General features: G+C 44.0%; 1 protein-coding gene across 1 annotated transcript; it reads left to right on the forward strand.

The window, feature by feature from the left end:
• The first annotated feature begins 19,894 nt into the window (after positions 1-19,894).
• Positions 19,895-42,283, forward strand: alpi.2 (alkaline phosphatase, intestinal, tandem duplicate 2). Its single transcript, XM_056276464.1, has 11 exons — positions 19,895-19,979; positions 24,217-24,333; positions 32,469-32,584; positions 33,514-33,688; positions 34,555-34,727; positions 35,372-35,497; positions 36,229-36,298; positions 39,520-39,654; positions 40,130-40,321; positions 40,482-40,598; positions 41,210-42,283. The coding sequence occupies exons 1-11, from the start codon at positions 19,901-19,903 to the stop codon at positions 41,479-41,481; spliced, it is 1,572 nt and encodes a 523-aa protein (XP_056132439.1). The 5' UTR covers positions 19,895-19,900; the 3' UTR covers positions 41,482-42,283.
• Positions 42,284-72,089: the final 29,806 nt, after the last annotated feature.

Consider the following 72,089-nt stretch of genomic DNA (forward strand, 5'->3'; position numbering starts at 1 on the left):
GGTAAGTCTAACCAGGTAGCTGACTGCCTCTCTAGGGCAGTGATTGGAGCGGTCCACCTAGGCTTGGACTATGCACAGATGGCCACTGACCAGGCCACGGACCCGAGCATCCTCCGTCTCCGGACCTCCGACACGGGGCTCCGCCTGCAGGACGTTCCTTTCAGCGACACAGGTGTCACCCTCCTGTGTGACGTCTCCACAGAACAGCCCAGGCCCATCGTCCCGGACAGCTGGAGACGCCCCGTGTTTGAAGCTGTGCACAGCCTCTCTCATCCAGGCGGTAAGCCATCCGTGCGCCTGACCTCTGCTAAGTTTGTGTGGGAGGGACTTAAGACAGACGTGAAAGCGTGGGCCGACTTGTGTGTTGCCTGTCAGCGGGCTAAGATACACCGCCACATTAAGGTGCCCCTGGAACGCTTCGCAGTGCCGGAGAGACGATTTGACCATGTCCACGTCGACCTGGTTGGTCCCCTACCCCCCTCCCATGGATTCACCTACCTCTTCACTGTGGTGGACAGGACTACGCGCTGGCCTGAAGCTGTTCCCCTGGCATCCACGACGTCTGCTGATGTGGCCCGGGCTTTTATTGGGTCGTGGGTCTCACGTTTCGGTACGCCTTCCGACCTTTCATCTGACCGCGGGCCACAGTTTACCTCAGAGCTATGGAATGCTGTGGGTGAGGCTCTGGGCGTCAAGCTTCACCACACTACTGCCTACCACCCTCAGGCGAACGGCCTATGTGAGCGCTTCCACCGGTCCATGAAGGCTGCGCTTCGGGCTACTCTCAAGGACTGCACCTGGGTCGACAAGCTCCCATGGGTCATGCTGGGCCTGCGGACCGCCCCGAAGGAAGACCTACAAGCCTCCTCTGCGGAGCTGGTGTACAGCACGCCGCTGCGAGTCCCAGGCGATTTCATGCCCAACGCAATGCGTCCCTGGTCAGCTGTGGACCAACGACCCTCCTTGCTGGACGGGGTCAGAGCTTTCACACCCGTCCCTACGGCCCAACACGGCGCTCCGGTGTCCCAGGTGCCCCCAGGTCTGCAGTCAGCGGACTACGTGTTCGTCCGTCACGACGCACACCGCCCCCCTCTGCAACCCCCTTATGACGGCCCCTTCCGCGTCCTGGAACGGGGAACTAAGCACCTGGTGGTGGATTTTGGGGGCACGGCCGAGCATATTTCAGTGGACCGAGTTAAACCCACACACCTGGACTTGACGCAGCCGTTGGAGTTAGCCCAACCTCCTCGTCGCGGTCGTCCCCCGGCTCCGCCTCCTCCCCCCGTGGAGGCCCGCGCTGCCTCTTCTGCTCCTCAGGCCGACCTCCACAGGCCCGCGTCATTGCCTCTCAGAGACACTCCGGCTCCTGTTACCCGGAGCCGCCGCGGACGGCCTGTCGTCCCCCCGCACCTGCCTGACTTCGATTACTAGGTCGAATTCTGGGGGGGCTCATGTGGTGGACACGTATTGGGGATAGAATTCACCCCAGGAACTAAGGATTAAAGAAAGTTGCCTACACGGCTGAAGTGTGAACCTACGGTCTTCTCCGTTCCTTCGGCTCTACAAAGTTTACAAAGTTTATGTTTGGAGAGTAACCATGCAAGTGAAAGGTTACATGATGCGAGGCAGAAAATCGTATGATGTTTTGAGTTAAGAAGATGAACAACATGAGAGCAAGTGGGGGTGTTGACATATATGAAATGTGTGCTCTCAATTGTAGAAGTAAATCTATATTTTTGTATTAACACAGGCAAACTTCATGAGTACACACGGGTACTGATGGACAATGATAACAGCCAATGAAATTTGAGATTGACATGTGGTCTGTGCGTATATAACAGTGTGCATCTGTCAGTAAAGTTCCTCTTTCTATGTTGATCCCAGTAAGAGCAGAATTGACGCCCCACTGTTAATGTATTCCTCCGTAAAGTTATCACTTATTTCGGTCTAGCACTGGGTATGCACGCCAGAATCGCTGAACAATTCAACCATGACAACGTTCTCTTATCTGATTATCAGAATCCTCCCCAAACCCACAGTCTCTGGCTGCCACAAACGAGCGGAAAACTGTTGTACAGTCTCACCTGGTTTTTGGGGCAGCTTGGAAACGCCTGCCTGGCATACGCTGCGTTGATTTGGGGTACGAAGTAGCGCGCGAACTGCCGCCGCATAGTCCGCTGACTGACCTTGGTTCGGTAAAGTCGAGAATATGTCTTGTACATCTGGTCCGGGTAAGTGTAACAGTAGAGCTCTTCTCCGATGTTTCGTAGCATATGAAGAGTTGTCATCAATAATGAGTCCCTTGCCGTCGGCATATAGCTCGAAAGACGTTAGCCACCTCGTCCATCTTGGACCCAAACATGGCTGGCTCAGCGAAGCAGGCCACATTCTGAATGCTGGTTTTCTCCATCCTACCTACCTAAACATATCTATCTAACTAAACGAGCACGGTCGTTATCTTCGTCGCCAGTGTTGTCGCTGTCCGTCTTCAAACATTCAATTAGACGGATAAACATAGCGAAATAAATCATACTCGTGACACAGACGTATTCAACTCTTTGCTGTCTTTATTAGAAGCCTCGGCATACCATGCGTCTTCTCATGACGTCATCACTACGGGTAATGACAGGTGTCAAACAACGAACCGATACAAGACATTTTCTAAATTCACGCCGAAGCTTTTATTTATGGTTGATGCTAGATCCAACGGGGTGTAGGCACGGAAGTAGACGTGATTGGTTGTTGCGTCGGCCAATAGACAGCGCGGAACCTCGAAGCACACTGACTGCCAGACCAACAGACAGAGCTTGGGGCGAATGAAGTTAACGTTAGTTAGCTAGTTTAGTTTAGGAACAGCGGGTAACAGTAGATTGACGTTAGACGCAGCTCGGGCCTTCGGCCCTCGCACCTTTACTAACCAACTCTATGTCAACGTGGATTGTAAAAAAAAAAACACACAGCTAAATAACTATAAAGCTAGTTAGCTAGCAACATAATCCGTGACATCATATGTAGTCGAAGGACCCCGAGTCGAGGCCTCAGTGCGCATCGTTTGTTTCAAGCAGAGCCCTAGAAAGAGTTGCGTCAATGAGGGGGTCAGAACGCGAGAGGGTCACGTGGTTCATGTAGCCGCCTTATAGTTCCAAACGAAGCTTGGCGGGTCATTTAAATGAATTGCTTAGCCGCGATTTCTGGTAACGACTAACCAATATTTTCCGATTTTTACATTTATATATAGATATATTCCAACGTGACACATATTCTGTGCTCAGTTTGGAACTATCCGGGCTCCCATCACGTGGTTCATGTAGCCGCCGAATAGTTCCAAACAAAGCTTGGCGAGTCATTTAAATGAACTGCCTAGCCGCGATATCTGGTAACTACTAACCAATATTTTCAGATTTTTACATTTATATATAGACATAGATATATTCCAATGTGACACATATTCTATGCGCACTGTTTGGAACTATCCGGGGCTCCCATGATCCGCCATTGCTGTGGCCCATTGACGTCTATGGAGTTGACGTAACTCTCTCTTTCTATGGCTCTGGTTTCAAGTCACTGCGCTTCGAGGTTCCGCGCTGTCTATTGGCCGACGCAACACCCAATCACGGCTACTTCCGTGCCTACACCCCGTTGGCTCTAGCATCAACCTTTATTTAGTCCACATGCCAGACTCCGTGTTCGTACCTCCCGACCTCTAATCTCAGTACGTCACTAGCTTGCAAAATAACATCTAGGATTCTGGGTAACGAAGTTCCTAACAAAGGCTTATAACACATCTTAGATCCATCCATCCATCCATCTATCCATCCAACTATCCATTATCTGAACCGTTTATCCTGCTCTCAGGGTCGCTGGGATGCTGGAGCCGATTTAAAAAAAAAAAAAACCCTGTAGTGATATAACGCCATGTATATACACTGGAACTACACTAGGTGTTATGTACTACCCGGACTGTTATTATGGTAACACCACTACCATGTATGGTTATTACGTCTGCCTACTGAGCAACGATCAAACCTGAGTTCTATAACCCTGTGTGGTCATTGATCCTCGACCAATACTACCCCAAGTATTACTTCAAACCCCAAAAAACAGTCTGTCCTTAAGGATGAAGGGCATGAAAGATCTTAAAATACAATAAACATAAATAACTATTTTTAACATTTGAGACACTTTCAAATAATCTGTCCGGTTTCTTAATACTCCTTCCCGGTCTGCTGCATGTTTCAGCAGATGTTTTGACCTGCAGCATCTGTTTGTTTCGGTAAACCAGAACAAACCTGTTGATTGCTGGCATGTCCCACCATGTCTTTAGAGGTGTTTTCAGAGGTGTCACTGTTTTGGTTTGGCTCTTGTGGTTTGAGCAGACGTCGACAACTGCGTCTGAAGATATGTCCTTCCTCCGTCCTCACAGCGAATGGCCGTGGAGCTACTTCTTGAATAACAGTGGCTTTCATACTCCATCCACCAGGATCCTCAATCCTGACTGTATCATTACTAGACAGTGGTGGAAGCTTCTTGGCTGTCTTGTCATAAAATGACTTCTGCTCCATCTTTTGTTGCTGTAGCTTTTGATCCAGTTTTGGATGTTTCTTCTGCTTTGAGTAGCTCGGCAGTGTGGCGCACACCTTTCGATTCATCAGCAACTCAGCAGGTGACAGTCCACACTCAAGTGGTGATGCTCTGTAGCTGAGTAGAGCGAGATAGGGATCTGACTCGCTGTCCGCAGCTTTCTACCAGAGCTGTTTGAGAATGAAATTTCAAATTGGAAATTTGATTAGTTGTGGCTTAAATAGAATAACTGTTTCAAATGCAAAAAAACAACAACACTAATAGCCTATCATTTTAATTTAATTGTCTAATTCAGTTAATGCATGTTATCAAGCCTACATTACATAAATGAAATATAGTGTCAGACAATGACAGGCAAACGGAAAAATAAACGAGTTCTGTTAAACATATGCTATTTGTTTTTATTTCTGAAATGTATTAGACGTTTGGAAGTAGACTTGTGTATGTTTCTTAAAAAAAGATTAAATGATGTATCCTAGCAGACTAGACTCTTATGCCTGCTGTGTCAAGAAAAATTATAATTCTGACGCGCTGGATTCAACGCAGCCCCACCTAGTGGAAAAGTCATGACACGCCACTAAACCTGATCAAGAAAAAATCAATGTCATACAGGACATTCCAAGGCCCACAGACAAGACAGGTGTGCTATGCATCATGGGGATGGTTAGCTTTATATGTAAATTCATTCCTAACCTCTCTGCAAAAACATCCTGCATCCGTGAGCTCCTGCACAAAGACACTGAGATCAAATGGACTGCCAAACATGAGCATGAGTGGCATAAACTCAAAGAGACACTCACAACTGCCCCTGTGCTGACATTCGTTGACCCGACGAAGAGAGTGAAAGTATCGACTGATGCCTGTAAGGACGGAATTGGTACAGTACTCTTACAGGCTGAAGGTGAGCATTGGAAACCACTGGCCTATGCATCCAGGTCCATGACAGAGACTGCGTGTTGATATGCTCAGATAGAAAAATAATGCCTGGGGTTAGTGTTTGGCCTAGAGAGGTTCCACGGCTACATATAAGGTTTACCCAAATTCACTGTAGAGACAGACCACCGTCCACTAGTTGCCATCATTCAAAAAGATCCCACATGCCAGACTCCGTGTTCGTACCTCCCCGAAGATTAGAGGTTGGCCGAGTGAAATTTAGCCCTCTCAAAGTTTGAGGGCTAAATTTCAGAGAGTGCAGAATTCTGGTGAAGGCGTGGACGTTTTTATTAGACAGCTCTACGAGCAAGCAGGAATTTGTGATTTTGGAGCCCAAAAAGAAGAAAATCTAAGAGATAGAATTGTCATTAGAATTCGTGATAAATCACTGCCTCAGAAGATGCAAATGAAGGATGACTTAACCCTATGTAGTGCAATAGAAATAGTGAGACATTATGAGCTAATTCGGGTCCAGAATGAACGACCCAACTCGTCTGATAATATGGACAAATTAAAAGCTTTCTCCCAGATGGGGAGGCGAAGCAATGGCGCCCGTGCAGAAAAAGCATATGAACAGAAAAATTAGCAAATAAAAGGAACATTGTGGAAGATGTAACCGAGACCACAGTAATCCAGCTCAATGTCCAGCAAAAGGAAAAAAATGCAACAAATGCAAGAAAATAGGCCACTTTTCTGTAGCATGTCACACAAAGAGGAAGATAACAGAAAATTACAGTGAAAGTGATGAGGAGTCAGTGTTTTTGGGATCACTCACGGAGAATCAGAAAAATGTGGATGCAGTCCTCACTGAGGATGAGCCACCATGGCATACCACACTGTACATTGCAAATACCCCAGTGACATTTAAAATAGACTCAGGGCTGATACATCAGTAATCTCAGAAGCTACTTTTAATAGCCTAGTCAAAAAGCCCCAGTTTAAACCTGTGAAGAGACCACTTGGAAGCCCAGGCGGCACAGTGGCCACTAGAGGGCAGTTTATGGCCAAAATTAAAGCTGAGGTACAGAACAAGCTGCGTGATTGCTACTTCAGAGTAGTTGTAGTCAATTCATGTGGAGAAAACCTGCTTGGCCGGGCTGTAGCCACCAAGTTGGATCTGATCAAGCGTCTGGATGAAGTGAATGTGTTCGGTGATATGGGCACATTAAAGGGAGATCCCGTGACGATTGTGCTGAAAGGGGGAGCCAAACCCTACAGTGTAGCTACACCACAGTGTGTTCCTGTCCCACTACTACCCAAAGTGGAGGAAGAATTGAAACGAATGGAGTCAATGGGCATCATAGAAAAGGTTACACAACCAACGCAACAGTGCGCACCCATGGTTCTAGTCGTAAAGAAAAACAATAAAATCAGAATGTGTCGATTTGAAGAGGCTGAATGAATGTATGGAGTGAGAAAAGTTAATCTTGCCTACCATTGACGACCTGCTCCCCAAGCTCGCCAGGAGCACAGTCTTCTCAAGCCTGGATGCTGCCGGCGGATTCTGGCAGATCCCCATGGAGGAGAACTGCGCCCTACTAACAACGTTTATCACCCCACTGGGAAACTATTGCTTCAAACAGCTGCCGTTTGGCATTACTTCAGCGCCTGAAATATTCCAAAGGAAAATGTCAGAGCTATTATAAGGGCATGACGGCGTAATAGTATACATGGATGACATCTTAGTTGTTGGAGAAACAAAACAACAACATGACATCAGATTCAGGAGAGTGATGGAGTCCATCAGAGAATCTGCCCTCAAGCTCAATAAAGAGAAATGCAAGCTGTCTCAATCTAAACTGGACTTTTTAGGGCAAGTGGTAGACAAAGATGGCATTAGGCCAAGCCCAGAGAGTTGCTGCTATCAGAGACATGAGTGCCCCTAAGAACATTGCGGAGCTACGACGGTTCCTGGGGATACTGAACTATATAGGTTGCTATCTGTCAAACCTGTCCACCCGTCTCCAGCCGATGAATGACCAGCTGAAATCGGACCGGGAGTGGATTTGGGGTCCTCAACAAGAAAAGGCCTTCACTGAGATAAAATCACTGATCTCCTCAGCACCAGCCTTGGCCTAATTTGACTCCCGGAGGCCCACCGTCGTTAGCACCGATGCGGGCAGCTACAGCCTCAGAGGCCTACTGATGCAGCAGCATGATGGAATATTGAAGCCTGTGATATTTTGTTCCCATACCCTAACTGATGTGGAATGAAGATAGATTGAGAAATAATGTCTGGCAGGTGTGTAGGCGTCAGAACGTTTCTATCAGTATCTGTGTGGCTTAGAGTCATACAAGCTCTTCACAGACCACAAGCCTTTGGTCACATTGACCAATTCAAAAGACCTGAACACAACACCCCTCCGCTGCCAGCGCCTCTTCATCAGATTGATGAAGTTTAACCCTGTGGCTGTGTATGTCCCTGGGAAGAATCTCATCGCACTGTCCCAGCACCTGTTACAGAGCACAGAACCGGATAGCCTGGAAAAGTAGGTCCAGGCATATGTGAATGCTAAAGGAGAGTGTGGGAGTAAGGAGGTCGGTCCTGGAAAAGATCAAAGAACAGACAGAAATGGACAGTGAGCTGCAGTGTGTCCTTAGCTACATAAAGAATGGCTGGCCTGATCAAATTTAAAGCATAGCCATGTCAGCCAAACTATACTTTCATGAGCAGGAAGCATTGAGTGAACTGAACGGAGTCCTGAAGCATGGCAACCAGATTGTTGTCCCACGCAGCATGCGTGACGACATGATCCAGAAGATCCACCAGGGTTGCCAGGGGCTGACAAAATGTAGACAACGCTACAACCTTGCCATCTGGTGGCCAGACATTGGCAATGACGTGAGAGAACTCATACAGTCATGTCGACACTGTAACATCAACCGACCCAGCAAGCACAGGGAGCCCTTACTCACTACAACACTGCCGGAGTTGCTGTGGCAGAAAATTACAGCAGATCTCTGTGAGTACAAAGGCCGAACATACCTAATCATAATAGATTACTTCTCAAGATGGCTGAAAATTCTGAATCTGCCAAAGACAAATTGTGAGACAGTGATTGGAAAGTTTAAAAGCACCCTCAGCTGTTGTGGTATGTTAATTAGGACAGGATACTAGGTGGAGTGATACAGAAAGTGATGCATGATGTATCGAGGCCTGAGCATAACGTGGAATAAAGTTATGTTAAACCCTATTCTGGTTGTTTGCCTTGTCATCCACTAATACTTCATGGTGGCAGCGGTAATTGATTGCCTATACGACCGACGCAAAGACCCGCTTTGTGCTTGATGAGAGACACAAACAGAGTTGTCTGAGGATAATTTCTGTCCCCGGAGGCGGTGAATGTAAGCCACAGGCTACATCAGACTAGGAAGCTAGCGGGAGCGTGCAGACCATACAGTGGAAACATAGCAAAGTCGAAATGGCATCGCATTTACCGACAATGAACTGGTCCGACCCTGATTTGAGTGAGGCTATCTCGCTATTCAGACAAAAAAAAAAGTGTCTTTACTTAGAAGATGAGGAAATAGCAGACGAAGCCAAGCAAGCAAGGAAAATATGCCGTGGCATTGGAGACAAAGGGCTAAAATGACTGAATGCTAGCAGACTCAGTGAGGCAGACAAGAAAAAGCCTGAGAGCCTATGGAACTTTTTCGAAGGCCAGCTAAAACTGAATAAGAACTTTAGGATCCACAGGCTCCACTTAATGCAATATAGACAACAACAAAAAAACAGATGAGAGCAATGATTATTTTGTGACCAGAGCTAGAACATTAGCACTGAAATGTCAGTTCACTGATGAGGAACTGAATGAGATGAGGTGGTGCCTACATACAACCCTGCCAACCCTAAAGGAAAATCTAAGACCTGCCTGGCCTGACCTGGAGAAAGTGAGGATAAATGACAAGCAAGCCAAGCAGTGCTATGAGAGGTTTTACAACTGTAGGTACTCAGAAAAGTTCATCTCAAGCTTGATGGAGAGGAAACGTGGGCAACGAAAGCAGTTGTGCAACAAGAGGAAATGGCACCACGGTCGTTCACATTACAAACGGGACGAAGTGACAACACCGATAAGGAACCGCAGGAACATCCAGTTGGTGAACAAAGAAACTCCTGCAGAATCACTGGTGGTCCTGCTTGAGCCAGTCACTACACAACCTGTCAGCAGCCACCGAACACCAGGTCCTGGAGGTCTTGTTGTCACAAGGAGTGGAACAGTGGTGAAGCCAAACACCCGTTAGTTAGAGAGATGGATGGCATATAGGGCAGAATAATCCCTGCCACCTCTCTATCAAGGGGCTGTGGTAGTCTACCCACTCCCCTTTTGTTAGATTGTGTTTATATTAGTAACAGTTAATTATTTCGTTCTTACAGAAACACTGACTTTAACTCAAACATGTCTATTTTTATTTTAGGACAAAAGGACAAGAAAGTTTTAAATGGAATTTATGATTTAAGGTTTATAGTTCTGGGAATTAAAATTGGAAATCCTTTATTTTAGAGGGGAGATGTCAGGTGAAGTAAACTCAATAAAGTTTTCAGTTTTGAATGCACGTCAGCGCATGCGCCCACTTCGGGTTTTGGTGGGTCTGATCAACAATAAAGTTGTCCACTGTTGCACATGTATGAAAATGTCCGAGTGTCTTATCTGATAAATCAGATTAAGTCAATAAGCGTACGAAAACGCCACAGTCGCTGCACTAACGCCTCCTCTGGTCTGTCGGGGCGCCTGTTAGTGGGGGAGGGGGGACTGGGGGGGAATAACGTGATCCTCCCATGCGCTACGTCCCCCTGGTGAAACTCCTCACTGCCAGGTGAAAAGAAGCGGCTGGCGACTCCACATGTATAGAGGGTATGCGTTGACGTCACTTTCCCACTGGAACACGCCCCCTCAGTCGCAGCGAGGGGCAAAACATCCCGCAACATGGCTGCTTCCAGTATGGGAAACAGTGAAACCGGGATTATAACGCAAGATTATCTGCTTAAATTAAAGGAAGTTGGACTTGACAGTGACCCATACAGTTTACCAAATAACCAGTGGTCCATGGGCATTAACATTTGGCCACAAATCGAGTTTCCTGATATGTATATGTACTTGATTTCTACGCTAAGGAAATACACAAAGCAAAGCCTGAAGGTATATGTAGTATCCTGACTACATGAAACAAGCACACACACAGGATTTATTTACTTATATATTGATGAAAACTTCGGGAGTACTACACAACACAGCCATCTCGTCAGGCATTCATTACACAATAGAACTACATCCGGGGGAAGGTCCTAGGTAGTAATGGGTAAACCAATTTCCTGCTACTGCCTCCTAGTGGACACACAGGTAAGTGGATCTGGTTTATTACACAAGTTACTACAGTATACAAAGGTCTTGACGCTTGGTCGTACTTCAAGGCGGGATTTGTTGGCGAAATGGAAGTTACGAGAACACCGATGGACGTTCTGGTTGTATGTGGACAGGTTTGTACAAATATTTATTTTATTTTATTAAGTTACAACTTTGAAAACTGTAACGTTAAGCCAACGGACGTTTTAAAAAAAAAGATATGCTGACAAAAACTTATGAAAGATCTTGAATATTTAGTTGATAACTAGTCAATAAAGTATATGACTGTTGTGGAGTTAGAAAACAACGAGACAGGAGACGTGAGAGTAGACGTAGTCGAGGTAGTTTACTAGCTCCAACTTTGCATGTCATACGTTCGACAACGACACTGAACTGTGTACCGGAAGCGGAAGTGCATTATCTGACCCCTCACCTCTTCCCTTAAAGGTACACTGTCCTCTTAGGTGAATGTCTCTAGTTATATAGATGTGGGTCACCACACAGGCCCCCCCAGAATTCACCTACACAAAACAATGCAAAACAGCAAAAGCGCAAGTCATGAACATAAAAATAGACTCTACAACAGAACAGTCAATGACATAGTGCAAAGTCACGGGGAAAACAAGTGACGAGTTGGGGGGCGGACCCTGCGGCCATAACGGCTGCGCTTCACAGGAGGGGAAACAGATGGGGCCGAAACCCGGGCCATAGGCGGGGCCGAAGCAGGAACAGAGGCAGGTGCCGGGGCCGACCTAGGAGGGCGTCCCCGCCGCGGGGGTAGGGCCAATTGCATTGGCTCCCCAATGTCCAAGTGAGCGGGCTTGAGACGGTCTATAGCGACCCGCTCCGGCCTGCCCCCCATGTCCACCACAAAGTTCTTATCCCCCGCCTCCAGGACGCGGAAGGGCCCGTCGTATGGGGGCTGCAGCGGGGACCGATGGCTGTCGTGCCAAATGAAGACGTACCTCGCCGATGGCAGATCCTTGGGGACGTAGGACCGGGGGAGGCAGTGTTGAGACATCGGAATGGGAGCGAAGGCACCGGCAGCGCTCCGGGACGCACTGAGGTGAGAGGCGGCCGACCAGGGAGCCGTAGCATCCGGAAGAAACTCCCCCGGAACTCGCAGGGGCTGGCCATACACCAGCTCAGCGGAGGAGGTCTGGAGGTCTTCCTTCGGGGCCGAACGCAGGCCGAGCATGACCCACGGGAGCCGGTCCATCCAGTCGCAGCCAGTGAGGCTTGCCCGCAGAGCGGCTTTCATGTCCCGATGGAACCGCACACAAAGTCCGTTGCTCTGCGGGTTGTACGCCGTAGTGCGGTGGATCTTCATCCCCAGGTGCTCAGCGACCGCCGTCCAGAGCTCCGAGGTAAACTGGGAGCCCCGGTCGCTCGTTATGTCACCCGGCGTGCCGAAACGGGCCACCCAGCAGCCGATGAACGCCCGTGCTACCTCTGCTGCCGTCGTGGAGGACAAGGGAATAGCCTCTGGCCACCTGGTGGCCCTGTCCACAATAGTGAGGAGGAACGTATAACCACGGGAGGGGGGCAGGGGACCCACCAGGTCAACATTGACGTGGTCAAACCGCCTCTCTGGAACCACAAACGGCGCCAAAGGGGCCTTGGTATGGCGGTGAACCTTGGCGCGTTGGCACGCCACACACGAGCCGGCCCAGGCTCTAACATCCTTACGGAGCCCAGGCCAAACAAACTTGACGCTCACCAGCTTGGTCGAGGCCTTCACTCCCGGGTGGGAAAGGCCGTGGACGGTGTCGAAAACTCGGCGCCGCCAGGAAGTAGGCACCAGGGGGCGCGGTTGACCGGTGGAGATGTCACAGAGGAGGGTGGTGTTGGCCGCGTCGAACGTCACGTCCTCCAGCCGTAGCGCCGTAGGGGTCGACCGGTAGTCTTGAACGGTCGCGTCCTTGGCTTGGTCCGCTGCCATAGCGGCGTAGTCGAGTCGCAAGTGAACGGCGTTAACAACCGCCCGTGAAAGGCAGTCGGCGACGAAGTTATCCTTGCCCGACACGTGTTGTAGTATGTCCGTGGTAAACTCGGAAACCGCGGCGAGATGGCGCTGCTGACGCCCAGACCACGGTTCTGAGGTTTTGGCCATACAGAACATCAGCGGTTTGTGGTCCACGAAAGCGGTGAACTGTCGGCCCTCCAATAGGAACCTAAAGTGTCTGGTTGCGAGGAAGAGACCCAGTAGTTCCCTATCAAAGGTGCTGTATTTGCGCTCGCTGTCACGGAGTTGTTTACTGAAGAACGCCAACGGCTGCCAGCCCCCCCCCCCCCACCCACTGCTCACACACGGCCCCCACGGCATAGTCGGAGGCATCCGTTGTAAGGGCTATGGGGGCGGCAGGCGACGGGTGAGCTAGCAGTGCAGCGTTGGCCAGCGCGGTCTTGGCGGCCACAAAAGCCTCGTCCATCCCCGAAGACCAGTCCAGCTCGTCCTTAGACTTCTTACCCCGCAGGGCCTCATACAGGGGACGTATGATGTGGGCGGCACGGGACAGGAAACGGTTATAAAAGTTCACCATGCCCAGGAATTCCTGCAGCGACTGTACAGTGCGGGGGCGGGGGAACATGGTGACAGCCTCAACCCTGGCAGGGAGGGGAACGGCCCCCTGTGGAGTGATGTGGTGCCCGAGGAAGGTGATGGACGACTCCCCGAACTGACACTTAGCTGGGTTGATGATGAGGCCGTGTTCACTGAGCCTGTCAAACAGCTGTCTGAGGTGCGTCGTGTGTTCCTCCGCCGACGCGCTGGCCACGAGGATATCATCTAAGTACACAAACAAAAATGGCATGTCGCGGAGCACAGAATCCATAAGGCGCTGAAACGTCTGCGCCGCCCCTTTAAGGCCAAAAGGCATACGTAAAAACTCAAAGAGCCCAAAGGGTGTGATGACAGCCGTTTTTGGGACATCCAGTGGGTGGACCGACACTTGGTGATACCCCCGCACTAAGTCGATTTTGGAATAGATGGCAGCGCCCGCCAGGTGGGTAGAGAAATCTTGTATGTGCCGTATGGGGTACCGGTCGGGGGTCGTGGCATTGTTTAGGCGACGGTAGTCCCCGCACGGGCGCCAACCCCCGTTGGCCTTAGTAACCATGTGAAGAGGGGAAGCCCACGGGCTGTCAGAACGGCGGACAATGCCGAGGCGCTCCATAGTCGAAAACTCCTCCCTGGCTATTGCGAGCTTGGCCGAGTCGAGGCGTCGGGCCCGGGCGTAAACTGGGGGGCCCACTGTGGTGATATGATGTTCCACGCCGTGCTTGGCCACCGCCGAGGAGAAGGTGGGTGTGGTGAGCTCGGGGAAATTTGCGAGCAGGCGTTGGTATGGATCCCCGGTGGAGAGTGTGTTAGCGAGGCACAGCGCTCCAGCGCCCCCAAGCGTGCAGGGGTATGACGCAAAAGAGACGGCATCAATCACGCGACAGTTTTTAACATCCACCAGCAGGTTGAAAGCACAGAGGAAATCCACACCTAGGAGCGGGGTGGATACAGCAGCCATCACAAAGTCCCAGCCGAAACGTCGGCCGCCAAAACACACGTCCACATGTCTGATACCGTACGTCCGAATGGACGTGCCGTTGGCGGCGTCCATCTGGGGGCTGTGACTGTCGGTCATCGTGTCCACAGCTTGTGCTGGTAGTATGCTGCGTTGAGCGCCAGAGTCAACCAGCAGCCACCGGCCTGACAAGGAGTCTCTGATGAACAACAGCTTGCAGTCACGGCCGGCGCCCATAGCCATTAACGAGCGCCAGCCTTGGCGTTTCCCTGAACCCTGTAACTGCAGGGTTTTTGACACCGTTTTGCTTTTGCCCCAAACCTGGCATGGTAATAACAGAGCCCGTCGTCAGGTTGGCGGCGGGCTGTCACCGCAGCCGCGGTGTCCATATAGTTGTACACAGGTGGTGGTGGGGCGGTCTGGTGGGGTAGCAGGGCATGCACAAACTGTTGCCGGTTGGCCAGGAAAACCCTGTCTGCTTCAGCAGCCAGAGAACGGTAGTCCTTGGAGGCGGCGAGAGGAGAACTGGCCAGTGCTGTGCGTACAGGTGCGGGGAGCTGCCTCAGAAAAATGTGTGTGAAAAGAAAGGCCGGATCAGCCGATCCCAGCACAGACAGCATTTTTTCCATTAACTCAGACGGTTTGCCGTCGCCGAGGCCATTCGGGGACAGTAAACGGTCTGCCTTCTCCAGCTCCGACAGTTCAAATAGTTTCAGGAGGAATGTCTTTATAGCATCGTACTTGCCAGCAGCTGGCGGAGCTTCCAACAGTGTCATTGCTCGCGCCGTTGTCGATGCGTCTAACGCCGCCACTACGTGGAAGTACTGCGTTGCCTCCTGCGTTATCCCTCTCAGCTGGAACTGGGCTTCCACATGTTGAAACCACGACCGTGGATTATGCTGCCAAAAGTCGGGTAGCTTCACAGTAGCGGTGTAAATGCTAGCGTTAGCAATAGCCATGTTGTTAGCACCGGCGTCGTCGTTGTCAGACATACTCGTATTAGTAGTTCGATCACGTCGGTGTCACCAATGTGGAGTTAGAAAACAACGAGACAGGAGACGTGAGAGTAGACGTAGTCGAGGTAGTTTACTAGCTCCAACTTTGCATGTCATACGTTCGACAACGACACTGAACTGTGTACCGGAAGCGGAAGTGCATTATCTGACCCCTCACCTCTTCCCTTAAAGGTACACTGTCCTCTTAGGTGAATGTCTCTAGTTATATAGATGTGGGTCACCACACTGTATGATTTTACCATTTAACGTTACCCAAAAATCCAACATAGCCTAGCGTTAGCCTACCTGACACAAAATGGGAACCGCAATTCCACGATTCGGTGCCTGGATTCTAGTTGTTTCTGCGAATTGCAGCGACCCATTTGTTTCTCTTTACCTTATCTTTCGGCAGTCTGTAAAAAGATAACTCCGATTTCTTGTGAAATCTATTAGTGCAGTCTATCGCACAACAGCTCTTTCTTTCCCATTTTAGATGCGTTTTCGCTCTATTCAAGCTGGACGTTAACGCTGCCACTCAGTCTTTTTCACACTCAGTGTCGCGTTACCGCCGTGAGTTCCGCATCTGTGACATCACCCGCATACCCTCTATCGGAGGAAGCAGCCCTCCCCGAATGGCAGAGGGGGTGGAGCAGCGACCGGGACGGCTCGAAAATGCGGGGTAGTTGGCCAAAGTAAATTGGGGAGAAAGAAGGGGTGGATCCAAAAAAAAAAAGTTTCACTCACTGCTTCATCTTGTGGGCTCTCCTTTTTCCTTTCCTTTGACCTGTTGCCGTCTTGCGCTCCCTCAGGTTTCGCAGCCATTCTTTCTTCCTTGGTGCGGTCATCATGAAGGCATGTCGGATGTGGTTTGTCATGTGTCTTGCAAGTCTTCCTCTTTTTGCAGTCCCTTGAGCGATGGCCAGGCTTAAGACAGCCAAAGCACAATTTCCTCTCTTGAACAAACTTGACTCGCTCTGAGATAGTCTCCTCCATAAACTGACGACACTTGTGTAGACTGTGGCCTTCCTTCTCACAGAAGACACAGCTGGTAGCGACATCTTTCTCATCTGAGTTGGTTGCCAGTGCCTTTGCTGCGGGCCCGCTGTTTCTCGAAACCTTTTCGCCTTCACTTGGTTTTAGAGCATGGAGAGATGTCAGTGCGTTGCAAGCGATTTTGGCTTCACGCTTGAGAAACTTGACGAACTGACTGAAGCTTGGGAACCCTTGATTTTGTTCTGAATGTGTCACAGTTTGTGGTGAAGACTGGTAGAGTACTTTCCTCCTTGACCTTCACTTTCTCCTTCAGAGTTTCATCCTTGACTTTCACTTTCTCCTTCAGAGTGGCACGTTGATGGAGCAGCTCAGATATTTCTTCGTCTGAGCAGATACTCTGGTCATATACTTGCTGTCGCGCCTGGGCAGCCCTTAGCTTCTTAATGGTCTCCAGGCACTCTATTTCTCTGCGCTTAGCTTCTAGTGCTATTTGTCTCTGGGAGGCTTCAGCTTCGAGTTCGTGAAGTTCTTCGATCTTACGCTCTTGCTCTTGCAGTACTTGTAAAATGGCTTTATTGGCAGCAACCTCAGCAGCAGCGTCTTGTACTTAAGCAGAGGACCGGTTTGAATGTCTTGATATGGCCCTTGAGTTTCTTTGAGAATGAGCCGAGGATTTGGTGCGGTGAGACGAGTTGCTTTCAGAACGGGCGGAGGACCCAGTATGGTAAGGGCTGGTGCTTAATTTGTCTGCAGCCGCAGCCTTGAATTCGGACGTTTCCTCTTTCACGCCCTGTCCTTCATCCTCTTGTCCTTCGTCCTTTCTTGTGTCTCATTGAGGCTTCTTGCAGTCTCAATGAGCATCCTTGTGACTGCTTCGCACTTGTCTATTCAGTGGCGTGTGTCATGGTCGGGCCTATCCATACGCCTTAACTCATCATAGACAACGTTTAGATCCTTTGAGGCTTTACTTATCTTTGTGATGTGCGCATGCAGCAGGTCATTTAAGCATTGTTCAATCTGCACTTCTTTGGCATCTTTAGCGATAGCCTTCCACTTATCATAGCTCACACTAAAACGGTGTTCAAGTCTTCTTACTTGCACATCGTGTAGTTCTTGGCCCCTTTCCGTTAACTTCCGGTCTCTTTGGCGTCTTTGTGGCTCTTGTGCGGAATCATGGTTATCAGCTCTTGTGCCTTCAACTTCCTTTTCTATGTCTGTGTCTTGCTGCAGCACATCTTCACCTACACCCTCTCTGCCACCCTTGGCGCCTTCTCTATTATGTTATATGTTTTAGTTATGTGCTTTACCTCTAATCTTGTGTTAAACTGAGTGACTTGGTCTATAGTAGATAGATGTTTAGCTGAGTAGCTATCTTCAATAACTTTGATCTAGCTATTTTCACATATTTGTAGAATAAACAGCCTTACTCAGTTTAAACCATCAAAACTGACTTAAATTTTAAAGAAAGAAAATCCGTTAATGATAACGTATTGTGCAACAATATATAACGTCTGGAGTAGAATGCTTAGTCTCTTGGTTACAGCACACTACCATTTAACTTAAATGACAAATGACAAAAGAAAATTAATGCACCTTTCAATATTAGTATGCAAATGTGTCAGTCTCTTGTGTAGTGCCTTACAATGTCTCTTAGTTGCAGCTTGCAACACAATAGTAACACAGAACCTTTTCCCGTGGGCGCTGCTGTGTAGAGGGCTGCGCGCGCGCTGCGAGTTCGCTCGTCTGTGGAATGCTGTGGAACGCTTCTCTCGTTACAGGTGCCGTCTTCGTCTGACGTTTCTCATGCAGAGCAGTCGAGTTTTTTATCGTAGCTCCTCCAGCAATGAACACGATGAGGCATGAGTTCTCGGTTTAGAATACTGGGCTTTATTGTCTTGGTTGGACAAACCCGTAAAAAAACTGCGTACAAAGGAAAAGATATGAATGAGTGAATGAATAACATTACAGCATGTGTTTTATACACAATAGTATGCAGCAGAACACTAGCTACCATTAGCTATTAAGCTAGTTAACACAGTCAGCATTACTGTCAAATGTAAACAATGAACATACCTCGTAGGCTGCTTATGACACTAGAGGGGCTAGTAGGTCTTATTTTGCTTGTAAACTATCTTGTTCTTTCTTCTTTACAATTCGATCATGAAATAATAAATCTCTTAATATTTATTTGCGCTTGAAATATGACCTCGTTTTTCGCGCTTCTCTCCGTGTTTACATTAATCAATCCCCTGGTAACACATGTCATGAAGATTAGTTCCGCCCCGGTGAAAGCCTGCTAAATGTGAGGTAAGGTAGGAACCAAAAACCAATGCTATGCTCAACTGATGTGAAGCAGTTACACAAATTGTGGGGGAAAAAATTGAAAATTATTTTTGCGTGGGCGTCTGGGTAGCATAGCGGTCTATTCCGTTTCCTACCAACACGGGGATTCCGGTTCGAATCCCCGTGTTAGAATCCCCGTGTTACCTCCGGCTTGGTCGGGCGTCCCTACAGACACAGACAGGCCGTGTCTGTGGGTGGGAAGCCGGATGTGGGTATGTGTCCTGGTCGCTGCACTAGCGTCTCATCTGGTCGTTTGGGGCACCTGTTCAGGGGGGAGGGGGAATTGGGGTGAATAGCGTGATTCTCCCACGCGCTACGTCCCCCTGGCGAAACTCCTCACTGTCAGGCGAAAAGAATCGGCAGGTGACTCTACATGTATCGGAGGAGGCGTGTGGTAGTCTGCAGCCCTCCTCGGATCGGCAGAGGGGGTCGAGTAGCGAGCGGGGAGGCTCAGAAAAGTGGGGTAATTGGCCAGATACAATTGGGGAGAAAAAGGGAGGGAAATCCAAAAAATATATTTTTGCGACCTTGAAACTCATCAAATATACCTACAACTCTTCACTTGCCCTGTGTACCATCAAGCTATGAATTGCAAGGCTGAAACTTAGCTTTTGTTATTCAGCAGCAACTGAGGGGGGAAAAAAGATCCAAACAAAGTTGCTTCATTTAAGCAGGAAGTCTGCCAGGACTTTCCTTAATGAATTGGTTGATTAATTAGGTTCTTGCAAATTGGATTTTGGTTTCCCTATCTGAGCCGGTGTTCATGTACCCACCATGAAGTTATTCAGTTGTATTTTGACGTGAATATAGCAATAATAAAAACAATAAAAATTTTGCTTACAACCTTCATTGATGTCACATGCTGCCCCGTGAACACCTTCAAGCAGTCATAGTTATATAGAAGGAAGAATTTATCCATGTTTTGTTCAATTAAGGTGGATTATCTCTGATTGATTAAATACTGGGCTGCTGAATGTGTGTGTGTGTGTGTGTGTGTGTGTGTGTGTGTGTGTGTGTGTGTGTGTGTGTGTGTGTGTGTGTGTGTGTGTAATTCATAGTGTGTAATTCATAAAGAGTATGTGTTGTCTTTGACTACTCTCTTGCAAGGAAAGGCCTTTCTTGTGTGCACTTTGCTCCCTGGCTCTGGCTATAAAGGGGCCTTAACTCGTGGCCCATCTGTCCTCACACAGACAACATGGCTAGCCAACATGCCCTCGTCATTATTGGATTACTACTTTTCCTCTCATTGGACTGGAGTTTTTCTAATATTCAAGGTAAGGATCTGACACATACCACCATTGGTGAACAAAAACAAAATCTGCAAAAAGTGCATTATGTTAGGTAGAGATGAAGCTTAATCATTCCAGATTGCCATTTTGAAATGATACGAATAGATTTTTAAAATCGTTTAACTGCAAATGCTATCATAAAGCTCACTAAACACAAATGACCATGTAAACTTGTGGATAAAGTGAGAAAAAACATGAGAAATTGTAGGTATTTGATATTTTTGTGGTTGTTTTTGTTTGGTGGCTAAAGTCATAGACTGATATTTGGAGCAAGGGTAATAAACACATGATAAAATCACAGTTGTAATCTAATGATTCATGCAAATGATTGAAAATAAAAAGCCCGCCCCATCAGATAGGCTACGCAAAAAATACTAAACACTGTTAAATGTAAAACTCATGCAAATACTCAACATGGTAGTCGACGCTATGCCAATCTGCATGGGATTCGGATGGCGACTACAAAGTACAACATAATTTTGAATCACAAAACAAACAGAGGTGAGAATAGCAGCTCACAGCATCGCAAACATATTACGAAGCCTTCTTTCCGCTTACAACGGCTTACCAACAGGAAGTAAATGTTTGTTTCAGAGCAAATAATTTAGTGAAATATGGGCAAATTTTAGTAAAACTATCTTTAATTATTTTTCAGTATGGGCATTCTAGCTAGCACATTTGTTTAACTATACACAATGAAACAACGAATTTGATCATAAGCATCGAGTTTGTGCTATGTCAGACTTTGTTGCACTCTCAATGCTGCAATGTAAACATGAGGTGCAAACTCTTCAAACCGGCATTGTAATATATTTAGAAACCACCTCCGACAATTTTAGTACGTTTATATTTGTAATATCTATGGCTCTGCTTCAAATGAGTCCCTAGCAACCGAAAAAGGCTTCTTCTCCGACTCCAGGTTTCTTATACTGTCTATGTTGCAGACTGTGAAAGTATGACGATGTTATGATGATACCACACAAAGTTAAGTCACTCATATAATGCGAATTACTTGAGTCTGATTATTTCAGGTCACTTGCATCAATGGAGAAATCAGTAGAGACTGTAGCTTGGGGCCCCGCATCAATAGAGACTTTGTAGCTTGGGGCCCTGCATCAATAGAGATTAGCTTGGGCCCTGCATCGCGACGCAGGGTTGGAACAAACGTCCCTTGTAGGGTATGATTCAGGATCTCCACTATACGTGAACACAATACCCCTGACCTTTTGGAGCCCCTTGTGGTCCAGGGCCCCGGGGCACTTGCCCGGTCCGTAATCCAGCCTTGGCTCACACAACTATGATATCCATCTCTGAAAGTCAGTTTATAAGCAGAATTCCCTTATTGATGATTTCATAAATTCCCCAGCTTGCTTGTGTAAATGCTGTCATGTCACGTCGGCTCAGAATCAGAATCAGAATACTTTATTCATCACCAAGGGGAAATTGGGTTCTATTACAGACATTCATGCTCTAATAAGAAAAAAAAACGAAAAACTATCAAGATACAAAGATACAAGATAACAAGGAAATAGAAACAAATGGAAATAATAAAAACAGAAAAAAATATAAATAAAAGATACCGCAGCACACAACAAGCAGCACAAACAAAACCCGACAGGGTAAAACAAGTCGAAGGGCCAGTCCAATGACCAGTGTCTGACACTCTGAGGGAGGAGTTGTAAAGTTTCATGGCCACATGCAGGAATGGCCTCCTTTGGCGCTCTGTGGTGCTTTTCGGCAGAATTAGTCTATTACTAAAAGTACTCCTGTGCCCAACCAACATGTCATGGAGTGGGTGGGAGACATTGCCCGTGATGGCGCATAATTTCAACAGTATCCTCCTCTCAGAAACCGCCGCCAGAGAATCCAGTTCCACCCCCACAACCTCACCCGCCTTGCGAATCAGTTTATTGAACCTGTTTACATCTGCTACCCTCAATCTGCTGCCCCAACACACAACAGCAAACAGGAGAGCACTGGCCACCACAGACTCATACCCAGAGGTGTAAAAACCATGTCCAGAAAGTAAAAGTCCAAACCATGTATTTGCTCTACTCATGCACTACACCAGCAGGTTCTAATCAACACCACTCTTAAACTATGTAGGGAAAACTAGTTAATGAAATCAGCTGGTTTAGTGACATGGTTGGAGCAAATACATCAGGCCTTCATCAGAGCGATGAAGGCCTGTAGCAGTAGGCTGAAACGGTGGCATGTTTTGCTGGCCAAAATAAATTGGTGGAAATGAGGCACTGTCCCTGTTCTTTTTGAAATTGGTGAGTGCTACCCTACATCCTTGTATGTGGTTCTTTGAAGCATACTGAGATTTGTTTGCTGAATTTGATGTGCAGATTTGTTGATTACTTCAGATTACTGGCAATGGCTTATATGTATGTTATATCCTGCTTATTTACATGTTCAAAATAAATCATCATCATCATCATCATCATCATCATCAGTGAGGCCCAATATTACTAGCTGCCGCCATACATGTATTCACATTTGATTTTCTATCACTGCAGTTAGCAACTATATTATTTTAGGCTGGGCTTGTCCTTGCTGTTGCTAAAGATAAGGAAATGAGATGTTAAAAACCTTGCAGTCTAATAATGTTAGTTACAAAGAAATGCTCAGTCATGTAAAACCTGAAGATAAATCTCTTTCAATAATGTTTAGACAGACTAATGTGTGACTGAGAAATAGGCTTAAACAGAATGTGCCTACAAATCATCGTGGTGACTTAACAGTAAGACAAAGTCATAATATGCAAGGACAAACTATAAGAACAGTATAAAAATAAGACCATGCAAGACTATGAAATGTGCTGAAATAACTGATTTAGGATTATATATCTAGAATTGGAGTAACCAAAAGAAAAAAAATTAGTTTAATGTGGCAGGGCTGGCCTAATGTGATACAAGGCTGCTCTGTTGAAAGACTGTCAGCTAAATGCTAAAAATGTAACTCACATGCTCCGCACTCACACAACTATACCCGTGTAATCACACATAATCAATGTATGGCAGTAGAGAATGCTGACTGTGTAAGACTGATGATGGTATATACTAATACAGCATCTGCCATCGGTAGTAAATATGGTGTCTGCTTATCTTGAATAAGAGACTGGGAACCCCAAACTCGCTCCACTGGAGCCACAAAGCAGAAGACCTGTGTTGTGACCCCTTTGTGGGGGGAATGCAGAACCATCGCATGGGCTGTGTGAAGTGTGCAACTGCACAAGGCTTGGCCTGCAATCCTGCTGTTTGTTTTTTTTAATATATAATTGTTTCATGACTGCTTGACCCAACATGCTTCTAAAATGAAACTCCTGTGTGTCAATTCCATTATGCACAGTTGAGGTCACATGAAAATAATCTAAGAAATTATTCGGGTTTTTTTTATTTTCCATATTGCATCATTACGTTGCGTGTGCTCCATCTCGCTGCTCACTGTGAGGAAGAAGGAGAAGGAGAAACAATGTCGGCTGCACGAGAGGGTGATGGGTTTCGTAAACATGAGTCAGGTGCTTAGAAAAGGAAAAAAACAATTGAAAGAAGGACGAATTTCACAAGTCACTGCGAGGATCACTGGATAAATTTGTCAACATTTACAGAGATGTGGTGGCTGAGCAGGTGTCCAAAGCTAGCAGGTGCATGTAACTATGACTGTTACTGTAGCCTATGTGTAAAGACTGATCTGAAAAATTATCTGAAATCTGAATTAAATGTAGGCTGTACACCTGAAATATTGAATTATAACATACTGTCATACTTCAACATGCCAAAATGAAGTGACAGCTGAGCTGACTTGATGTCATAAAGCCAATAGTTTTACAGTTGATATTTTTTCCTTTGAAAGTCTATAATAGCAAAAGGTCATAGCTGAGACTGTGTGCATGATGATGCTGTATTATGCTACCTGTTAAACTGTATTGCACCAAGATTATACATGCAGTAGAACTACAATAGCTATGTGTATGTGATTGCGATTCATGTGCATGCATGCCAATGAGCAGGGCCTCGCATGTCAAGTTTGCACAAAGCCTCGCACCCCCCCCCCTGCAATGTCCCTGGGGGAATGTGCATGACTTTGTGCATGTGCTCATGGGCTTTGTGTGTTTAAGTGTCACTTGAGAGATTTGCAGAAATTGAAATATTACAGATACCTACCTACTTACTTACCTACCTACCTACCTATCTATTTATTTATCTATCATTTTCAGAGGAAGAGCTCCATGCCAACTACTGGAACAACAAGGGGAGGCAGGCCCTACATGCTGCCCTGAATGTAAAGCCCAATACCAACAAAGCCAAGAACCTCATTCTCTTTCTGGGGGATGGTGAGTTGAGAAAGGAGCAGCAGTGGATAGATGGAAACTACAGAGGAATAATCATGAGATTACATGGATGAATATATAGCATACTGCTTTATAGACCCAAGCAGCAGTAAACACCTGAACAGGGAAAGTGAGATAATTTACTTTCAAGTCTTTCTCCTGTCTTGAGTGGACTGTCTATCATTTTATAGCACCAATTGATAAAGGTTTTACTGACCTGGAATTTCAACTCTAATCGTGACTATGGACATTTGAAAAGACGATGAAATCACAGCAGGGTGAAAGCTGCATTGGGCTGTATGATATGCAATACTATTACTATAAAGATATGGAGGCGTAATGGTAAAGAGCATCCGCAGAGCAACATGATGTACAGCTCCATGGTGGAGTTCAATGATGGTTGAATCAGCTCATCTGGATACGTTTATACGTTTCAGCACTCAACTAAGTGATATCTCCAGTCTGAACTGACTGCAGGTATCCCCACCCCTTATAAATAATACAGTTGCATAACGACTGAAACCAACGACCAGTTTCATATGCAAATATGGGCATGACCATTAACTAGAGTTTCATTGGTCATGTGTACTATTCATGGATGATTTGGGAATGTTTGCAATCACAGCAAACTGTGGCATGGTGGCGCAGTGGTTAGCATGCTAGCCTCACAGCAAGAAGGTCCTGGGGTCGAGCCCCGGGGTTGTCCAACCTTGGGGGTCATCCCGGGTTGTCCTCTGTGTGGAATTTGCATGTTCTCCCCGTGTCTGCGTGGGTTTCCTCTGGATGCTCCAGTATCCTCCCACAGTCCAAAGACATGTAGGTCAGGTGAATTGGCCATACTAAATTGTCCCTAAGTGTGAATTTGTGTGTGTGTGTGTGCCCTGTGATGATCTGGCAGCCTGTCCAGGGTGTTGCCCCGCCTGCCGCCCAATAACTGCTGGGATAGGCTCCAGCATCCCCGCGACCCTGAGAGCAGGATAAGCGGTTTGGAGAACGGATGGATGAATGGAATGGATGGATGGAATCACAGCATTGTCTTGATGCATGCTCAATATTCCAGGTAAAACATCAAAGAAGGTTGAACAGATGAACTGATTCAACCTTCTTTGAAGCATTGTACAATGGTGGCAGATGCATCATGATCGAAACCAATGACCAGTTTTGCAAATATGGGTGTGACCATTAACTCGAGTTTCATTGGCCATGTGTACTTTTCACAGAGGATTTGGGAACGTTTGCATTCACAGCATTGTAAAATGGCGACAGATGTACTCTTAGCCCCCCTCGGTTCAGGGATGGTCATTCCCTCTTAACATAGATGGCCTCTTTGACTCCCTGTTCAAACCAGCGTTCCTCCCTATCAAGGCTTTACACATCCTCATCCTTGACAGAATGGCCACTGGCCTATAGATGGGTGTAGACTGGGGAGTCCTGGCCTGACATGTTAGCTCTTCTGTGTTGTGCTGTTCTCTTGGCCAGCATCTGTTTAGTTTCCCCGACATATAAGTCACTGCAATCCTCCTGGCACTTAACCGCGTACACTATGTTGCTCTGTTTTTGTTGGGGGACCCGATCCCTGGGGTGGACCAACTTCTGGCCCAGCATGTTTTGAGGTTTGAAAGCAACTGAGACGCGTAGCTTTTCCTACACTCCCGTCACATATGGAATTACTACTGGTTTACACTTAGACAGGCAGCTGTTGTCCTTCTCTCTTCGATTGGCTGGTACACTGTTTGGGCGTCTTCATGGATTTGACAGATGCCCAGTTATGATAGCCACACTGAACCAGGGCCTGTTTAATGTGGGATCTCTCCCCTTCCCCAGCTGCTGTGTTGGTGGGGGTATTGTTAGCTCAGTGGCACAGTGTCCTGATGACTCCTAGTTTGTGCTCCAGTGGATGATGAGAGTCAAACTTTAAGTACTGATCAATATGTGTTGGTTTACAATAAACATCAAGAAAGCTGCAGCTCGTCTTGTGTGCTACCGCCCTTAGTTCTCCCACACAACTCCCCTTCTCATGTCCCTACACTGGCTCCCAGTAGCTGCTCGCATCCAGTTTAAAACTCTGGTACTAGCCTACAGGGCAGTGAAAGGAACAGCTCCTGACTATCTCCAGACCATGGTCAAGCCCTACACCTCCGCCTGACCACTTCGCTCATAAATCGCCAGGTACTGATGGATATCCACCAGAATGGAACAAGCTGATGAAAGAATCATTGCTCCCACTACTTAAAACCTGTTTCAATCAAATCATGATGGGAGGGGGGTCAAATGGGACCCCCCCCTTCCTGGATGGAGGCTTTCATTTTTGTTATACTAAAAGAGAGCAAAGATAGGCTGGACTGTAAATCATTTAGGCCAATAAGTGTCTTGAATATAGATTATAAATTGTATGCATTAATTCTGACTAAGAGGTTAGAAAAAGTGATGCCACTCTTGATAGACGAGGATCAAACTGGGTTTACAGAAAATCGGCAAACCCACAATAATATACGGTGAGCCCTCCATATTATTGATTATATTAATAAAAGAAATAATAGTGCAATGCGTCTCAGCATTGCACTGTTATGCTGAGAAGGCTTTTGACTCTGTCGGCTGGGAATTCCTGTACCAAGTAATGGACAGATTTGGGTTCAGGAAAGAATTTATACAATGCGTTAAGGCAATATATTCATCCCCAACTGCTAGGATAAAAATCAATGGTAGTCTCTCTAATTCTATAGTTATACATCATAGCTGCAGACAGGGTTGCCCCATTAGCCCAATTCTCTTTAATCTTTTCATTGAACCTTTGGCCCAAACCATTAGACAGGAAAGAGGTCTGGAGGGTGTATCTATATGGGGAATAGAGCACGAAGTCTGCCTTTATGCTGATGATGTATTAGTGACTTTACAAAATCCAGGTTCAGGGATTCCTTTGCTCATGAATATCCTAAAGATGTATGGGGATTATTCTGGATATACACTTCATATTCATAAAACACAGGCATTGACGTTCAGTTTCGCCCCCACCCAAGAATTGGCAAATAAGTATAATTTTAACTGGTATTTACCACATATTCAGTACCTTGGAGTTTATTTACAAAAATATATGTCCTCCCTGTATGCGATAAACTATAATCAAATCAGTAAGAAAATATATAAGGACATGGATAGGTGGGCTCTGCTTCCTCTTGATATAGCCAGTAGAATAAGATCAATCAAGATGAATATCCTCCCCCAAACTACTATATCTATTCACAGCTCTGCCAGTAGCGATCCCTGTTAAACAGTTGAGAGATTGGGACAAACACATTTCTAAGTTCATATTGAACAAAAAGACCTCGAATAAAATATTCAACCCTGCAGATGCCTAGGGAGAGGGGAGGCATGGCACTACCAAACTTGAGGGATTATTTTTCTATCTGCTCAGTTAAGACCACTAGTGCTTTGGTGTAATTCAGCATATGAAGCTAAATGGAAAGACATAGAATTTTCTTTAGTGGATACACCAATACAGTCAGTTCTGGGTTGTCTCGATAGGGTGAAAGAAATATTTCAGTTACAAAATCAAGGTGATGGTCTTTCCATTAAGATGTGGCTAGAGGTGGTTAAACAATTCCAGCTTCATAGAGAAGTAAAAGTACTAAGCCTACAACCCAAACTTTACACCAGCAGTACATGACCATGGATACAGGCAATGGACCCACCATGGTATAACCACATTCTGTAGAATCATATCAAACGGGGAACCCGACAGCTTTCAGAACATATGCCAATTATTTGAACTCAATAATAGACAGGATTTTTCTAGGTACTTACAGGTCCGCCACTTTTTTCTGAAGGAGATCAAAGGCCCTCAACCTAATTTTTTTTCAAAACTTCTCCAGATTTTTATAGATGCTTATAAGCGTGAAAGTAACAAATGGGTCATTGGAAAATTATAAAATGCTATTATCTCACTGAACAAAAATTCAATTGACTATGTAAGACAGCACTGGGAAAAAGATATGTGGGTGGAAATACCTGAGGATGTGTGGTTACATGCCTGGGAAACTCACTGCACCACCACTAACTCACTGACTTGGAGGGACTTCTGTTGGAAGGCCTTGATTCAGTTTTTTATATCACCAAAGCAGAAGTCCAAGTTTTCTGGGACCCAGCACGCTTGCTGGAGAGAGTGTGGATCAAAGCAAGAGGACCATGCCTACATATTTTGGTTGTGTCCACATATTCAACCTTTTTGGGAAAGAGTGGGACGTTTGATATCTAGAATACTGGGCTTTAATATTGATGTGTCTTTTTCTTCTCTGTATCTTGGAGTTCCCCCTAAAATCTTATGTAGAACTCCGTGTCCTGAAAAATTTCCTAGTAGCATCTAAGAAAGCTGCCACCAAATGTTGGCTGCAGAGAAATCATCCAAATATGGACCTTTTTACTGGAATTGTCAATTATATATGCTCCATGGAAAATATGACTTTTGCCCTTCGTCTACAGAAAGACAAAGGGGAAAAATACTGGAAAAAAAATGGGATTGCTACCTAAAGGAAACTTTCGTTGATTAGGGTTTTTTTCTCTCTCTCTTCTTTCTCATTAGGCAACATTGCTTGAATCCCTGTGTGATGACCTGTTCCTGTATAACTTTCTTTGGTATTGGATGATAACAAGCAAGACCTCTTGTTCTGTACTTTGTTTGCTTGTATTTTAAATTGGAAAATCTGTTAAAAATAAAAAGTGTAAAAGAAAAAAAAAGAAATGTGGTACATCCTGAGATTTAAATTTAACCCAGGTGTCATCCACAAATCTGAACCAATGGCTAAGTTGTGTCCCTGGAGAGGACAGCAGAGCCCTCTTTTCCACTTCCTCCATATACAAGTTGGCCATTATAGGTGAGACTGGGGAACCCATAGCACACCCATGCTTCTGTCTATCCTCTGTGAATAGTACACATGGCCATTGAAACTCTAGTTAATGTTCACACCATTATTTGTGAAACTGGTCGTTGGTTTTGGCTGTTGTACTGTGCATACAATACAAGGGGTGAGGATACCTGCAGTCAGTTTAGACTGACGAGGTCACTGGAGTGATGACACTGTATCTGTCAATAAACGTTGTATCCAGATGAACTGATTCAACCTTCTTTGATTTTCTTACCTGGATTATTGAACACTCCATGGTGGAGGTTAAGCTGCTTTTTAAATTTGTGTAAACAACTACTACTTTCGGCTGCTCCCGTTAGGGGTCGCCACAGCGGATCATCCGTTTCCATTTCTTCCTGTCTTCTGCGTCTTCCTCTGTCACACCAGCCACCTGCATGTCTTCCCTCACCACATCCATAAACCTCCTCTTTGGCCTTCCTCTTCTCCTCTTCCCTGGCAGCTCCATATTCAGCATCCTCTCCCAATATACTCAGCATCTCTCCTCCATACATGTCCAAGCCATCTCAATCTTGCCTCTCTTGCTTTGTCTCCAAACCGTCCAACCTGAGCGGTCCCTCTGATATAATCGTTCCTAATCCTGTCCTTCTTCGTTACTCCCAGTGAAAATCTTAGCATCTTCAACTCTGCCACCTCCAGCTCCGCCTCCTGTCTTTTCGTCAGTGCCACTGTCTCCCAAACCATATAACATAGCTGGTCTCACAACCATCTTGTAAACTTTCCCTTTAACTCTTGCTGATACCCTTCTGTCGCAAATCACTCCTGACACTCTTCTCCACCCACTCCAACCTGCCTGCACTCTCTTTTTCACCTCTCTACTGCACTCCCCGTTACTTTGGACAGTTGACCCCAAGTATTTAAACTCAAATGCCTTTGTCACCTCCACTCCTTGCATCCTGACCATTCCACTGTCCTCTCTCTCATTCACGCATAGGTATTCCGTCTTGCTCCTACTGACTTTCATTCCTCTTCTCTCCAGTGCATACCTCCACCTCTCCAGGCTCTCCTCAACCTGCACCCTACTCTCGCTACAGATCACAATGTCATCCGCGAACATCATCGTCCATGGAGACTCCTGCCTAATGTCGTCCGTCAACCTGTCCATCACCATTGCAAACAAGAAAGGGCTAAGAGCCGATCCTTGATGTAATCCCACCTCCACCTTGAACCCATCTGTCATTCCAACCGCACACCTCACCATTGTCAAACTTCCCTCATATGTATCCTGCACCACTCCTACATACTTCTCTGCAACTCCTGACTTCCTCATACAATACCACACCTCCTCTCTCGGCACTCTGTCATAAGCTTTCTCTAAATCTACAAAGACACAATGCAACTCTTTCTGGCCTTCTCTATACTTCTCAATCAACATTCTCAAAGCAAATATCGCATCTGTAGTGCTCTTTCGTGGCATGAAACCATACTGCTGCTTGCTGATCGTCACCTCTCCTCTTAACCTAGCTTCTATTACTCTTTCCCAAATCTTCATGCTGTGGCTGATCAACTTTATACCTCTGTAGTTGTTACAGTTCTGCACATCGCCCTTGTTCTTGAAATCGGTACCAGTATGCTTCTTCTCCACTCCTCAGGCATCCTCTCACTTTCCAGGATTGTGTTAAACAATCTAGTTAAAAACTCCACTGCCATCTCTCCTAAACATCTCCATGCCTCCACAGGTATGTCATCAGGACCAACTGCCTTTCCACTCTTCATCCTCTTCATAGCTGCCCTCACTTCCTCCTTGCTAATCCGCTGAACTTCCTGATTCACTATCCCTACATCATCCAACCTTCTCTCTCTCTCATTTTCTTCATTCATCAGCCCCTCAAAGTATTCCTTCCACCTTCTTAGCACACTCTCCTCGCTTGTCAGCACATTTCCATCACTATCCTTGATCGCCCTAACCTGCTGCACATCCTTTGCAGCTTGGTCCCTCTGTCTAGCCAATCGGTACAAGTCCTTTTCTCCTTCCTTAGTATCTAATCTGTCATACAACTCACCATACGCCTTTTCCTTTGCCTTTGCCACCTCTCTCTTTGCTTTACGCTGCATCTCCTTGTACTCCTGTCTACTTTCTTCATCTCTCTTACTATCCCACTTCTTCTTTGCCAACCTTTTCCTCTGTATAATTTGCTGTACTTCCTCATTCCACCACCAAGTCTCCTTGTCTTCCTTCCTCTGTCCTGATGACACACCAAGTACCTTCCTAGCTGTCTCCCTCACTATTTCTGCAGTGGTTTTCCAGCCATCTGGCAACTCTTCACTACCACCCAGGGCCTGTCTTAACTCCTGCCTGAACTCCACACAACAGTCTTCCTTCTTCAACTTCCACCATTTGATCTTCGGCGTGTCTTCACTCGCTTCCTCTTCTTGGTCTCCAAAGTCATCCTACAGACCACCATCCGATGCTGCCTAGCTACGTTCTCCCCTGTCACCACCTTGCAGTCTCCAATCCCTTTTAGATGGCGCCTTCTACATAAGATATAGTCCACCTGTGTGCACTTTCCTCCACTCTTGTACGTCACCCTGTGTTCCTCCCTCTTCTTGAAATATATATTCACCACAGCCATTTCCATCCTTTTCGCAAAATCGACCACCATCTGTCCTTCCACATTTCTCTTCTTGACTCCATACCTTCCCATCACCTCCTCATCACCTCTGTTCCCTTCGCCAACATGTCCATTGAAGTCCGCTCCAATCACCACTCTCTCCTCCTTGGGTACCCTCTCCACCATGTCGTCCAACTCACTCCAGAATTCTTCTTTTTCATCCATCTCACACCCAACTTGCGGGGCATATGCGCTGATAACATTCAGCAATAAACCTTCAATTTCCAGCTTCATACTCATCACTCTGTCTGACACTCTCTTCACCTCCAGCACGCTCTTTTAAATTTGTGTAAAATTGTTCTTATTTTGTCATCTAAATACATAACTAACGTGCAAGCCTTTAAAAAGTACTATACTATATAAGTACCCAACTGAGTTTTGTGATATTAGATTAGCTCTCACTTTTTCGAAAGGTTTTGCTGTTTTGAAATTGACCGTGGCAAATATCTCACCTTGACTTCAGTACCAGTCTTTTATCAACTCTTGCCTCCTGTTACATAGACAAAGTCAAAGGGCACAATGAGGTCAAGGGGCACAACGGCGACCTTGTGCCTCCCGTCTCTGCAGATGGTGTTATCTAACAGTCAGGTGCATCTCCATTGGTTTCCAGGTATGGGCATGCCCACTGTGACGGCAGCTCGGATCATGAAAGGCCAGCTGAAGGGAATAAGCGGAGAGGAGGGCAGTCTGGCCATGGACACCTTTCCAAACACGGCATTATCTAAGGTCCTCCCACTCCGAGCATACCATTCAAGCAAGCTGCTTTTGCTCTTAACAGCAGGATTTTTGTCAAGTTCAAGACATAATTTTCAGTAGTTCAAGATGACATGTGGTACCTTACATGTAATGGGTGGTACAATTTGACTCAATTTTTACTGTTATTAACAATAAGCGGATATAGCCAAAGACCTTGGGGGCGGACAATATCTGGATTGTAGTTCTAGCTCCTGCCAAAGTTTCTGTGGCTGAATCGCACAAGACCAGTCAGACCATATCAGGGATTTATGATCAGCTAAAATTTATCTGAGATCAGGGAAAATTAGTTCATATTAGCAGTAATGGGTGGCACGGTGGTGCAGTGGTTAGCACGGTTGCCTCACAGCAAGAAGGTCCTGGGTTTGAACCCCAGGGTTGTCCAACTTTGGGGGTCATTCCAGGTTGTCCTCTGTGTGGAGTTTGCATGTTCTCCCTGTGTCTGCAGGGGTTTCCTCCGGTGCTCCGGTTTCCTCCCACAGTCCAAAGACATGTAGGTCAGGTGGATCAGCCATACTAAATTGTCCCTAGGTGTGAATATATCAGCCCTGTGATGGACAGGTGGCCTGTCCAGGGTGTCTCCCTGCCTGCTGCCCAATGACTGCTGGGATAGGCTCCAGCATCCCACAACCTCAATTAGAGGCAGCAGGTTGGATAATGGATGGATTAGCAGTAATCAATTACTTTTCCCTGTTTCACTTGTGTTTGTAACCCTGATATGCAAATATTACGTCTCTTGTTTGGACACTGTGACTGGGCTCTGATCTGTTCACTCCCTGCTATTTTTTGCTTGTAACATAAATATACTCTACTGTTGCACTCATTGTACACTTCTGTGCTTAAAAGCATTCGTTTAATGTGTGAAATAGGCCTATTAAAATGCTAGTGTTTGGTTCCTGCAGACATACAATGTTGACCAGCAGATGCCAGACAGTGCAGGCACTGCCACAGCATACCATTGTGGTGTAAAAGCCAACTACGGTACTTTGGGTGTGACTGCCTCCACCAAGAGGAACAACTGCCCAGCCGTCTTTGGGAATGAAGTCACATCTGTACTCCACCGAGCCAAGCAGGCAGGTAAGCTTGGGACTACGGAGCTTGCTGACATTGCGCAATACTGAGAGTTTTTTTTTCTTTTTTTACATTGAACTTTGCACAATAATCAAAAAGTATTGTCGGTATAAAGTTAACACTTTTTTTCCAGATGTTTTTATTTTTTTCTTACATTATCGTTAAGTACATTAATTTATTACTTCATTAAGTTCATTGTGTATTTTTTTGACAAGTGCTTACATAATATTATTGCTAATTTAAAGTACTGTCTGTTTGATGCAGCTTAAATACTGGAAAAAGGCCGTTTTGTAGTGAAGTGTTATCAAAGTGATATGTCCCTATAAGATTACATGTGTTTTGCAATAATAGTGGCTTAAAGGGATGACAGAGAACTAATTAGTCTACCACAGCTGTTATCAGTCAAAATGAAGTCTGAGTACATTTCAAGATGTTTACCTGTACCGGTGAAAATAAGAGGACACAAAAACATCACAAATTTTAAAATACTGACCTTTACTGAAGTTTAAGCTGCTTAGTACTATGCAAGAACTGAAGTGGAGAGAAAAGTGTAAGTCGTCTTAGACTGCAGTGATTGGGTGAAATCAAATCAACACTGCAGGTTATTAATACTGGCAAATAAGAATAAAGATTTCCACGTGGGGCATGCATCTGTTGGCATACAAACTGTACACCCAAAGACAAAGAATATCTTTGGTATTAGCTAAATACTGAAAGTGCTCGTATGTTTTAAATCCTTACCAAAAGGTGTGTTTGTGTGTGTGTGTGTGTGTGTGTGTGTGTGTGTGTGTGTGTGTGTGTGTGTGCATATATATATATATGATCATAGCTACTTTTCCTCCTACTTCTTCCTCATTGTGCATGTGTTTTAGGGAAGTCGGTGGGAATTGTCACCACGACACGTGTTCAGCACGCCTCCCCTGGAGCATCCTATGCTCACTCCGCTGACCGACAGTGGTATGCCGACTCCGACCTTACCACTGAGGCTATTGCTGGTGGCTGCCGTGACATCGCCTACCAGTTGGTTCACAACACAGAGATAAATGTAAGACAAACATTTATGACATGCCATTGTTTATGTTAAAGAAATAGCTTATTTAAAAGAGAGAAATGGTGGCCCTTAAAGTAATTTAATCTGGGTAAAAAAAGGGAATACATGTGACCATAAATGACTTAAGTGCTTAGCAATATAAGCAACATAGTGTGTCCACACTGACATCCAAAATAAAAGCTTAACACTTCGATTTAACCCCAAAAGTCCACAATCTGTCAAACATTTTCCGGGAAAAAAAAAAGTTATGACACGTTGAATAAACTGCAGTGATGGTCAGGTCTTTAGATAGACCCTAGAATATCCCTAAGATTACATAATCTACTTTTAGTGTGTCCATAATCAGTCATCAGTCCATAAAACTTTGACCCCTTACCTGCTCACTTGTCATAAATTTATCTGGATGAGAACACTAGCCGACACCTTGTAGATATAAGATGGCAGCTTTGTGAGCTTGTCCCCATTCTGGAGGGTTGGCTCCTGCATGGTCATACCTGTCAAATCAGCCTGGCCATACCAATCCTACTTGCTCCAGGAGGGCTGCACTAACTGGCTGCCCAAAAAGCACATTTAACATATCTACAAAACAAATGAAGTCAGAAGTGTGTAAAATGAAATGCTGCCATCTCTCGGTCCAGGTCATTCTTGGTGGAGGTCGACAGTATATGTTTCCAAGAACCACAGCTGATCCAGAGTACCCAGACATCAAGGGAAGTCGTAACGATGGAGTGGATCTCACTAAAGAGTGGCTCAAGAACAAAAGGGTAATTTATCTTATACTTAATTTTATAATCAAGTTCTGGTTTAGCGTGTCGTCCGTTTTCAACGATGTCCTTCTCATTATTTATACAGTTTGTTCACCTTTGGGAGCTACTCAGGTGAACCAGTATTTTGCTTCTCCCACAGTGGTGGTCACTTTCCTCTGACCAAATGTGAACTGATGACCTTAAAGCCACAAGCCTGCATCTTTAATGTCTCCCTTTACTGTATCCCTTATTGTTGAAGCACAAAATCACAGTTTAACGGGTGTAGATGGAGCAGTACAAGACTGGTGTTCTGGTGTACAGTTGTAGATTTCAGCTCTCAGGCATGTGTGTGGTGTGTGTGTGTGTGTGTGTGTGTGTGTGTGTGTGTGTGTGTGTGTGTGTGTGTGTGTGTGTGTGTGTGTGTGTGTGTGTGTGTGTGTGTGCTGTACATTACTTTCCCTTCAACTTGAACGAAGAATGTGTTCTGAACCAACTTACCCAGCTGAGTGAGGGTCTAAACATATGAGCATGAAGACTCTGCCAACTTGTTTTGAGTGTCTTTGCAAAGAAGTTACAAATAAATTCGCAGTCTTAAGAATTGCCAAAACAAGATGTTATCTCATCATCAGTCAGTCATGGTCATTCTGCTGCTTTTGAAAATGCTGCTCTATACAAGTTGCATTCATCGGATTGGTTAAGTAAAGTTTAGTTGCATCACAAACTTTTTTTTACCTTTATCTGACCCACAGAATGCCAAATATGTGTGGAACAAGGCAGAGTTCGATGCTGTCGATCCTACGAACACAGACTTCCTGATGGGTAAGTTGGGTTTTTTTTGTTGACACAGCTGCATTCCAGATGTTCATCCAAATTATTTTATTTAGTAAGTACTGAGAATGACTGAGATTTTCTCTTACGGCTATTTGTCTAAAGTCATATTGACATTTTACAAATCGGTACATCGTTTCCCACATGAAGAAGGAACAGTAGAACCTCACCTAATGTATCCAATATGTATCGTCAAAGGAACAATGACAGACAAATGTCATATATACATATATATACTTCAAGCATTTCATATCAATATGGATCCATCATCACCGATTGTTTTCATTTGCTGAATTGTTTTTAAATATACTATTTGGTGCAAAATGGTTACGTTGTGGCGAACACTAGGGGCTATGCCTCTCACCCAGCAGGACTGTGAGCTGGGGGCGTGGTTTACGTTCCCGGGCTCGCCGGTGCAGGGTTGTTCCTGCTGCAGTTGGTTTTTGGAGTTGAGGAATAAACATCAAACTCGCCTTCGTCTCCTGTGTTTTTCCTCATCCTGCCACAACGTGCCAATATGCACTGTATGGGAAGATGGCGGCGCTAATTCATGTTTGCGGCGGCCTCACCCAGTACCGTCCACGCAGTGTCTTTGTCCACGTCTGCGTGTGCGAGTTGGGCAGTTTCAGACGAAAGATGACTAAACATTGCGATATCTTTGGTCATGGCTCCAAAACGGTGGTCCCGCGTCGCACTGTGAGACAGGTTCAAAGACAGCCATTATTACAGTCTTGCGACCGAAGATAACCCGGGACAAGATTTTGACAGTGTCAGAAATTTAGGACCATCTCACAATGTGACTGCTGCTACTACCTACGTCTACTAACCAACCAATAGAAATGCAGCACGAAAGGACGCACTGATCAACGCGACGTAGAATCTTTGTTGGAGCTAAACACAAACAGACTGTTAGCATGTGTGACCCAAATGCGATGGATTCAACAAAACGAGCTAAAACGAGCTAACAAAACGAGCATCACAACGAGCCGCGGCGACTATTAAAAGGACTCAATTCCTGTTTATCGTCAAGGTTTTTTTTTTTATTTCCTCACTTTTTCTCCCCAATTGTATCCGGCCAATTACCCCACTCTCCGAGCCGTCCCAGTCGCTGCTCCACCCCCTCTGCCGAGCCTGGGAGGGATGCAGAATACCACATGCCTCATCCGATACATGTGGAGTCGCCAGCTGCTTCTTTTCACCTGACAGTGAGTATTTTCGCCAGGGAGACATGGCGCGTGGAAGGATCACGCTTTTCCCCCGGTTCCCCCGAACCGACCAGAGGAGACACTAGTGCAGCGACCAGGACACATATCCACATCCGGCTTCCCACCCACAGACACGGCCAATTGTGTCTGTAGGGACGCCCGACCAAGCTAAGCCAGGTAACACGAGGATTTGAACCGGTGATCCCCGTGTTGTTAGGCAACGGAATAGACTGCTACGCTACCCGGACGCGCCCGCTTGGCGTCATGTTGCTCCACCAGCGGCGTAGATCGATTACGCGCGCTGATTCGGCATGCACGCTGATGATGTTTTTATGGACGCGTCGTAGCCTGCGATTCATTAGGCGTTATCGTACAATCTACATACATCAAACTTGATGTAGTACCCAAGTTTATTAGATCCATATTGCACTGTGTGGCTTGCAATAAACTTATAGGATTGCTATTGCACAGTCTGTAGGAGGCACAAGTTTGTTTTGTCTTCGTTTGGTGGCTGGGTGAGCTTGCGCTGGATCGGTTGGGAGAGCTTGGTCTGCTGCGTCCTGTGGGCCCAGGGACCGCGGCCCTGACCGGAGCTGCGCCGAAGAAGTAACACAAAGGGCGGTCTAACAGGACACGGAAGCGGGGCAGGCTAAGCTAACTCCTAACCCATGCAGACCGGCAGTTCCGACAACACCGAGGGCAGTGTGGCGGAGGCCTTGCCTAGCATTGACTGTGTTTTAGTGTCATGTAGCATGCAGGGAGGTGTGTCGAAGGTGTCTGGCAGGGAAAGCTGGTGTTGGATTGGCTTGGGGAGCCTCATCTGCTATGTCCGGTGGTCCCAGGGACCACGGCCCTGCCGGAGCTGTGCCAAAGGAGGAAACACCTAGCGAGTCTGACAGGACGTGGACTTGAGGCAGGCTAAGCTAACTGCTAGCTGTGATGTTCAGTATTAGGAGAATACACCATTAAGGACACAGGGAGTTATGGGATAGTAAACAGAGCAGCCACGGGAACGGGAAGGTAGACGAGAGTCAGTCGGATTATGTGCACGTTATGCATGGAGCAAAATAAACATGCCGAAGTTCCACGGCTAATTCAGAAACGGTGTTATCATCTGTGAGAGTGAAAAGTAGGTCATTACACTAGCCTATGCAGACCGGCAGTTCTGACAGTCATCCTGGCTGGCGTTCGTTCTCTGGACAGTGTAATATATATTTTTTTTTTTTTGATTGTGTTGGGTGGACTGTTTTGTTATGTTTTGGTTTTTTGTTTGTTTTTTTGCTTTGTTCTCTCTTTTTGTATGTTTTTGGTGGTGTCATTTTTTGGGAGGGAAATTTGGGACGTGTGTTTTTGTCTTTTGTGTCGCACTGCTGTGGGCTGGGAGAAACGGCATTTCGTTTCTTTCTAGGGAGTTGTTCCTTACCCGATTCGAAGGTCTAAGCACAGGAAGTTGTGTTGCTGTAAAGCCCCTTGAGGCAAAATAGTAATTTATGTTATTGGGCTATACAAATAAAACTGACTCAACTTGACTTATTTTGTGTACACAAGTACATGAAAGAAATTACAATAAATTTTTCCTGATTCCTGAGTATCTCTTACCAGGTTGGAAATACTATACACATGAAATTGCCTCCCACAGTAACAAAGAAAAAAAAGTATATTATTCCTCTATTTTCTCTGCATACAATTGAATGGCCCATACAATCCACCCATAAAACTGGAAGAAAAAAAGTAAGCACTGCTCGATTAGCTCCGTGTAGTTGAGGGACGGGGGGTGAGGGTGAGGGACATTAAGAATGCCAGGGTTAGGAGATCTATTTCCTGTGCAGCTCAGTGGATGGAGCAAGGCATCAACATTGGAGAGATAAGGAGGCTTAATGCAGCTATCCATGTGAAAAGTATAGTATATACTCATAATGCTGTGAGTCACTTTGGATAAAATTGTTGAACAGATCGCAGATATTATACAGTTCCTTGTGCATTTTATTTTTATTTTCCTGCATACAGGTCTCTTTGAGCCCAAAGACTGCCGCTATGAGTTGGAACGTGATAAGTCACTGGACCCCTCCCTCACAGAGATGATGGAAAAAGCCATCAAAATCCTTCAGAAGAATCCAAATGGATATTTCCTGTTTGTGGAAGATGAGTGTTTTGGGTTGTTTTTTTTTTGGAGATTTCTGAATCAGCAAAGTTATTGGAGGGCCACAGTCAAACCCTTGATATCCATAGGGGAAGAAAAAAAAAGATATTCAACATCAATTTCTCATTGTATGTAAGAGCACAAATGATTGCACCCTCACTGTTTTCCTCATTCTGTTCTATCAACTTTTTCTTTTAAACGCCTTTCATCATTTTGAATTTCAAATCAGATTTTTGGGAGATTTCATTTTGGAATGAAACTTGCTGTGAGATCAACATTTGCTATGATACCACCATCTTTTGTTGTTGTTGTTGTTAAACTTGTAGCAGGATACCAGCACACCAAGTAATTTGATTTTTTTGGGTTAATGGAACAGAAATACAAGTTACAAAAATGAACTAAATCCATCTTAAGTGACCAGTGGTGTGGCTGATATCATTTGTTCTTATTTGTAAAGGGCTTTCATTTGGTCTTTAAGGGGGAGAATTGACCATGGGCACCATGGGAACAGGGCCAAAATGGCCCTCTATGAGGCTGTGGAGTTTGACAAGGCAATCGAACGGGCGGCTGAGCTGACCAAAGAGGAGGACACCCTGTCTGTGGTCACTGCTGATCACTCCCACGTCTTTGCCTTTGGAGGCTACTCTCAAAGAGGAAACCCAGTTTTAGGTAAAATGCACACACATAATAAACTCTTCATTTGTCCAAAAAAATGTGATTACAGCTGACTGCATGATGTGGTTACAATAAAGAAAAGGTGTTACTCTCACAGAAGTTGAGTACTGTCTGAGCGGCCCTGTGAAAACCATTTCCCCCCTGTGATTTAAAGGAGTTTCTAGTGGACTGGCTAAGGACAAGAAGCACTTTACTACTGCTGTCTATGGAAATGGACCGGGATACAAGATTGTCAATGGAACTCGTCCAGATATGAATACGGCCATTTCCTGTGAGTGTTTTGAGTAGATGTGTGTCACACTAAAGGGTGCGATAATATAGTAGCGCCATCTTGTGGTTTAATAGGACACCTAGCGGTGTCGCACCCATACAGGGGAGGGTGTAGCTTGTTTTATCACTTATCACTTGAGGTTTTGTGGAGAAACTGAACAGTTTATACTGCAAATTACTTTCGACAGGCATGACAACAAAAAATATGGCTGGAAAATAAACGACTCATGTTTTCACTCTTTATAAGAGCCACAGGCTATAGACATAATTATGTCTGGGATGTCCTTATGTCCTTTAATGTTTGGAGGTTTTAGAGCAATTGTTAAATAAGTTATTTAGAAATAAGGCCATTAATTCATTGTGATAAATATTAACTCATGCAATAAATTAATAAAGTATATATACTATATTATACTACTATTCAACTATAGTGTGTGTGTATGGATGTATGCACATATGTATATATTCATATATTTATGGATAACGGTGTGCATGTTTTTGATGCACTCATGGTTTTCTTGATGTGCATGACAAATATCTTTATAGTCAATATTAATAATGAAGTTACAATATCTGTTCTATATTTTCCTCCCTTCTCCCACTTTTCCTCAGCGGCTAATGACTACCGTCAGCAGACTCCAGTTCCCCTCAGCTCAGAGACCCATGGCTCAGAGGATGTGGCCATCTTTGCCAAAGGTCCTATGTCCTACCTTTTCCATGGGGTCCAGGAGCAGAGCTACATCGCCCACGTCATGGCCTACGCTGCCTGCCTGGAGCCTTATGCTGACTGCCAGCTGGCCAGCCACTGTGGAACCACCTACCCCAGTCTGCTGCTCCTCCTGATGGGCCTCCTTCTCACCCTCTCCCCCCTCCGCTCTCTTTGAGATACTGCCATGGCTGCAGTTTATGCTGACCTTGGGATTAAGAGGTTCCATCTCACATTCTGGTCAAAGATTTCCACTTACACACTGTAATTCTACCGCCAAAGCCGTGTTTTATTTTTTTCTTAGGTGTATGTGGGTACCAATGTAGATGTAAGGTGGTTGTGCTAGTTTTGCTCATTGGTTTTAAGCCTTTGACATTTAATATCTCAAAGCCCATTAGAGTGCAGATGGAATCTAAATGTTTGATTTTCATGATCATGTTAAACATGCCACATATGGATTCAAGCCCTCAGTCTTGAATGAGTGAATTCATGTTAGTGCCAGTAAACATGCCTAGCTTGTTGCAGAACATCTTCACCTCTGTACCTGCAGCTATTTTATTTATATAAAGCATATATTGGTTGTATTTTGAATAAATAAATTCCAAATTAAATAATTTCTCAAAATTTAAAATGCGACTTAATGCAAGTCTGTAAACTCGTTTTTTCATAAAAGTCTCTCAAGTGTGCCGTGTCCTTTTTCTACCAGCCCCATCTATAATGAGCTGATGATACCTTTGCTGGTGTCAAACAAGTAAACCTACTGCCTTTTTGGCCCCCCTGCACCCAGTCCAAATAGCATTCAACATTAACTGTCATATTAAAACTGAGTGTGCAAACAGACTGGTGAAACTCAGCTATTGAATTTCTTGACATTTTGCTGTTTAACATTGATGAAAAAGAAATGACTGTGCCACACGAGTACAATATCTAATGCAACGGGATGAGGTTTTTTTTTTATTCAGATGCAACACTACTTGTTTTCTTTTCTTTCTTGTGTGCAGACTCCCTCTTCCTTTTTAGTTGAGAAATTAATGTTATTAGAGAAACTGACAGAGAGACAAGTTATTTCAAAATCAGGATTACTATCAGATTCACATGCCAAAAAACAAAAGATTTTATGGTAGACAAACTTTTTCTTCACATAAAATTTCAAAGAATCTAAAAAAAAAGAAACTCTTTAAAAACTATTGAATCTACCAACGAACAACTGAACTCGAATTTTGAATGTATAACTTACCAATCCAAATCCTTATATTCACCACACATTCTTAAGACCCTTTTTCATTAGGCCTACCAATTTTTAAAATATTTAGTAAAGTAAAATTCTACATAAATTTTACGAAAAAATCAAACCGGGATACTCCAACAATACAGCCACAGAAAAGCACAGCCATCAGCGTACATTGTTGAGCCTGTGGTGACCCACATCTATATAACGAAAGACATTCACCTAAGAGGACGGTGTACCTTTAAGGGAAGAGGCGAGGGGTCAGATAATGCACTTCCGCTTCCGGTTCACAGTTCAGTGTCGTTGTCGAATGTATGACATGCTAAGTTGGAGCTAGTAAACTACCTCGACTACGTCTACTCTCACGTCTTCTGTCTCGTTGTTTTCCAACTCCACAAGCCAAAACATTATGACGACTCACAGGTGAACCGAATAACGTTAATCATCTCTTAACAAGGGCACCTGTCAAGGTATAAGTGAACATTAATTTCTCGTAATCAACGTCACAGGGTGTTAGGCGCCCAAGACTCATCAATGCGAGAGGGCAACGAGGCCTACCCCGTCTGGTCCGAACCGACAGAAGGTCTACGTCAGTATATAGTGAGGACACTCACAAAGCCCCAGACACGATCCAGTAAGTGTATTTTACTGAATAACGTCAAGGTAACAGAGAGACGTACACAACCAAGTAACCCGGAAGTACACGATACATTCCTGGCGCCACCCTCTTTTCCAATACAATCAAACCCACCCATAACAGACATAAGGCAACTCAGTGTAGAAAAACATCACTAAGGGCACAAACATTTCAAAGAGCACAGAGTATAAGGCATTATAGGATAGAAGGCTAGACCAGTAACAGAACCTGAAACACGCTGCAAAGGCAGAACACAGACGCTGAAATGAATTATGGGAATAAACAAGAAAGCTACAAAGCAACAAAGTCCTTCAACCACGTGAGAGGCCTGCAGGAGGGACTGGAACGCCGAAGAGCCCACTTGTATGCGGAATAGCCCCATGGGTCTCTTCATCATGCTGATCACTACCTGGATCAGCAGAGGTTTCGTCTGGAGGGAGAGAATTGAGGACCCCAGTGGGCAGAAAGGGTGCTAGAGCAGGCTCAGCTATGGCAGGGTGAATGTGGGGGTCCTGTAGAGAGGAGACATCAAGATTCGTGTCAGACGTGTCCTCGTCAGCATCATAGACCAGGGGTCTCAAACTCAACTTACCTGGGGGCCGCTGGAGGTAGAGTTTGGGTGAGGCTGGGCCGCAAGTATTCCAAAAAAAAAGTACAACCGATCCAATGTTCTCAATCTTTTATATATATATATATATATATATATATATATATATATATATATATATATATATATATATATATATATATACAGGTGATCAAAACAAGACAGGTAACAGTACAAGTGCAGGAACAAAAACGAACAGTGTGAGACAAAAAGGGGACACCAGGTTCTGTTATGACAAGATAGAATACTAATAAGCTAATAAGCTATAAAAAAACAACAAAAACAAACAAGCTATCAAATAAGCTCATTGACCTGCAGTGCAGGTCAATGAGCTCCATTTGAAGCACAGGAGGGGCATCTTGCACATCAAAGAAGGGGTCAGCAAAAATTTGAAAAGTGGCTCTGTGTGTCTTGAACTCTGCAAACCTGTGATCAAATTGCTCCTGTAGCTTCACAATGGCATCAGCATACTTCTCACCACTGAATGGTGTGCCTGCATCCATGAGTGCCTTGCATGCTGGGAAATGGCAGAGGTTTGTCTGACAGAGCTGGGCTTTCCATAACACAAGTTTTGTGGAGAATGATCTCACGTTGTCATAGGCAGCACTGACAAGCTGCCCCTGGTTTTGTAATTTCTTGTTCAGTACATTCAGCTCATGTGTGATGTCAACAAGGAAAGCTAAGTCCATGAGCCATTTGGGATCACTTAGCACAGGAATAGCCATCCCAGCCTTCTCCATGAAGGCTTTCACTTCTGCTCTCAACTTAAACAACCTCTTCAAGACGTTTCCCCTGCCGAGCCAACGTACCTCAGTGAAGTAGAGCACATCCTCATATGCTAACTCTATTTCCTCCAAAAAGGCGCGGAACTCCTGGTGCTTTAAACCCCTGGATCTGATATGGTTGATGCATTTCACAACGACAGACATCGCATTGTCAAACTTCAGGCATTTGCTGCAAAGGGCCTGCTGATGGATAATGCAGTGCAGAGCAACGGCCTCCTCCACACCCTCCTCTTCCAGTTTTTTTTTAACAAGTGCCACCACTCCATTTCTCCTCCCTGTCATTGATGGCGCTCCGTCGGTTGTTATTCCAGCAAACCTCTTCCATGGCAAACCCGCATCCACAACGGCATCACACAGCTGGCGAAATATCTCCTGAGAGGTGGTCTGGCCATGCATTGGAATCACTGTGAGCAACTCCTCCATCACTTCACAACTGTCGTCAACACCACGGACATAGATTGCGAGCTGCGCAGTGTCAATGATGTCTGTGCTCTCATCAAGAGTGACTGAGTATGCACAGAAACGTTTGGCTTTCTCACGTTGTTGATCATATATGTTACCTGACAGGTTAGAAATGCGCTCTGCCACTGTGTTGGCTGAAAGGCTGATATTGCTAAACTGACCCTTCTTTTCCGGACAGACTATACCTGCAGCCTGTAACATGCACTTTTTAACAAACTCCCCTTCTTTGAATGGCTTTCCCGACTTAGCAATCATCTCACTCACCACGTAGCTAGCTTCAACTGCTGCATCATTATCTTTGCTAGCTTTCTTGAAGAAATCTTGTCGCTTCAGTAAACATGTTTTAAGATTAGCGACCCGTTTCTCTCTCTCATCTCCCTGGTATTTTGTGTACTCATCATCAGCATGTCTAGTCGAGTAATGACGTCTGATGTTGTATTCCTTGTGCACCGTAATTTTCTCGGTGCATATAATGTAGCACACTTGATAAGAATGACACTTACAAGGGCTGGTGTTTTTGTTGTTTTACTCCATCTGTCAAATAGACATTACAGAGGACACGTTTTCAGAGCATGGCTAACTATACGAACGGCAACACTCATCTGACGATTCATATACAATAAGAGCACCAAATATATTCTTCCATAAATTCACATTAGTCTAGCCTACCGCTAGCAAAGCTAAACAGTATATAACGTTACGGAACATGGGGGGGATCAAAATAGCAACACACATAGGCCTACCTTCATATTTACACAGTGTGGAGACACTAAACATAGTAAAGGGACAGACTAATCACACATACAGACAATGTCAAAGCCAAGCTACAGAACAATGGGTTCAGACCGCGGGAGCTATGGCTATGCTAACGTTAGCAACTCGCTAGCAATCTAGCTAACGTTAGCCAGTGATATGACGTTATCAAAATAAATATGAAAGTCCCTTCGTGGGTATTTCTAATAGGCATCCATATCCCACCTACACATCATATTTAATCACCATCCTAATTCCATATGTCTAACTAGTCTGCTTACCTGTCAAATAGAAATTACAGAGGACACGTTTTCAGGGCATGGCTAACTATACGAACGGCAACACTCATCTGACGATTCTACCCGAATGCCCCAGAGTGCACCGCGAGAGCCAGCACTACGTCACACAGGCTAGGAGCAATTAACCTGCAGTGCCCTCCTGTGGCGAGAACCGGCTATCACAACAACACAGCAGACAATTCTCCTCTTTACTAGTAGTGAGTGGTCAATGAAGGTAAGTATATGAAATAGAAGGTAAGTATATAAAATAAAAAATAGATGGGGGGGCTACTAAATCCCAAGTACCCCACAATAAGACACGTCGGGCTGCCTCTGTGCTCAACAAAAAAATATGCCGTCTCCCACTTTTCCTGAAATTGTCTGTGCTCGTCACCAACTTTTCTCTTCACGGCAGGTTTTGAGAAAGACATAACTGGGGCTTGCTGACAGGATATATTTTCCTTCCACTTGGTGTCGCTCCGGAATCAAGTTTCAACCAAGTTTCAACCGTTGCTAATTCGCGCTGCCCATTATGGTGCGTTCAAGTTGTGCTCGGAAGTCGGACTTTCTGAGCTCCGAGTTGGACATTTCAACTGGAAGTCTGAAATCCGAGTCGTTCCAATTTACAACTTCCAACATAACGGGAACGCACCATGACTTGACAACAAACGCGACACCAGAAGCTGTCATGAGCCTGCGCTATGGTAGCTCATAAGTGAAAAATAAAAGCCCAGGGCAAGCGCGGGCCGCACTAACACTAAACTTTGATGTCAAGTAGGGGGCCACAAAATAACGTCCCGCGGGCCCGCGGGCCGTGAGTTTGAGACCCATGTCATAGACCATGTCAGAAGCGTCACTCGCCACCTGATAGCAATCACTCAATCTAACCTTGTACAAAGTGCGACGGAGTTGGATACCTGTGAACTTCTGCACGTTGCACCATGACCCTTCAACGCTGATCTGTCTCGGGCACTAGACTTATTTCGATCGCTATATAGATAAAAAAGGTCGCCAGGACGGACCATAGAAGATGATGCAACATGACCAGTGGGGGCTCCTAAACCAGGCTCCCTGACTGCACCGTCAGTGACAATCCAGAGTTGGTCCTGTGGTTGAAGCAATGTGATTGAGTGGGTAGTGGCCAGGCCTTTCCGTCCATTGTTGAAGACGAACAGAAGTTCATCTGACCACGTTATCGCATCCTTTGACTCACGGCCAGCAATTACATCATCGAGTGGGGCCAGGACGGATGCACATCCCTTAATCACGCAGGAAAGCACCTTGTATCCGCCAATGAATGATCGAAGGTCAACCACGTTCTTAAGAGGGGAGCATGCAGCTAAAGCAGCAATACGATGGGGACTAGCCTGGATGGTCCCATGATGCCACAACCACACCAGGATGTTTGTTTATTGAGGGGCAGCAGCTGTCTTTGCAGCTAAGTTGAGTCCACAATGTCGCAGTGCTGACAACGCTCCCTTCCAGACACTAAGCAGATCTTCAATCGTATTTGCCCCGCAGTACAAATCATCTGCGACTTTGGCCACTTCACCCTGTTCCAGGAGTTCACCAAAGACCCGGAATGTTAGCTCCTCTTGGGCCGTCTCTGAGCCAGGCATGCCCATGCTGCATCGAGCATATACACAAACGCCCCCTGAAAGTTGTTACCACCCTGCAGTATTTCATTGAGTCTTTGGATAATAGTATCAGGTAGAGTGCTTGGTGAGGTCAGTTGCAACAATTTATTTCCATTGGACTATCAACCTCAGGGTGGAGTTGACGTTCAACGAGAGAAGACTGGGGCTTACTATACCTGCCCACGTCTGCAAAGGCAGTGACAAGATGAAAATCCCAATTTGTTTTTTTTTTACAAGGAACGATGAGTTGACACACTCCACACACACACACATCAGCATCCTCGGGCCACCTAAAGACGTCCATCTTTTCCAGCGTGTCAAACTGGGCCTGGAGCTCCTGCCAGGGACGCGAGTGGGGAGATACTGACAGTGCCGCAGCGCCCTCTAGTGGAGATGGGAACAGCCTGCCATCTTAGACGCAGCAGTAACCTGCGATATGCCGAAATGAAAACGGAAAAAAAACAAAAACAAAAACAAAACATCAATATAAGGCTAGTGATGACCGTGACATTGACGACGGGTTAAAAATAATATCGAAGAAATTATTTGTTGAAAAAACGTATTATTCATCTTTATGCAACTTTCTGTAAAATAAGGTAAATTGATTTAAAAGACATAATAGCGTCACACTTTTACATTCGGTTGGCAGCACTCCCTACTCAGAACGTCTTCCCGCTTCCCTGCCTGCAACTAGCTTCTTGAGTACTGGGGAATTCTGCCCTTGTGTTGCGGCAGTTAAACAGGACACGTATACACGTTTGCATGGAACGGACCGATGGCGCCATTGTACCCCTTGAATTGGGGGTCAAACACCTCATCAAAGTCTTTGTGCAGTATCTGAAATTTGTTCCTTATTTTAGATGGCATAATATTGTCTGGATCTAGCCTAATTTCTCCGGAGAAGGGTGCAGATCTTGGTGCAGCGACAATGTTAAGCGGGGGGAGGGGGGCGTCTTTGAATTGTCGCAGGACTCGGGGACAAGGTTGTGTGAACATGGCATACATGGTCATTTTTTCTCACATACTGAGTTTCATTTGTTAGATTGGGAACACGAATCTTCCCTGATACACGATGGAGCGAGCCAGCAGGGGACAGTGTCTACTCCATGAAGTGTCCCCACGTGTGGTTCCACAGCCAGTTCACCATCAACATCACGGAGCTCGGTAGGAAGCTCAAGCTCTATTTATTCACCAGGCCACACTGTCGTTCTGGCGCAGGCTCCTGTCAGACACCCATGGCCAGGCATGCTGTTCGACGGGCCCATGTCCTCCCAGACACATACTTGGTGTTTCACTGGTCGAATAGAGACATTGTTCTTCTCCATGAAGGGGATGCCAGCCAGGAGTCAGAGTCCAGATTTTCAACTACAAGGCCCTCAAAATAAAGACTGTGCCCATCTCTATTAACTTGTGTGTGTGTGTTTCTCCCACCACTTTTAGGAGTGGAGCTGTCAGTCTGACCGACGGATTGTGTGCTGCTGGTAACTCTGACTTCCAGTCTCGTCACACGAGGCTCTCCTGGCACCACTGTCAACGATGAGCCTCACGGGGGTGTGTGGACATGAATAATGTTAAGGTATTGTGACTACCAGATAAGCACACGCTACATGAGACTGGGTATGGCTGTGATGTCACCCTCACAGTCATCTGGCTCACTCCCCTAGTCATCTGGTGCCTCAGCCACCTGCCTGGCTTCAGCAATAAACACTCTATTCTGAGGTGGCAGAACTGGGCACTTGCTTAAGAAACGGATGTTGGGTGTCTGCGCCTCCTTGCACAGTGGACAGGACCTCTACGTTCTTACCGCGGGGGTCTGTTTGGGCCGGGGTAAAACAGGCACAGCTGCACGCATGACTCTCGCATCCTCAAAAGCCCGCAGTTCATCCAGCAAGGAATCAAGCACCTGGGAAATACCCGGTTTAATTGAGGCCAATGTGCATTACCGTAACTCTGTGCCGTACAGCGTTGATTCATCAGCTTTGGAAGGTCAGAGTGTATGAGGCGGACCCAGGTGAGCACGATGAACTTTTGAACTTTTCTACAGTGGGAGTGAGCTTCTCATCTTCAGTCACAGTGCTAAATGAGTCATAGCAAAATCTTCGCGAAGTAAATTATCCTCTATAAAGGCCATAAGCCTCTGAAACAGGTCCTCTGGTCTCTCTTTTGACTCCAGTGTGATTGCTGCAAAGTCTATAAAGTGAGCACCAGTAGACTGGAATCCATGGCGCGTCCGAATAGTCTGCCAAATGTAAGCTACAGACGTGGAATTTCTGAAGACCGTGTTGCGTTTTTGTCCCAGCATTAACTCCAGCATATTAACTTTTTGCTGTCTGGTACGTCTTAGAGCAACTGGAACTTCGTCACCATCCTTCGTGAAACCTCTGAATGCAGACACTTCCGACTTTTTCTCCCAGTGCACGCCCTCAACAAGAAAAGGAGCAAACTTAATTATTTAGCGACAGTGTGTAGAGAAGATTTTGACGCCTGTTTTCGAATGAATTCACTGTCTCGATTTTCGTTAGGCACCACCGCGTCGGCGCTCTGTGCACGTTAGCCATGTTAGCGATAGCTTCCCCATTCTTGCTTAGCAGTAATCTAGTGTGACTATGAATGCACCGGACTCTTGCACTGATCTTCTAAATCAAGTCCGTAAGTTCATTAAACGCTGACACCACACCAATATATAGCGAGGACACTCATAAAGCATGAACACATACATCTCACAAAGAGAAACAGATCATAAAAACAAATAACGAGACAACAACACGGGGTATCATTCAACAATCAACAAGGCACTAAACAAATACATTTAAGGCTTTATAAATGTCTACAGTTTTAATTGCTTTACTATTCTTCAAACCACGCAATGTGTCAATATAATAACTAAATTCTATTTCAAATTGTTGTATGTGTGGATTTCTTTTGGACCACTTGAGATTCAAGATAAACCGGTTTTTATAATCAATGTCATTCTTATCATAATACGAAATATCTAATTTTTCCAATCGAGCAGTTGAACCAGTCAGTCTCTTAAAGAAGTGCTCTATGTCTAACCAAAATAACTTAATACACATGCATTCATAAAATAAATGACAAATAGTCTCAATGTCGTTATTGCAAAAAACACGCCTTCTATCAATATCGTTTCTGAAACTTGAAAACACCTGGTTTACAGGATAAACCCGATGTATAATCTTAAATGAAACCTCTCTGATTTTGTTGGTGACACAATATTTCTTATTGAAATTCCAGACTGACTTCCAATTTATATTTTCAAATTTAGAGTTCCAGAATGATTTGGCAAGAGGGTTGTGGACCCCTGACAAAGTCTCCTAATGTGACTATTAGTATATTTTCTGTCTGTGATGCTTATGGATACAATTCAACTGTGGAGTAATAGCAAACATGTCAATTCCTTGCATTAATCTTAAAATACCAGAGGGTATCGCATCAAAAACTAAATTTTTTTGGAGTAACTGGAAATCGGTAATTTTTTAGAAATTCTGCATAGGTAAATAAATGTCCGCTTTCATTTAATAATTGTGTCACCAACAAAATATCGTTTTTAACCCAGCTATCAATAAATAATGTTTTATTTTTAAATTTAATATCTTTATTGTTCCAAATTGAACATTTGAGAAAAGTTGTGATTATATATAAGTAACCAGAACAATAATGCTTGCTTGTGGTAGTTAGATAGTTTCACAGGGAGCTTATTTATATCAAAATTGCATTGCAGGAGAAATTCGACACCACCTACAAAAATTAGTTTTGGAATACTAAACCATAATTTATCTTTTCATTGGATATAATTTTTAAGCCAATTGACTTTGAATGTAGTATTGGAAGTACCAAAATCTAAGACATTAAGTCCCCCTTCACAATATGGGTTACATATCACCCTGTTTTTTAAATAATGGGGTCTATTCCTCCAAACAAACTTAAAGATCATAGTATAAATTTGTTTGATTAATTTCTGCGGGATATCCATGACCTTCACAGTACTCTTCACTTTTAGTGAATAATACAAGTCCTTCTAATGAAATATCTCTTAATAACCAAATATAAAAATTCTTCTTAATCTTTACAATCATTGGCTTAAAATTAAATTCCACCCTTTCATTTTGATTTTTGCGTATTCTAACACCCAAGTATGACATGACATCTTTCACGGGAATGCCACATATTTCAAACAAATCATTCGGCCTGTCCTTTAGAGCAAAAATATCACATTTTTTAATATTTAAAGTTAGACCTGATACCAAGGAGAATGCACCAAGACAATCAATAGCTTTTTTAACTTCTTTTTCATCCTGTAAAAAAATTGTTGTATCATCTGCTAATTGACACATTTTAATTCTTTTCCAGCTATTTGGATACCTTTGAAATGTTTTTGTTCATGTGAAGAGCCATTGTTTGCATGACTAACAGAAATAAGAAGGGAACAGCCGGATCCCCTTGTTTAATCCCTCTGCCAATATGTGGTACCAAATGGTAATTTAACTGAGCTATTACATCCTTTGTATAATGTCTGAACTGCACGTTTAAAATAACTGCCGAAGCCAATGAAATATAAAGTATTGAGTAAGAAACTGTGCTCTGCGGTGTCAAATGCCTTATAGTAATCCACAAACAAAATATAGCTATTTTCATCAATGAACTCGTTGTAATCAATCAAATCTATAATTAGGCGAATATTATTACTTATGTGTCTTCCACTCATAAATCCAGATTGACAGTTATCAATACTTGTATTGAGACATAACTTAAGTCTTTCAGCAAATATAAGAGCAAACAGTTTAGCATCATTGTTGATTAAGGTTATAGGCCTCCAATTTTCAATTATCAATGGATCTTTATCTGGCTTGGGTATTAAGGAAATAAGTCCTTGAGACAAAGTAGGGGTAGCTTTCCAGACTCAATTCCTTCCTTAAATACACATAAAATGTCGTCTTGAAACACTATAACATTCACCCGTTAGGCCATCATTCCCAGGGGATTTATTGTTTTTTTAATTTAGAGATATTGTCTTTTATTTCTTCTAAAGTTATATTCTGGTCACACATATTTTTTGAATCCACATCTATAGCCTTTGCCCTCTGCCTTATGGAGGAAAAAAAATGCATCACAACAATAATTCCTCTTTGGGTACAATTTTTCATAAAATGTTTTAACAAAACAGGAGATATCTTTTGGATTTTCGGAAATGTGGTCATTAATATTGAGTTTGATCGGGGAGAAAAGTTTTGCATTGCATTTTTCCAAATTGGAAAAATATTTTGTATTCCTTTCTCCTTCTTCCAACCATTTCCTCCTAGATCTAACAAAAGCTCCTCTTGCCTTATCTTCATAAATTCTGTCTAATTTCAACTGTAATTTGGTTAAATTATCATTCTCTTGTAGACATAAATCTTCTTTTTTCATATAATGCAATTATTTCTTTGGTTATAATATCCTGTCTTAAACGTTTGACCTTTGCTATTTCCTTTCCTCTCTGGATAGCCAATCTTCTGAATTTATATTTCATAAATTTCCATTGTCCGCCGTAGGATTTCAATACATTAGCTTTATTCCAACTCTCCTTAATAATCAATTTAGCATCATCTATAAACTGTTTGTCACCTAAATTGTTTAATTTCCAATAACTTATGTTGGGATTATTTCCTTCCATTGTGTTATTAAGGCTAACTGATATGTAAATACACCTGTGGTCAGTGAGTACAGAGGGCTCAATATGAACATCCAATGCTTGTTTTTCTAATTCTCTAGATATTAACCAAAAATCAATCTTTGACTTTTTAGCCGTAAAATGCTTTTTATCAGGATTCCTGTCTCCATATATCAAAACAGTTTAGACCTAAGCATAAGTTAACAAAATCTGCGGCATTATTTACTCTTGCAAGTCGAGGAGGTATACAGTCCAGCTGTGGATCTTTAGTGGAATTCCAATCTCCTCCCAGGATTCATTTAGCATTAGGAGACGTTCTCAAGAACGTAGAAATTTCCTCCTCAAATTCTTGGAAAATAACTATATTTATGGAATTATCATTAGTGGCATAAATATTTCCCAAAATTAAAAGGATATCCTTCACTTCTACAACTAAGAATAACCATCTACCAAAAGCATGAGCTTTACTTTTCAGTACTTTACCGTTAAACTTTCCTCTCATAATGGCAACACCTGCAGACGTATTACTACCATATGACATCCAAATATTGTCACCCCATTGGATCGTCCAAGAATTAAAATCAGGCAGGGGTTTTCTAATGCTTTGGGTCTTCATTTAAATGTAAATAAGTGTGAGCTAATGGATGTAAAGAATAATAAAGAAATGTGAGTTGCCCTCCATCGGCAATATTCCAATTAAGGACAGAGTCACCTACCTGGGTATAGTTGTAACAAAAAAACAGAAAGGTAGATGTAAATTGAACTTTACCCCGGTCATAGGAATAAACTTAATATGTGGCTTCAAAGAGACCTATTCTTAAGGGGTAGAACGTTACTCTCCAAAGCAGAAGGCATATCCAGGCTCACATAGGCTGCTATTTCCTTGGATGTGGATAAGAAAATCAGTAAAAAGACCGATCCGTTGCTTTATAACTTTATTTGGAAGAACAAAACATATCTTTAAAAAAAACTGTCTTAATGAATAACTATGATAACGGTGGCCTCGATTTTCATGATTTCAGTACGCTAAACAACACATTCAAGGTTAATTTGATCAGGCACTACTTAAAGGACCCTACCTCTACCTCTGGAATTTCATCTCTCATCATATGTTCTCTAATTTGGGTGGTCTGAAATTTATTTTAATTTGTAATTACAATATTAATAGGATTCATGTCTCTCTCTCCAGTTCCCATAGGCAAACACTCTTGGCCTGGTCTCTTATTTATAAGCACATTTTTTCTCCTAGTAGATATTTCATATGGAACAATATGGCTATTTGTTACAAAAGGAAATCTTTATTCTTTGACAATTGGTTTAGGAATGGTATTGTACTTGTCAGTCAACTTTTCAACCAGGAGGGGGTGCTTTTTGGTTATGAAGAATTTATTTTAATTATAAGATACCTGTGAGCCCTAAACAATTTGCTATTGTTTTTGATGCCATTCCATCTGGTGTTAGCATGCTCTATAGGGGTTACCTTTCCACCTTCTGCTGTGACCCCTTCGCTTGACCCAGTAGACACGCCTATAGGAAAATTGTGTTTTTCATCAGCTTCCTGTACAAGTAACAAAAAAATCCGCTCTTTATACCAAGCTGATTCTATCTCTGTTCCATATGTAATTGCAATCTGGAATGCGTTTGGTCAGGATTTATGTTGGGGAAAAATTGGTCTCTTCCCAATAGATATCTACTAGTTAACAAAGTCAAAGAAATTTATTTTAAGATAATTCATCGATGTTATCCTGTCAAGTCATTTTTAGTAAGATTTAAAAAAAGATATTGATGTTTCTGCACCCAGAGACGGTCTTCCATCTGTTTTGGACTTGTGAACAGACTCCAAGACCGTGGCAAGGCATTTGTCGTTTTATTTTGGACTGTGTCTATGATGCTTTTGTACTTTGCTTTAAGGAGGTATTGTTTGGTTTTATGAATTATAGGAGTGAATTGGAAAGTGAATTCTGTTTATGCGATCTAATCATATTGTTGGCCAAATTTTATATTCATAAATGTAAGGTGTTAAAAAATTAAACCCTCTTTTTATACTTTTAAAATTGAAGCAGAATCCTACCTTAGAAAACTGTCTACCTCATGTAATAAGAAAGCTGTGAAAGCTGTTAATTTATGCTCCAAATTTAACATGTGTATAACTGTAGCCTACATTTGATCTTTTTTTTTTTACATTGCACTTTTTTATTTTGATTGTGTCATACATTGTTTGTAACCCCTGACGTTTTGTTTTTGTTCTGTCTTTATTTGCAATTGTTATTGTAGTAATCAACCGGTACTACTGTTATCTATATTGCATTTCTGATGTTGAAATTGATAATTAATAATAATACAAAATAATAATAATAATAATAATAATAATAACAATAATAATAATAATAATAATAAGTAACCCGGAAGTATGACCAAAATGGCTGCAGAGTGGTAGACGCTTTTTCGGAACTTTCCCCCAACTTACATAGAAAAGTAGCATCAGAGACGTATGCTGCTGATTTAAGTAATGTCCCACTTATTCAGCTAAACGCAAAGGTGAAGGTCGCTCACCCGCTACTCCCAAAAAAATCGCCTCTCTCAAAAAAGGGGAAATGGAACAAGAAACGGCAAACACCATCGTGGCTGTGCTCAAGTTAGCTATCGTGGAGCAAGGCTCTTGAGTGGAAAATCTAATGAGGAACCCAAATCTTCAATCAACTTCCTCTTTGCCGACATGCAAGATATAAAAGGTACAATACAACACACGGTGGATAGTCAGCAAAGCCGAAGAAAAAAAATCCAGCACTTGGAAAACAAAGTTTTGGAGTTGGCCCACTATAAAAGGAGGTGGAATCTGTTCCTACTTGGTCTCCCTGAAGAAGAAGGTGAGTTGAGAATGAAGGCGATCGACATATGCCAAAACGTAGCTCCAGGCTATAAAGAGAAGTTTCTGGAAGTAACTGATTCGGTTCACAAGCTTGGTAGAAAACACTCAGCCAAAGCACAGGCCCACGATATCGTCCTTCAGTTTTCTATGATGCATTTTAGCGACATGGTCTGGAAGATGTCCAAACACTGAGTACCTGAAGCAAAGAACTCTCCGCTTCAATGAGGACCCCACTCCGGAGGATCGCGAAAAATGGAACGGATTGTGGCCAGTAATCAAGCCCGTCAGGAGAAGAAGATGGCCTACTTTGTTGGAGACAGAGCCTTTGTAGATAACAAGGAGATATACTGACAGATCAGATGCTCTTATACGGTTTCAGCTAGAAGGATACGTTCTACTTTCTGCACATAACCTGCTTTCAGGTTACAGTGACATTTGTTTTAATAATTTCCTTTATAAAGTTATTTTCACTTAATCCTCGAGGTTTGAGAGACATTACTAAATGAAAGGCATTATTTCTTTATGCAAAAAAAACAACTTTGATGTTGATCTTTGCCTGATCCAGGAAACTCATTCTGTTGTTGAAGATTATAACTTTTGGAAATCACAATGGGGGGAGGACTTGCGGATGTCACATGGAAATCAGCGTTCAGCAGGAACACTAATTCTTAAGTACAAATTCAGTGGTAAGATTATACCCATTCAAGCTGACCCATATGGACACTACATTCTTATGGTTCTTTCCTACAATAACCTGATTTTTCTGATTGGTAATGTTTATGGCTATAACAGTGTTATGGAAAACAGAGTTGTTTTAAACTTTAAGCCATATATATATATATAGATATACATATAGATATGTGCTCTTTCAGGAAAATTCTGTGATATGAAAATTATTTTGGGTGGAGATTTCAATGTTACCGTAAATGATGATGTCGATAGATAGCCAAGGAGACAAAAAGAAAACTCTCTTATAATTGATTTTATGAATTGGAGAGGCTTAATTGATACATGGAGTCTTCAATCCCAATTCTGAAGCGTTTACCTGGAAAAACAAGTCTGGCTCTTTACAGTCAAGAATTGATCTTTGGTTAATATCAGATTATTTATATCCTACTCACATTGTAAAATGGAAATTATTCTGACACCTCTAACAGACCATAAGGCCATTCTATTGAATTTGAATATGTCATCACATGGAGTAAATAAAAGGACTCCTGCTTATTGGACTTATTAAAAATAAGATAACTGAGTACCTGATAATGGCAGAAAATGAAAAGGCTTACAGGAAATATTGGGAGCTTCTAAATTTTTAATTAAGGAAACTTAATGGAAATGGGTGCAAATATTAAAAAAGATAAGAAAAAAGACGAAAACGGTTTGACTGTTGAAATAATGTCCTTATCTTGTATAGTGCCTGAAAACATGTCTGAGATTCAAAGAGCACAATTGCAAACACTGCAAATGGATCAGTTATACATTAGCAAAGCCAAAGGAGCGTTTATACGTTCAAGGGCTAAGTGGATCGAAGAGGGTGAACAGAACTTGTTTTTTCTTTATATTTGAGAAACAAAGGCAAAATAAAAATGGCAAAACAAGACTTTCCCTAAATGGCACTGTTGTTGACAATCCAAAAGACATTGGTAAAACTTGTGAAAATTATTATAAAACTCAATACAAAACTAACTTATCAGCAGCTGAAATGGAAGATTTCTTCAATTCCTTAGGTGAGGTTAAGTCAATTGGAGATGTTAACAAAACAATATGTGATGCCTCAATCACTGTTGAGGAAATTAAGGGCGCTATTAAAAATCTTAAATTGAACAAATACCCTAGAGTAGATGGGTTGACTTGTGAATTTTATAAAATATTTTCTGCAGAGCTTGCCCCCTTCCTACTTAATGTTTCTATTGAGAGTATAAACAATGAAAAACTCCCTCCTTTACTATGCCAAGGTTTAATTACTCTAATCCCAAAACCCCAGAAAGATGTCTTAATGCTGGATAATTGGCGTCCCATTTCTTTGCTAAACAATGGTTGTAAAATTATGCATTATGTATAGCCAATAAATTAAAGAAAGTCCTAAATTACATTATTGATGAAATGCAAAATGGCTTTGTTTGGTAGCTGTATAATTGATAATATAAGACTCGTCCTTGATATCTTAAGACTATTCAAATTTAGTACTAGACAAAAGTTCCATTCTCTTTCTAGATTTCCACAAGGCATTTGACTCTATAGAGCATCAATTTATGTTCAAAGCTCTTGGTTTATTTGAATTTGGAGAACATTTTAAAAAAATCAATACACACTACATGCTTTTGGGAATAGTTCGGTTAAGTTACGTCATGGAAATACAAAAAGATTTAGAATAGAACGGAAGATTGTCAGGGATGTCCCATCTCTGCATGTTTATTTTTACTTCCCATGCAAATTTTAGCCTATTACATTAAAAGAGTAGTTTAAAAGAAATCGATAGTAGGAAGAATAATCTCTCTGAGTGAGCTAGCGGACAATACAACTCTATTTCTATAGGATACATCTCAAATTGATATCACAGTTAAACTCTTTGATAAATTTTCTGCAGCTTCTGGTTTCAAGCTTAATTTGTCCAAAAGTGAATTGCTTCCCATCAATGCCTGCGGTGATGGAGAAGTTTCAGGAATTCCTGTAAAAAATTACAGTTAAATACCTTGGGGGTCACCATTGTTAAAGACCAAACTGCAAGAATGAGTGAAAACTTTAATCCACTTATTTCTTCACTACAGCAGAGATTTAATTTATGGATTCAGAGAGACTTAACCATAACTGGGTGAGTCTTGCTCTCCAAAGCTGAAGGTCTATCTAGACTTGTCTATGCTAGCTCAGCTCTCGCTGGTTCAAAAGATATATGTACAAAAACTGATAAGACCTTGTTTGATTTTATATGCAAAAGGAAATATCATTTCATTCAAAAAAATTTAACGATTAACAAGCTCAGTAATGGTGGTTTCAATGTTTTAGACTTCCATATGCTATACTCCACTTTTAAAATTAAATGGCTCAAAAGATACTTGACAAATCCAAATTTGTTATGGAACTTTATAGCAACATATGTATTTAACATGTTAGGAAAATTTAATTTTGCATTAAGATGTAATTACAATATAGAAAAGCTCCCTGCAAAACTCTCCAATTTTCATAAACAGTTACTAATATGCTGGTCCTTGGTCTGCAAACATAATTTTTCCCCTCACAAATAATGTGCTACATTTGGAATAACCAGGATATCTGTTTCAAGCACAAATCATTGGGTTTTTTTTAAGAAATTGGTTAATAGTGACATATTACTTGTCTGTCAATTGTTCAACAAGGGAGATCATATGTTTACTTCTTATCAGAATATAATATTCCTGTACTTATTGTCTTCGATGCTATTCCGTCAGGTATTAAATCTTTGTTGTCATCGCCAACTAGCGAGTGTATCATTCAAACTACTCCACCAGAATTACACATAGGGAATTCAGATCCTTGTTTGATTAGAAAAACTAATAATACATGTATAAGGAAAATAATCCAGAGGGGCATAAGTAGTAAACCTGTTTCTGTTTGGAATAATTTGTATATTGCTACAGACTGGGGAAAAAAAAAAAAAAACATGGTTATTGCCGAAGAACTATTTTGTGTCAAATAAGGTGCTATAGGTGTCTTTGAAAATATTGCACGTTATCCCGTAAATTCTGTTACTGTAAAATATAGGCTAAATGTTGATCCTCATTGTTCATTCTGTCACCACACAGATGAAACGATAACTCATCTTTTTTGGGACTGTACCTTTTTTGGTATGCCCTTAATCTGTTGTTAAACAGAAAATTAAGATATTCAACTCAAACTCAAAATTGAATTCATTTTATTTGGTCTCTTTGATGATGAAATGCCTGTCAAGAAAATGTATGTCATTAATCGTAATCTCTATTAGCAAAATTCCACATACATGCCAGCAAATTTGCAAAACAGAAACCAAACCATACTGTTTTCATGTCTTACTTAAAATCCTACCTGGACACACTAAAATGCTGCACAAACTCTAAAGCTGTGAAAACGAGAGCCTTATATAATGAATTGATTGATTAATTTGAGTAATTTATTTTAACTGAATTTTGTTTATTTCTGCACTTATTTTATTTCTTTGTCCTTTAATGTATTTTTTTAAAATATATTATGATTTATCAATACCTCAACCCAGCCACTGAGGATATACAAGCCAGTGCATTCTTAGTGCTGGTCCCAAGCCCGGATAATGGGGAGGGTTGCGTCAGGAAGGACATCTGGTGTAAAATCTTTACCAAATCAAATATGAGGATCATAAATAAGATTTACATACCGGATCGGTCGAGGTCCGGGTTACCAATGACCACCACCGGTACTGTTGGCCAGCAGGGTGCCGGTGGAAATTATACTACTGTTGGGTGAAGGAGAAGGACAGGAGGAAGGCATTTCCAGAGGCAGTGAGAGAGGAGGAAGGGTAGGAGTGTGGAGTTGGAACTTTGAATGTTGGCACTATGACTGGTAGAGGGAGAGAGCTGGCTGATATGATGGAAAGAAGAAAGGTAGGCATACTGTGTGCGCAAGAGACTAGGTGGAAGGGGAGTAAGGCCAGGAGTATTGGAGTTGGGTTCAAACTCTTCTACCATGGTGCGAATGGGAGGAGAAATGGGGCAGGGGTAATTCTGAAGGAAGAGTATGTCAAGAGTGTGCTGGAGGTGAAGAGAGTGTCAGACAGAGTGATGAGTATGAAGCTGGAAATCGAAGGTGTATTGCTGAATGTTATCAGCGCATATGCCCCGCAAGTTGGGTGTGAGATGGAAGAGAAAGAAGAATTCTGGAGCGACTTGGAGGATGTGGTGGAGAGTGTACCCAAGGAGGAGAGAATGGTGATTGGAGCGGACTTCAACTGACATGTTGGTGAAGGGAACAGAGGTGATGAGGTGGTGATGGGTAGGTATGGTGTCAAGGAGAGAAATGTGGAAGGACAGATGGTGGTGGATTTTGTGAAAAGGATGGAAATGGCTGTGGTGAATACATATTTCAAGAAGAGGGAGGAACACAGGGTGACGTACAAGAGTGGAGGGAAGTGTGCACAGGTGGACTATATCTTATGTAGAAGGTGTGACCTCAAAGGGATTGGAGACTGCAAGGTGGTGACGGGAAGAACGTAGCTAGGCAGCATCAGATGGTGGTCTGTAGGATGACTTTGGAAACCAAGAAGAGGAAGCGAGTGAAGGCAGAGCCGAAGATCAAATGGTGGAAGTTGAAGAAGGAAGACTGTTGAGTGGAGTACAGAGAGGAATTAAGACAGGTGCTGGGTGGTAGTGAAGAGTTGCGGGATGGCTGGGCAACCACTGCAGAAATAGCAAGGAGACAGCTAGGAAGGTACTTGGTGTGTCATCAGGACAGAGGAAGGAAGACAAGGAGACTTGGTGGTGGAATGAGGAAGTACAGCAAATTATACAGAGGAATAGGCTGGCGAAGAAGAAGTGGGATAGTCACAGATGAAGAAAGTAGACAGGAGTACAATGACATGCAGCGTAAAGCGAAGAGAGAGGTGGCAAAGGAAAAGGAAAAGGCGTATGGTGAGTTGTATCACAGGTTAGACACTAAGGAAGGAGAAAAAGACTTGTACCGATTGGCTAGACAGAGGGACCGAGCTGGGAAGGATGTGCAGCAAGTTAGGGCGATCAAGGATAGAGATGGAAATGTGCTGACAAGCGAGGAGAGTGTGCTGAGAAGATGGAAGGAGTACTTTGGGGGGCTGATGAATGAAGACAATTAGAGAGCGAGAGAAGGTTGGATGATGTGGGGATAGTGAATCAGGAAGTGCAGTGGATTAGCAAGGAGAAAGTGAGGGAAGGTATGAAGAGGACGAAGAGTGGAAAGGCAGTTGGTCCTGATGACAAACTGTGGAGGTATGGAGACGTTTAGGAGCAATGACAGTGGGGTTTTTAACTAGATTGTTTAACACAATCTTGGAAAGCGAGAGGATGCCTGAGGAGTGGAGAAGAAGCATACTGGAGCATACTGGTACCGATTTTCAAGAACAAGGGCGAAGTGCAGAACTGTAGCAACGACAAAGGTATAAAGCTGATCAGCCACTGCATGAAGATATGGGAAAAAGTAACAGAAGCTGGGTTAAGAGGAGAGGTGACGATTAGCGAGCAGCAGTATGGGTACATGCCACAAAAAGCACACTACAGATGCAATGTTTGCTTTGAGAATGTTTATTGAGAAGTATAGAGAAGGCCAGAAGGAGTTACATTGTGTCTTTGTAAATTTAGAGAAAGCATACGACAGCATGCCGAGAGAGGAGTGCTGTGGTATTGTATGAGGAAGTCGGGAGTTGCAGAGAAGTATGTAGGAGTGGTGAAGGATATGTATGAGGGAAGTGTGACAATGGTGAGGTGTGAGGTTGGAATGACAGATGGTTTCAAGGTGGAGGTGAGATTACATCAAGGATCGGCTCTGAGCCCTTTCTTGTTTGCAATGGTGATGGACAGGTTGACGGATGAGATCAGGCAGGAGTCTCAGTGGACGATGATGTTTACGGATGACATTGTGATCTGTAACGAGAGGAGGGTGCAGGTTGAGGAGAGCCTGGAGAGGTGGAGGTATGCACTGGAGAGAAGAGGAGTGAAAGTCAGTAGGAGCAAGACGGAATACCTATGCGTGAATGAGAGGGAGGACAGCAGAATGGTGAGGATGCAAGGAGTAGAGGTGACAAAGGCATACGAGTTTAAATACTTGGGTTCAACTGTCCAAAGTAACGGGTAGTGCAGAAGAGAGGTGAAGAAGAGAGTGCAGGCAGGGTGGAGTGGGTGGAGAAGAGTGTCAGGAGTGATTTGCGACACAGGGGTACCAGCAAGAGTTAAAGGGAAGGTTTACAAGATGGTTGTGAGACCAGCTATGTTATATGGTTTGGAGAAGTGGCACTGACGAAAAGACAGGAGGCAGAGCTGGCGGTGTAAGAGTTGAAGATGCTAAGATTTCCATTCGGAGTGACAAAGAAGGACAGGATTAGGAACGATTATATTAGAAGGACTGCTCAAGTTGGACGGTTTGGAGACAAAGCAAGAGAGGCAAGATTGAGATGGCTTGGACATGTGTGGAGGAGAGATGCTGGTTATATTGGGGGAAGGATGCTGAATATGGAGCTGCCAGGGAAGAGGAAAAGAGAAAGGCCAAAGAGGAGGTTTATGGATGTGGTGAGGGAAGACATGCAGGTGGCTGGTGTGACAAAGGAAGATGCAGAAGACAGGAAGAAATGGAAATGGATGATCCGCTGTGGCAACCCCTAATGGGAGCAGCCGAAATAGTAGTAGTAGTAGATTTATCAATACCTCCAGCATACATTGCCTTGGTGAAATTGTGAACATTTTGTAAGTTAAACTGTGTAAATAAAGCTTATTAAAAAGAAAAAAGTAGCCCGGAAGTTAGCCATCTTCCCGAGAATGTCGGTCACCACCTGTCGGATATCCTCGCCCTCCGTCTCTCTCACACCATGCAGCTTTAGCGGCCCCCTGCGGCTGTAGTACTGACAGTCAGCTATCTCAGCTTTCAGGGATTCGTTTTCGGCTTTATGATATTTAACTTCGGTTTCCAATTTATTTAAAGTTTCGTTTTGTAGGTTGACATCCATTGAGAGTTGCTGGACGGTCAATGACAACTGCTCGATTTGCTTTGAAGTAGATTCAGTTGTCTTCTCGAGCACTGAAATTTTTCGAAAATGTTTTTCAGAGAATGCACGAATGGCCTTTAAGATATCACCGGAGTTGTCCTCATTGTCCCGATTAGACTTTTTGGGTAGTGACTTCAATGGTGTTTCAGGGAGTGAAGTGGCCGAAGGATTCGCTATAAAATCAGAAGTGAATTCATAGCAGTCGCCTTCACCGATGAGTGGTGCTTTACCGTGAAATTCCATTTCACGCATGGTTTTAATGCCATCAGTCGGAGCGCTGGCCATCTTTGTTTCCGTCTCTGCCTGGACCTCCGTCGTTCTTGAGTGGGATCGTTTTGACTTGCTTTTTTACCCACCATCTTCAAGTGCTCAACAAAATCAAACTTCCAGCGTCCTCTGTTTACTTGTGTATTAAGGTAAAATTAGCCGTTTATTCACAAAACATCTCAATTGCCTGACGGAGCGTTAAAAAAAAGCACCTACAACACCACCATCTTGTCCAGCCTGAAAAAGGGTATTCACATTGTTCATCGACTTGGGCAGAGGCGACAAGATAGCTCTATTAGATCAACCATTGTCTTATTTGCAATGCGACGTCTCCGTGACACTGTATAGAAAGAAGCGATGGGGTACAGATTTCTTCTTGACAAAAAGCTGCGAATCACTGAAGTCCTGACGCCGAGGATAAAGCCGCTAGAGAGAAGCTGTTGCCCTTGGCGAAGACGACGAGGGACGAAGGGAAAGGATCATCCTTCCGTGGACCCTTTGTCTGTTGTAATACAGTAATTTGACAATGGGTGTCGCTAATGCGCTGTACTGTCCTCTAGTGTCAGCTTGTAGTTCCGGTTTGACTTCCTGAATAAACACGTGAAAGAGCAATAGGTTATGGGCCCAGAGCGTTGCTAAAAGACTCTTTTACACGGAGTTTTGTGTGAGATAAAATGTGTTGTGTAATTCACAATGGAAGATAAGCTATTTATTGACAAGCTGAGCGGACCAGAGAACTGGGCAACATGGGAATTTCAGATGGAACACTTGCTGAAAGCGAAAGGACTTTGGGGCATGCTAAAGGAGACGGATATCCTAGCTGCAGATGCTAATGCACACGCACAAACTGAATTCACGAAACGGAGAGAGAAGGCATTCTCTGTGTTAGTGCTGAATGCAAGTACACCCCAGTTGTACCTGATAACAAGCTGCCAGACTCCAAAAGAGGCGTGGAACACACTGAAAGGACATTTTGAGCGAGACATTTTGGCAAATAAACTGTTCCTGAAGAAAAAAAATATTTCAGATGTGAAATGAAGGAAGGGGAAAGTTTAAATGAACATTTAAAACGAATGAAGGAACTGACTGATCAGCTAGGAGCAATAGGTTCTGCGATTGAAGAGGAAGACCGAATTATAACACCCTTGGGTAGTTTGCCACCAAGCTATGCTACAATTGTCACTGCGCTAGAAACACAGATTGACAATTTGACACTGCAGTTTGTTGAGCAAACATTAATAAATGAAGAGCAAAAGCGAGTGAATGCTGATGATAACTCCAGTGGTGCTACGTCAGGTTGTGCATCAGCCATGTCATCACAATTTCGTGGAGATATGCAGGCTAACTCCAAGGCAGTGGGAGCTGAAAGACCAATTACATGGAGATGTTACAAATGTGGGAAAGAAGGACATTTCAGGCGCGACTGTCCAAGTTGGAAAAAGAAAAAGAAAACCCACAAGGCCAAAAGCATGATGTGTGAAGATGCAGAAGATTCGTCTGAAAGTGCCTTTGTCGCTAAAGAGGCAAACCCGACTGAGAGACCACAACAGGTCGAATGGTTGATTGATTCGGGAGCAGCAAAGCACATGACATGTGATAAAGAAATTCTTCAAGACTACCAGCAATTCTCAAAAGCAGTCTGTGAAACTCGGTGACGGCAGAGTTGTTGACGCCGTAGGACTTGGCAATGTCAAAATGAGAATGACTTTCAAAGTAAGTGATGTAAAAAATGTCACAATGCATGACGTGCTGTATGTTCCAAAGCTATCTGGGAATCTATTCTCAGTGGGAGCTGCTGCCAGAAAAGGAAATACGGTGCAGTTCAAGAAGTCTTGCTGCTACATACGTGGGAAAGATGGAACTCTTCAAGGAATGGGAACACAAAGATCGGACGGGCTGTATCAGCTGGACGTCAAAGCAAGTTCGTCCGTCTGTCATGGTGCATCAAGTGCATCAGTAGCAGCCAGCCTGCGGCACCAGCGCCTGGGTCACACCACCAAGCTGAAGGAACTAAAAGATCTGGTGAACGGAGTGGACTTCTCTGCAGAGAAAGAGGTTCCTTTCTGTGAAGAATGTGTGGAAGGCAAGCTGTCAAGAAAGCCATACAAGCCAGTTGGAGAAATCCGTTCCAAACGCAAGTTGCAGCTGATCCATAGTGACGTCTATGGTCCCATGCAGACTGAATCTATAGGTGGAGCAAAATATTTTGTGACTTTTATCGATGATTACTCTAGATGCTGTAAGGTATACTTTCTGAAAGAGAAGAGTGAAGTCCTTCGCAAATCCAAGGAATTTGAGAAAACATTCTCCAATTAGTGTGGGCAGAACGTCACGAGACTGAGAACAGACAATGGTGGTGAGTACACATAAAAGGAGTTTCAAAAATATTTGAAGGCTCAAGGTATCCACCATGAGATGACTGTACTTCACTCACCACAGCAAAACGGTGTTGCAGAAAGAAAAAAATAGGACACTAATTGGAGCAGCTAGAAGTATGCTGTCTCATGCTAAGTTGCCAAAGACGTACTGGGCAGAGGCTGTAGCAACCGCAGCTTACATACAGAACTGGCTGCCCACATCTGTCCTGAAGCAAGAGACACCCTACGAGAGATGGTGTGGCAAAAAGCCGGACATGAGTCACATGAGAGTGTTTGGCTGTGTTGCTTATGCACATATCCCAGACATAGAGAAGAAAAAAAATGGACAAGAAGGCTGTGAAACTTCGTTTCATGGGATATGCAAACAATTCCAAAGGCTATCGCCTGTTTGATGAAGAGAAAAGGAGGATTCTAATTCGTCGTGATGTCATCTTTAATGAATCAGACTTCGACTGGAAACAGGAAGTGGAAGTGACCTGCTCAGAGAACGAGGTAACACGGATGACACTCGAACACCAGATGACAAGGTCACTGTCGATGAAGCTGCTAGAGAAGGCGGCAGAATCAGAAGGGCTCCAAGGAGATATGGATATGAGTTTGTGATATAGTGACTGTTGATCATTATGCCAATGTGTGTCGTGTCATAGAGCCAAGCAAGCACACTGAAAGAAGCAATGATGAGTACTAATGCAAAGGAATGGCAGGAAACGGCTGACTTGGAATATGAGTCGCTGCTGGAAAATGACACGTGGGACTTAATGGATTTACCAAGGGATAGAAAGGCCATAAGATCAAGATAGGTGTTCAAAGTCAAGCATCATAGTGATGGACGAGTGGAGAGATACAAGTGCAGACTCGCAGTTGAACATCCCCTCCAACTTAGACGAGAACAGACTAAGTTTCTCACAGAACAAGGATGTTCATGGATTTTCAACCCACCCCATGCCTCGCATATGGGGGGGTGCGTGGGAGCGGATGATTGGCATTACTCAAAACATTCTGGACTCTATGATGCTTCAAATGGGACCCTCAAGAATTACTCACGAAGTGCTTACCACATTAATGGCCGAGGTGACTGCCATTGTGAATTCCAGGCCTCTGATACCTGTCTCTACCAATCCGGAGGACCCTTTCATTCTGATGCCCACAACTCTACTTACACAGAAGTCTGGTCCATGTCCTGTTCCTCTAGGCGAGTTTGATGGTACTGACATCTACAGGCGCCCATTGAAACAAGTGCAGAGCTTGGCAAGCACCTATTGGGACAGGTGGCAGAAAAAAAAATACCCGTCTACGCTTCAACCCAGAAGAAAGTGGCAGGCTGACAAGGAGAACATCGCAGAAGGGACTGTAGTGCTTATGAAAGACTCCGTCCAAAAGGAATGACTGGCCATTAGGGCGCATCAGTAAAGTATTCCCGAGTGATGACGGAACATTTCGTAAGGTGAAACTCAAGGTTGTGGATAAAGAAAGGACGAAGTTTTTGCTAAGACACATAACTCAAGTAGTGACACTCCTTCCCGCAGAGTAATGATTGGTCAGCTTTTCTGTTTGCGTTATAGGCAAAGGCGCGGAGTGTGCTGTCGGTAATAATGTGTGCCATCTCTTTAAGAGTCTTCCGTTCACTGATGACGTCACCAGCACCACATCGAAAATACAGGAAGTGCAGTAGTCAACAGAAAACCTGGTCAAGCCTAGAGACGTTTTGTTCACAATATCGCTATTCTCTACAGACATTTCATGCTTTTGGATGCACTGTTGGTATGTTAGTATTCTTAACATAAGTCTAAGTCACATTTGTTAGTCATATTAGTTTGGCTTGATGTAAATATTTCGTATTTTATCGTACGAGTTCATATTGCATGTGCCGTTTTTAGCAAATGCTAACGATATCAAATTAATTGGTGATAATCCGCTGTCATCATCTTAGTGTAACCCTGTGGTTAAATTATAGGCCTTAGATATATTATATTGCACTATTAGATAAGAGTTTGGCCTATGTTTGTTATTTTGTTAACCTTTTAAATATGAATATATTATATTGTTGATATTGTTCAGCAAAACAGTTTACCAAGGTGAAATGCATTTACTTTTATTGTTGAAAACTTACCACTGTTGTGATTGGTTGGCTGTGGAGAGAATAACTTACCTTGAATATGATTGGTTGAGAGGGCAGCGGGGAACGTCAGCGCGAGCAGACTAAACAGAAAGTAGGTCACTCGTCCCTTGTGTGAGCAAAACGGAGCAGTTTGATGTCGAGTTGTTATATGCTATTTTGCGGTGAGAGAAATGTAATTGAAGTTTAGTGAACAGTTATGTGTGCGGGTGTCTGACCGAGACCCATCCCGGGAACTGTTTGTGTGGACTGGGGAGACAAACGGACTACTCGTCAGTCCCATATGTGGACCCAGCGACGTTACGGAGCGAGCTAGCCAGTCGGTGTTCGTTGCTAGCACAGCAAGACGCGCGAATGGACTGGATGCTGTAAGGGGCTTGCCCCACAGTGAGTCGGGCCGTCTTCTAGTTTAGCGAAGTAACGTTATCAGTTACAGTGTAGTGGTGTGTTCATGCGACCATCGAGGAACGCAGGAGTCGTCGTCTGTTGCCGTGTTGTGCTGCCGAGGCGAGCGCACGGTTCGACCGTGAGATGGTGCTAACGGCTCACTAGCCAGTTAGCTAGGAGGGCTGCCTGCCTGACGTTCGCTGCTGTGCTGCGGTGAGAAGCGCGAGACGAAGAGGAGCATTCTTTGTGAGTACAAGTTGGATGTGCGGGCTTCCAAGGGGAGCGAAGAGGGCTGTTTAGGGTCCCAACGTACCCGATAAAGAAACATGCCTGCAACTGGGGGTTGACTTTTTTATTTTTATTGCCGGCTTAGTTATAGAGTTGTTGAGCTGTATGCTAATGTGTTGATCTGATTCATTTGTGGGTATATGAATGCAGATGCTTGTTAGCCATTGAGGCTTATTACTTTCATTTATTCTAATAATTACTCATAATACATTTGTATATATAATTCTATGTACCTGTGTGAGTGTGGATTATTCATGTGTTTATTCCTGTGGCGTCTAGGCTATGGTAAGTGACATGTTGAGACAACCTTAAAGGGCTAGTCCACCTTTTTACTGGAAGTAACCTAGTGACCATGTTAGATTGCCTTAAAGGGGTCATATGCCATATTTAAGCGCCTTAAAGAGGTAGTCAACTTTTTAGTTGGAGTTACCTGATGACACTAAGGCATTTAGAGCCTTTAGAACATACTTTAAACACATAAGCGAAGTTAACATACTTCAATAGTTTAATGGATACAGAGAACTCAGGAGCGTTGTCCTTGACAGTTAAAAGGGATAGCTAGCGCTACATTAGCCACAATACTCAACTTAGTTGGTTAATAATGTGTATGCCAGAAATTGCATAGCAGTAACACACTTGAAACTCATATCATTTTATAGTCATTTTTATTGATGTATGTTTGTTGCGTCTCGTAGTTTTACCCTACTTCCAGTCAACCATTAAACGAAGTGGAACTAAGCACCCTCTTCAGCGTTGTGATTTGAGGAGTTGTCCATCTGCCAGCTTACGCAGGGCATATAGGAATAGCAGAATAGTCATCATGGCACACACTACCTCCCTCCAAGTCCCTGTTAATGAAGCTACTCCATGCTTACCGCTTCAGCTACTCTCCTCCCGGTCATGTCCCTCCACGGTTTCACTGTCACACGCCTGCTGCTCTTCTGCCTGGCCAGCCACCTCTCCTCCTTCAACTTCCACCTGTTGCTGGACAATGTTGGGTACAGCAGAAGCTACTGCAGCAAACACATCAGATATTTTTGCGCATTTGGCAGCCTCCGCCTCTAGATTTTTACTTTTTTTGGCCCGCAACTTCTCCGCACCTCCCTTGCGCTTCCGTTTGTCCATTTTGACGCCCTCATCCAGCCACAGATTTTTGGCTCCGAGCCACGAGAAACAAGGGGGGGGGGCTGTGAGCCGAATACGAGATGTGATTGGGCCAGCCCAGTGTCAGTATAGAAAAACCAATGGGCCGCTGTCCCAGCTTCACGGGCCAGTGGTTGCCCCCCCCCCCCCCAATTATAAATTACCGGGCTATTCTGCTCCAAGGTGCGTCGGCCCACCGGGAAAATGCCCGGTATGCCAGATTGCCAGTCCAGGGAAGCGAGACATTTCACCGTCTCAATATACTCCAGGTTCTTGTGGTCTGTCCAAACCAGGAATGCTTTCTCCGCCAACGCCATCTTGGCAGCCAAGAGCTCCCGATGTTAATTTATTTCTGTGAAAGACAAACAGAAGAAAGCACAGGGGTGCAGATTATCCTTGGGGGACCGCTTAGACAGGACAGTTCCCACTCCCACGTCGGTGGTGTCCACCTCAACCACAATCTGGAGCTGAGGATCAGGTGTGATGGCTTTCTTCAGGTTAGGAAAACCCTCCTTTACAGCAGCTGACAAGGAAACGGGAACCTTGGGTGAGGTAAGAGCGGTTAGTGGGGCAGCAATGCAACTGTAACTGCGTATAAACCTATAGAAGTTTGCAAATCCCAGGAACCTTTGAAGCTCGTTCCGGGTGGCGGGCTGGAGCTATTCTAGCACCGCCCATCTCCAACCTCCCAGCAGACACTACAAACCTCAAGAAAGAGTGTCCTGGTGAAATTCGCACTTCTCAGCCTTCATGTACAGCTGGTTCTCCAGTAAGCGTTGCAGGACCCGCCACATGCTTCTGAGGAGACTTAAAGAATATCATCCAGGTACACAGAAAAACTGATTAACCATGTGCCGCAACACGTTATTAACAAGAGCTTGGAAGACAGCAGGGGCGTTCGTCAAACCAAAAAGACATGACCAAATATTGAGTGTCCACTGGGTGTGTTAAAGGCCGTCTTCCACTCGTCTCCCTCACGAATGCGCACCAGGTGATAAGCGTTGCGGAGGTCCAGTTTGGTGAAGATGGTCGCTCCCTGCAAGTTCTCAAAAGCAGAGGAGATAAGTGGCAATGGATACCGGTTCTTAACTGTGATGTCATTGAGGCAACGGTAGTCCACGCAAGGCCGGAGGGAATGTCTCCCTTCTCAAAAAAAACAAAACCGCATGCGCCTGCTGGAGAAGAGGATGGCCGGATAATGCCTGCAGACAAAGCGTCACTATTATGTTTGCTCATGGCCTCCATTTCAGCGGCTGTCAGTGAGTAAAGCCTTCCCTTAGGCGGTGATGTTCCGGGCAGCAGATTAATAGCAGTCCTATGGCCGGTGCGGAGGAAGAGTAGTGGCACGTGACTTGCTGAATACAGGTTTTAAGTCAAGATATTCAGCTCGCAATGCAGACAGATCTGGAAAGTCCTCCAGTGGCTCCACGACACCATCTGGCGGCAAGGCTGACAAGACTGCAACAAACAAAGTGCTCCAACTCAAAATGTTGTTAGTAGCCCTGTCAATTTGGGGATTGTGCTTGACCAGCCAGGGATACCCCAATATTAGGGGGACCTGAGGAGTGTCTA

This window comes from Lampris incognitus, chromosome 3 (assembly GCF_029633865.1).
Source record: "Lampris incognitus isolate fLamInc1 chromosome 3, fLamInc1.hap2, whole genome shotgun sequence".
NCBI lineage: Eukaryota > Metazoa > Chordata > Actinopteri > Lampriformes > Lampridae > Lampris > Lampris incognitus.

What these genes read in the sequence shown, in the direction of transcription:
- alpi.2 (XM_056276464.1), top strand. Translation starts at nt 19,901, where the DNA reads ATGGCTAGCCAACATGCCCTCGTCATTATTGGATTACTACTTTTCCTC. An exon ending in CATTCTCTTTCTGGGGGATG is followed by an intron (nt 24,334 to 32,468) that starts GTGAGTTGAGAA and finishes ATTGGTTTCCAG; the next exon opens with GTATGGGCATGCCCACTGTG. An exon ending in TTCACAACACAGAGATAAAT is followed by an intron (nt 34,728 to 35,371) that starts GTAAGACAAACA and finishes CTCTCGGTCCAG; the next exon opens with GTCATTCTTGGTGGAGGTCG.